This window comes from Cibotium barometz, chromosome 16 (assembly GCF_041138505.1).
Source record: "Cibotium barometz isolate CiBa-2024 chromosome 16, ASM4113850v1, whole genome shotgun sequence".
Lineage (NCBI taxonomy): Eukaryota > Viridiplantae > Streptophyta > Polypodiopsida > Cyatheales > Cibotiaceae > Cibotium > Cibotium barometz.
Window position 1 is genome coordinate 48,472,579 of NC_141061.1, and position 56,033 is coordinate 48,528,611.

Genomic DNA, 56,033 nt, shown 5'->3' on the forward strand with positions numbered 1-56,033 from the left:
TGCTGGCTTCTTGATCCCATTGGCGTTACATGGACTGTCATAGCTATCTTGGTGTAGCACCACTCTACTTGCTCTTAATGCCTGCTCACTTTATCATAGCATCGACTCTATGCAAAATTATAAGGATCAAAAGCGTGAAGGTGGTGCCGGCAAAATAATATACAAAAAGGAGCTCCTATTGGTAGTTTAATCTACATAGGCATGACTCCCATGGAGGATGAAGAATGTAAAAATGAAAGGCACATATCATGACTAGCAAGTTCATAGAGGACATGGGAAGCACCTCCCCTCACTCTAGCATTGGAACACTAGCAAGTTCATAGAGGACATGGGAAGCACCTCCCCTCACTCTAGCATTGGAACACTAGCACACCATTTGCAATCACCTTATAGATACCTTACAAAGGTCACTAGCATGCCATTTTGTAATCACAAGTAAGAAACCTATAGAACGTGATAACACCATCACTAGCCACATTTGGCCTTGTAGAGGCCTTACAAAAGGTGCAGCAAGAAACCTATAGAACATGATGATGCCATCACTAGCCACATCAATTGACTAAAGAGCAATGACATCATCACTAGCCACATCAATAGAAGAAATAATTCTAGTAGCACCAATGAACTAAGGCCCAATATAGAGATAGACAACAATAGCCCTCCATGCATGCCCAAGCTGTGGGCAATAAGATAAGAATCCCTACCCATGAAGCCTAAACATTTGTGTTATAGGTTAAAACATGAGCAAAACAAACCAATGGGCGGAAACCCAATACACATAGCTCACCAACAATTACCCATGCATGCCCAAGCTGTGGGCAATAGGATTGCAATGTGGTAGCCCATGGGCATGCATAAATCTAACCTAGGTTATGTGTATGGGGCCAAAGGCCAAAGTGAATATAGGAGGCTAGACATGCATAGAGACCAAAGAATAAGTGAGTGTAAATAAGGATTCAAGTATATAAGTGAACTATAAGCCCTAATCATGGATATAGGAGGCTAGACATGTATAGAGGCCAAAGAATAAGTGAGTGTGAAACAAGGGTCCAAGTATATAAGTAAACTATAAGCCCTAATCATAATTACTCTTTTTAAGGTATGGCGGAGAGGTGGCACAAATCTCTCCTTAAATTTATAAACATATCTTTTGTACATATGTGTGTGAATGGGAAAATAAGAAAAAGAAAAAGACCATACGGGCAGAGATGTGACACAATTCTCTCCTTAAATTTATAAACATAGAGGAACGTGTCCTTCCCCCATTTGGAACATCTCTTTCAAGTGTTAAAAGTGTAGAGAATGGATTCTTCACAATAGTGCATAACATGGAACACTGTACTTACATTGTCATAGACTTGAACGTCTTGTTTTTTGTGCCTTTTATTTTGCACATAGTTTCTTCTTATTGTCTATATTATAAAATCTAAAATTTGTAAAAAGATAGATGAGAGAGAGAGAGAGAGAGAGAGAGAGAGAGAGAGAGAGAGAGAGAGAGAGAGAGAGAGAGAGAGAGAGAGAGAGAGAGAGGGTGATAGAAAAATACAAGAAAATAATAAAATAATTTAAAAAAAGGGTTGATGTGGATTTGAGTGAAGAGATTATTGAGGCCAAGTTTGTCAAATACCTTCTAGTTGCATCTTGTGAAAAGAGTGTCTCAATGTAGTGCATCCTCCACCAAGCTATGTATAGCCTAAGATGAGTGCACTCCAAAAAACCGCGTCTCAAAATTTTGTACGGGATAGAAAGAAAAACTACCCATATATATATATATATATATATATATATATATATATATATATATATATATATATATATATATATATATAGTGCTTATGAAGATTTGGTGAGGGATGGCTAACTAAGAGTGAGAAGGCTAGTGCCCAACATGGTGATCTATCTTTTGGTGTGGTAGACAAAAAAGGAAGAGTTCTCTGCTATGTGTCTCTGGCCCTCAACAATGGTTGCTATTATACAAGATGCTATGACATCTACAAGCCTTATCACATCCTCAAACTTGTCATTCATTCAAAAAAAAATAGAAAATCCAACTAAAAGTAGAACAAAAAATCTGACAAAAACCCTAAAGCAAAAAGCATAGAAAACCAAAACTCTAAAATCATTGAAAATGCGAAGAGCTAAAAAAAACCTAAAAGTATAGATTCAGCCTAAGAAACAAAAGGCTCTTGACTCCCAAAAGTAGAACACAAAACCCTAATAGCAAAATGGAAGTTATTGAGGGCACATACTCGGAGGCTTAGATGTAAAGAAAGCTGACTCGAAGGGGGAGGAGGTCGTCTTCTTCGAATATTTTTTGTTTGGTGAAATTTTGGAGACCACGAATTCACCTTGGTCTCATTGATGGGGGTGTAGTTGATGAGTGTGACATGCCCCACCATGAATGCCACCTTGATCTTGTTGATAGTTGATGACAATGCCCCCACTTGGCACCAATTCTCCTCGTCATGGAAGTGGTACTTCAATGTGCTTCTTGTACTTGGAGTGCTTGGAGAGACCCACCACCTCCACAACACCACCATCTTATTGTTGGGGGGAAGCACACACGACCTTGCCCTTGATCTTCTTAATGGCCTCCACTTGTAACCACTATCATGCCCTAGGGCATGCTACATTTAAACATGAAGGCACTGATATTGTGTTGAGATTTTCACCTTTGAAGCTCACTTGGGATAGAGTCAATTGTGATGCTAGCCCCATCGAGATAGACTTGCTGGCTTCTTGATCCCATTGGCGTTACATGGACTGTCATAGCTATCTTGGTGTAGCACCACTCTACTTGCTCTTAATGCCTGCTCACTTTATCATAGCATCGACTCTATGCAAAATTATAAGGATCAAAAGCGTGAAGGTGGTGCCGGCAAAATAATATACAAAAAGGAGCTCCTATTGGTAGTTTAATCTACATAGGCATGACTCCCATGGAGGATGAAGAATGTAAAAATGAAAGGCACATATCATGACTAGCAAGTGCATAGAGGACATGGGAAGCACCTCCCCTCACTCTAGCATTGGAACACTAGCACACCATTTGCAATCACCTTATAGATACCTTACAAAGCTCACTAGCATGCCATTTTGCAATCACCAAGTAAGAAACCTATAGAACGTGATAACACCATCACTAGCCACATTTGGCCTTGTAGAGGCCTTACAAAGGGTGCAGCAAGAAACCTATAGAACATGATGATGCCATCACTAGCCACATCAATTGACTAAAGAGCAATGACATCATCACTAGCCACATCAATAGAAGAAATAATTCTAGTAGCACCAATGAACTAAGGCCCAATATAGAGATAGACAACAATAGCCCTCCATGCATGCCCAAGCTGTGGGCAATAAGATAAGAATGGATAGCTATCAAATTAGGCACCCACCTTTACACACAGCCCTACCCATGAAGCCTAAACATTTGTGTTATAGGTTAAAACATGAGCAAAACAAACCAATGGGCGGAAACCCAATACACATAGCTCACCAACAATTACCCATGCATGCCCAAGCTGTGGGCAATAGGATTGCAATGTGGTAGCCCATGGGCATGCATAAATCTAACCTAGGTTATGTGTATGGGGCCAAAGGCCAAGGTGAATATAGGAGGCTAGACATGCATAGAGACCAAAGAATAAGTGAGTGTAAATAAGGATTCAAGTATATAAGTGAACTATAAGCCCTAATCATGGATATAGGAGGCTAGACATGTATAGAGGCCAAAGAATAAGTGAGTGTGAAACAAGGGTCCAAGTATATAAGTAAACTATAAGCCCTAATCATAATTACTCTTTTTAAGGTATGGCGGAGAGGTGGCACAAATCTCTCCTTAAATTTATAAACATATCTTTTGTACATATGTGTGTGAATGGGAAAATAAGAAAAAGAAAAAGACCATACGGGCAGAGATGTGACACAATTCTCTCCTTAAATTTATAAACATAGAGGAACGTGTCCTTCCCCCATTTGGAACATCTCTTTCAAGTGTTAAAAGTGTAGAGAATGGATTCTTCACAATAGTGCATAACATGGAACACTGTACTTACATTGTCATAGACTTGAACGTCTTGTTTTTCTGTGCCTTTTATTTTGCACATAGTTTCTTCTTATTGTCTATATTATAAAATCTAAAATTTGTAAAAAGATAGATGAGAGAGAGAGAGAGAGAGAGAGAGAGAGAGGGTGATAGAAAAATACAAGAAAATAATAAAATAATTTAAAAAAAGGGTTGATGTGGATTTGAGTGAAGAGATTATTGAGGCCAAGTTTGTCAAATACCTTCTAGTTGCATCTTGTGAAAAGAGTGTCTCAATGTAGTGCATCCTCCACCAAGCTATGTATAGCCTAAGATGAGTGCACTCCAAAAAACCGTGTCTCAAAATTTTGTACGGGATAGAAAGAAAAACTACCCATATATATATATATATATATATATATATATATATATATATATATATATATATATATATAGTGCTTATGAAGATTTGGTGAGGGATGGCTAACTAAGAGTGAGAAGGCTAGTGCCCAACATGGTGATCTATCTTTTGATGTGGTAGACAAAAAAGGAAGAGTTCTCTGCTATGTGTCTCTGGCCCTCAACAATGGTTGCTATTATACAAGATGCTATGACATCTACAAGCCTTATCACATCCTCAAACTTGTCATTCATTCAAAAAAAAATAGAAAATCCAACTAAAAGTAGAACAAAAAATCTGACAAAAACCCTAAAGCAAAAAGCATAGAAAACCAAAACTCTAAAATCATTGAAAATGCGAAGAGCTAAAAAAAACCTAAAAGTATAAATTCGGCCTAAGAAACAAAAGGCTCTTGACTCCCAAAAGTAGAACACAAAACCCTAATAGCAAAATGGAAGTTATTGAGGGCACATACTCGGAGGCTTAGATGTAAAGAAAGCTGACTCGAAGGGGGAGGAGGTCGTCTTCTTGGAATATTTTTTGTTTGGTGAAATTTTGGAGACCACGAATTCACCTTGATCTCATTGATGGGGGTGTAGTTGATGAGTGTGACATGCCCCACCATGAATGCCACCTTGATCTTGTTGATAGTTGATGACAATGCCCCCACTTGGCACCAATTCTCCTCGTCATGGAAGTGGTACTTCAATGTGCTTCTTGTACTTGGAGTGCTTGGAGAGACCCACCACCTCCACAACACCACCATCTTATTGTTGGGGGGAAGCACACACGACCTTGCCCTTGATCTTTTTTAATGGCCTCCACTTGTAACCACTATCATGCCCTAGGGCATGCTACATTTAAACATGAAGGCACTGATATTGTGTTGAGATTTTCACCTTTGAAGCTCACTTGGGATAGAGTCAATTGTGATGCTAGCCCCATCGAGATAGACTTGCTGGCTTCTTGATCCCATTGGCGTTACATGGACTGTCATAGCTATCTTGGTGTAGCACCACTCTACTTGCTCTTAATGCCTGCTCACTTTATCATAGCATCGACTCTATGCAAAATTATAAGGATCAAAAGCGTGAAGGTGGTGCCGGCAAAATAATATACAAAAAGGAGCTCCTATTGGTAGTTTAATCTACATAGGCATGACTCCCATGGAGGATGAAGAATGTAAAAATGAAAGGCACATATCATGACTAGCAAGTGCATAGAGGACATGGGAAGCACCTCCCCTCACTCTAGCATTGGAACACTAGCACACCATTTGCAATCACCTTATAGATACCTTACAAAGCTCACTAGCATGCCATTTTCAATCACCAAGCAAGAAACCTATAGAACGTGATAACACCATCACTAGCCACATTTGGCCTTGTAGAGGCCTTACAAAGGGTGCAGCAAGAAACCTATAGAACATGATGATGCCATCACTAGCCACATCAATTGACTAAAGAGCAATGACATCATCACTAGCCACATCAATAGAAGAAATAATTCTAGTAGCACCAATGAACTAAGGCCCAATATAGAGATAGACAACAATAGCCCTCCATGCATGCCCAAGCTGTGGGCAATAAGATAAGAATGGATAGCTATCAAATTAGGCCCCCACCTTTACACACAGCCCTACCCATGAAGCCTAAACATTTGTGTTATAGGTTAAAACATGAGCAAAACAAACCAATGGGTGGAAACCCAATACACATAGCTCACCAACAATTACCCATGCATGCCCAAGCTGTGGGCAAAAGAAAATAATAAAATAATTTAAAAAAAGGGTTGATGTGGATTTGAGTGAAGAGATTATTGAGGCCAAGTTTGTCAAATACCTTCTAGTTGCATCTTGTGAAAAGAGTGTCTCAATGTAGTGCATCCTCCACCAAGCTATGTATAGCCTAAGATGAGTGCACTCCAAAAAACCGCGTCTCAAAATTTTGTACGGGATAGAAAGAAAAACTACCCATATATATATATATATATATATATATATATATATATATATATATATATATATATATATAGTGCTTATGAAGATTTGGTGAGGGATGGCTAACTAAGAGTGAGAAGGCTAGTGCCCAACATGGTGATCTATCTTTTGATGTGGTAGACAAAAAAGGAAGAGTTCTCTGCTATGTGTCTCTGGCCCTCAACAATGGTTGCTATTATACAAGATGCTATGACATCTACAAGCCTTATCACATCCTCAAACTTGTCATTCATTCAAAAAAAAATAGAAAATCCAACTAAAAGTAGAACAAAAAATCTGACAAAAACCCTAAAGCAAAATGCATAGAAAACCAAAACTCTAAAATCATTTGAAAATGCTAAGAGCTAAAAAAAACCTAAAAGTATAAATTCAGCCTAAGAAACAAAAGGCTCTTGACTCCCAAAAGTAGAACACAAAACCCTAATAGCAAAATGGAAGTTATTGAGGGCACATACTCGGAGGCTTAGATGTAAAGAAAGCTGACTCGAAGGGGGAGGAGGTCGTCTTCTTGGAATATTTTTTGTTTGGTGAAATTTTGGAGACCACGAATTCACCTTGGGTCTCATTGATGGGGGTGTAGTTGATGAGTGTGACATGCCCCACCATGAATGCCACCTTGATCTTGTTTAAATCACATGGCTCTAGTTTCACATGCCAATTATGGGATCCCATGGATAGAGACAACACAAGGTCAAGTCACACACTCACAATAGAAAACAACACACAATTGAACAGAAAACAACACATAACTTGGACTTTAAAAGGTCCAATCATTAATGTTCAAGATAGGGATGATACCCTACTTCTAGGGGAATTTCCACCTTACTTGCTACATTTTAACTAAGCTAGTGATGTGCGCAGTGTGAGAGAGACTAACTGGTATGGACAATTACCTGTGTTTGAAGGCCATGTTGATTGGGAAAGTGTCAAAGAAGTTGTTGAGGAATGGATTGAGTATAATCATCAATGGTCAACATCAGAGTATTGAACAGGAATCAAAGTAATTAAGAGTAAATACTTTGATTAGGCACATTTGTAGAGAATGAAGAAAAAAACCCAAATCAATTTTATTGTACCTCTATTATTACTGTTGCTGAAGCTGATATGGAGAGTTGACCTTTGACTTTTTTTTTCCAGGTATCGAGTAGCTGCATCTCTCTCTCTCTCTCTCTCTCTCTCTCTCTCTCTCTCTCTCTCTCTCTCTCTCTCTCTCTCTCTCTCTCGTTGATATATAGGAGCAGATGATGAAAGCAATTGCTGCTCTACTGCTGTTGTGCAGCTCAAAGGCGGGTAGCTGTTGGCGATGCTAATTGAAGAAGTTGGCAAACAAGCAAGCAACACTTGACTACGTGGCTGCAATTCGTGTGGTTACGCAAGGTAATCTCCTGGTGGCCTACAACAGTAAGGCGGCATCGTTGTGCTTGGTTAAGCAACTACTACAAATCGGAATTGGGCGCTTTGTCGATCGAGTAGCTATCGGGACAAGACACTCACGCATTTCTCAGACGAGCAACGTTGAGCATAAGCGGGCAGGTGGACGATGTACAGTGTGAAGTCGGGCCACGCGACAGTCAATGCTCTGATACCATGTTGAAACAGGGATGAGCTATGGTGGCTTGAAGGTGAAGGCAAAAATGGCTATGGAGCTAGAGAGAGTGAAGTACATGACTCAATGATGTGACTATTGATTGATTTCTTTGATGAAGTACATGCACCTTTATAGGTTACAAAGGTTGCCTCAGTGACATCACTGCTTGCGTTATAAGTTATAACACACAAATATCTAAATGTGGAGAGATGTGATTGAGCCCGAGGATTTTGGTGCATCATGAAGATGTACTAGGATGTGCGCCACGTTGCCACATGTCTTCACTCTACGGGCATGACATATTAGGAGTTTCAGGATGGTTGGATGATGAATGGTAATGATCTTGGTGTTGATACATATGGCTATGTGGTAGATGTTGATCATGATTGTCATTTATGGGAAGCATTTTGCGAGTAATGGCATGACAGGATTGGGTCCTTGGAGGTGTCCGGACGTGTATGATGCGTGCTTACACATATGCCACTATCGCAGTGGTGTTCGCATGGAACTCAAAAGTTTCTATGACTCGGCCACGTCCCATTGACTTCATATCACCTACAGATCCATTCATTGTATTTTATGCAGGTGATGATGATGATGATTTGTCACACACATGATCATACACATGCACACAATGATATTGATACACATGCATATGGTGATGATATTGATACATATACACATGATGATGATACATGTGGTATTAATGTGTGAGTTAGATCATGTGGACATGATCTCGGGTGCAAGCATGGAACTAACCACATCGGGTGCAAGCATGGAACTAACCACATCGTGGGTGATAATACACATATAAAATCTACCTACCTTCCTAGGAATCATTTGGATGCATTAGATGATCATGAGCATGAGTACATGATTAGTGATATGTCCACCATTGGTGATACCTCACATGTAGGTTCATGTGATACTTTGAGCATAATGCTTGAGTTTCTTGTGTTAGATGTGTGAGGCTACTCTCCTAGGGTTTTCACATGTGGAGGCATTCATGATTCATCCACTACTCCTAGTTCTTATAGCTTTCATGGCAGCATTACTGTGGATATAGTTCATGTGTTTGAGTAGTCAGGCATTGCACATGAGGGTAGTAATTACATATTGAGGAGAGGCCCCATAGAAGAGACAAGATTATGCACATGGATCTGATCTTTATTAGATCATATGATGTGGATCTTGAGTTTGTATTTGATCTAGGCATCTTCTTTGATCCAATAATGATGGAGGCTGACTTATCATGGGATATGGATCATATAAAGGTACCATTGATAGAGATAGACTATACTTATGAGGATGACCTTGGAGACTTTGAGGATGCCATAATCAGTGACTTGGTTGATGATACTACTTATTTCTTATGTGTGGATACACTGTCAGTATTTAGTGATGATTATGCTAATGATGATCTTGTTGATCATGCTTTTACTCTGGATGATCATACCATGTAGATGATCTTGCACATGAGGATATGTTACATGGTATGGATCATGTTCCTATATATGAGATTGTAGTGGACCATGTCTTGGAGGATTCGAGTTATGCTACATGGGATGATGGCATTGGTTCACATTTGTTCTTGCATGATGTCAACTATGAGTTCTGTTCATTTGGCTCCCATGGCTATCGGCATGATCCTATCTTCTTTGGAGCATTGACATTTGTCTTTGGATGCATTATATGCTACTTGGGATGTATGGTATATGATTAGGGGCATGTCATTCAGATACACATTGTGATTTTTTGCTTACAGGGTGATTGTTTGTTCCAAGACCATTCCATGAGTTATGGGTTTATTTGGTGGATACATTGTATGTCATATTCGTATTATGGTCGCGACGATGGGAATGAGAGCGTTCTCCTTTGACTTGGGAGCTATTACTTACTTCCACTATTCATGAGGGCCATTACACATTGGTTTCGAGGATCCATGACATATGAGAGTGATTGCTTTGGAGTTTGCATAGCTTGAATTTCCCTTTGATCCAAGTGGTTGCATGGTTAGCCTCATCTTCGACAGTACACTCTTATCCTTTCCATTTGACCTTGGAGATTGACTATTCGACATACATATTAATATGGTTTTTGATTGCATACTTCTTGGCCAATTCTATGTCGTCACATATGGCCCATAGATTTAAGTTTCACTTTTGTATAAAGCCTCTTTGGTATATGCTATTTGTGCATGACCACCCTTTGATTTTGAGGACCAAATCATTGTAGGAGGTGATGGTTTGTAATGAAGTGATTTAAGGATACACATGCACATGGAACATGGACCTAGACACAGGAAACTTAGAGATTTTTACACATGTCGACACATGGACCTTGGGACTATAAAAGGCACATGTCTTGTGTGTTTGGCACCTTTTACCTATTTTCCTTTTGGACCCATTACACATATTAGCTTTTTACACAAGCTTTCATGGCTTTCTTCATGAACCTATGACTATTCTAGGCGTTGAACAAACTATGTGGAGTCCCTAGATCCCTCTCTTGCAGTTCTATAGCTTTTTACACAAGCTTTCATGGCTTTCTTCATGAACCTATGACTATTCTAGGCGTTGAACAAACTATGTGGAGTCCCTAGATCCCTCTCTTGCAGTTCTATAGTAGGCTTTAAAAACGAGTGTATTCCAGGTGAACTTTAAAAATTAAGCTTTGTTTTTTCAAAATGCCTATAAGACCATAAGTAGGCAACATTTTTAAAAACTTAATGTCTTGTGCTATGAGTAAGATACTTTTTTGAAACATATGAACTTTTTAGAAAGACTATTAAGGTCACATTATAAAAAAAACAATTTTCAAAGACCGTCTACATGTCGACCAGTTGTGTACTTTTCTAGTAATAGATATTTTTAGTGTGTGGGCTAGTATGGTGTGTAGCTAGGTGAAATTCCCATGTATGACTAGGAATGGAATAACACCTTGTAGAAAAAAAAGACTAGCTCTAATGTATCCTCTCCCTTCAAATTGTTGTGCAGCTATGCAATAAAGCTTCCATGAAGAAAATTACTTGAGAGAAAAAAAACATGACTTTTTACCTAATAGTCATCAATGAACATCTCCTTGTGCAGCTAGAGCGAAGATATACCAAAAATGTGATTTACCATCTTTCTAATGGATTAAACGAGTAAACCACACACCAATGTGAAGTATCGTGTAACCAATGATCAACCTCCACTAACCTTCCACCCACTTTTGACTCGCATTGAAATCTTGCTAGGTAGCTACTGTATGGCCACCTTTGCTCAACGCCACCAGCCGAGTGCTTCCTCGATGGCTGCTGTCATACAAAGATCTACATATCAATCTCAACCACCTCATAGGGAAACTTGTCGACCTTTGGGTAGGTCAACATCGTGATCATAAGAGAAAGGCTTAATGGCCTTGGAATTCACACCTAGACAATGGAGATGCTGCACTTGGTTACATCTCTCCCACTCCCTTACAACCAGCACTCATTTTCTCATTGAAAGTATGTCAACTTAGTTGACTATGCAATGTTCCAACTTCCACATTCTAAAACCTGTACATCCTCCTTGGGAGAAGCATTTCACACTTTGGGCATGAGTTGAAGGGAATCTTTCACACTAACTACCACCCTTTTTTTAAAATGTCATTTGGCCCATTGATTAATTATTCAACACAAAAGTGCATTGATCGGAAGCATCACGTGGAATGGTTTTCTTCGGAGAAAGGAGGCCGATTACCTGTGCTGCCCATCAGGTTGCAATAGAGACATAGCCTAGGTAAAGGCACATGGTGCACACATCTCACCAACTTACCCCCCTAATGAGTCCCTCCCCTACACATTGGTGACGAGGGAGTGTTAATTACCAAAAACATTAACTGCATCGAGTCTAAATTAGAAGGAACATTACATGATAATTCATGCATCCTTTAGGAAGAAAAGGTAAGCATTTTTGATCAACTTCCATTTCAGGGACTTGGAAATTAGTTGAAGCTGCTCTTCATAATCACAGAGTAATACAAAATTTGACCACCACCGCTGATTTGTTCCAACTCCCCTCTCACCCAATTTGTTTCATTTTTATGTACATGCTAAAGTTCTTGAGGGTTCATACAATACTCGACTAATTGCAACTAACACCTAGCTCTCAGAACCCCACCCAGTCAACAATAACTGGGAAAATTTTGTATACAAGTTACATGACTTAGTTTTTTCATCATCCAAATAAGATGACAGTGTCTACTTTCCAGCAACTCTGCACTGGCCTATTGAAGATTAACTTGTCAGAGGTGGCCCCCTGATCCCTACAAAAATAGCCTGCCAGAAAAGCATATAGATCACAGACGGTACAAAGTAGTAGCATGTTTGGTAATTACCAGCCATGTCGTTTCTGGAGCACTTCCACTTAGTTTTTACATCCTCCAAATAAGTTGACAGTATCTATTTTCCAGCAACTTTGCCATATGAATCCCGAAGAGTGTGACTGTTCTATTAAAGATTAGCTTTTCAGACGTTGTCTCTTGATCCACACAAAAATAGCCTGCAAGAAAAGCGTACATCAAAGACAGAACGAAGCAGTAGCATGTTTGGTAATACCAGCCACGTTGTTTCTGGAGGGCTTTGCACACTCCTCCAAGCAGCACGACATTATAGAAAACATGAACAATGCAGCACTCACACCATCTCTCCTACACAGGTTAGATGATGTTGATGCCAGCTAAATTTTTGTTGAGCAGCCACATATCCATATGTTCAATTCTGCTCATTATATTTGAAAATTTACAATTCGACCTCAGCCTCAACCAGTCCAAGATTAGCCTTGAGAAATCCACGGTTCTGTTATTAGAAGATATCAACTTCTAGTGCAGTAATGAGGCAAAAGGTGATACAAATATTATGTCATAAAAGAGTTATGAAAAATTTCAACAATTCACAAGGCCTAGTGATGAAAAAAATTCAACAAAAGACCTGGCACTTGATTCTAATTTGCAAAATAACATTTTCTATTTTGTTTATTTTCTTTTTGGCCCTCAAAAAGAATGAATTGTTCTCAATAAACGTTTAAATGCATCCAGCCTAAAAGTAAGAAACAAGACTACTGGTGGAGGAAAGTGTTTTCATATGAGGCTCAAGTTATTCTCGCCAACGCCCAATAAATCAACCTCTACTTATATTGCTTAGGTACTCATGCACAAGTCTTCCAAAGTGTCCTCTAATGAGTACTAGAAAAGAGCAGGAAGTCACCTGTTTAAAGAAGAGCATGTAGATCTGGTGAGAGGTGCATCTATCTCACCAGATTCATCCTTTTCATGTGCACGAAGTGCCTTGCTAGTACTACAGTTCTTTGGGGCATCAATCATGTGGCAGACTTGGATTGTCACTGGAAAAGCCTTCAGAATTTGTGGTCAGAAATTTATTGAAATCTGATAATGTATGGATTACAGGCACGGTACTTCCATTACTCATAAAATTTGCGGACATGATTATAAACCGTGAGGAGTTTACATAGTAGATGCCATGAGCATATGTTGGGAAAGGCCATGGTTACCATGGCATGGGAAAACAGTCAAGTTATGGCAGCCAGTTTGCAGAAGATGTATCTAGAAAAAAAGAGCAGTAAGGCATGCATAAGAGGGCATATGTGTGACAAGCAGAGATGGGCACTCCTACAACAAAAATTACAAAGAAACACAGATCGAAGCAACAACAACAGAAACTAGGCAGTGCTGCACGTGGTCAGTCACTCACAAGGTGCACATGGAAGCTAACTGTTACATCCCTAACTAGGTTAGGACTAGTGCTAGCTGGGGTTAGGATAACCGAGGTTAAGGAGATTGTTGAAACATGGCTGAGCAATGGTGGCTTGAAGGTGAAGGCAGCCATGGCTATGGAGTAGACAAAGATAGAGAGAGTGTTTAAAGAGAGAAGACAATGCTAGAGAGATGTGAAGTACACCGATCAATGATGTGACTGTTGATTGGTTTCTTCAATGAAGTACATGCACCTTTATAGATCTTACAAAGGTTACCTCAATGACATCACTACCTACATCATAACACACACAAATATCTAGATATTATAACCCCTTTAAGAGATGGTTCACACACAAGTACTACCACACTCATAAGAGAGGGTTAACACACAAGTAAGACCTTGATTCCCAACAAACCCGCCCTCAAGGGATTACCTCATGCTGTGTCAAGGATAAAACTAGACTCATCGTTTCACATGCCAGTTTCTCCTTGTCAAGGATAAATCACATGGCTCTAGTTTCACATGCCAATTATGGGATCCCATGGATAGAGATAACACAAGATCAAGTCACACACTCACAATAGAAAACAACACACAATTGAACAGAAAACAACACATAACTTGGACTTTAAAAGGTCCAATCATTAATGTTCAAGATAGGGATGATACCCTACTTCTAGGGGAATTTCCACCTTACTTGCTACATTTTAACTAAGCTAGTGATGTGCGCAGTGTGAGAGAGACTAACTGGTATGGACAATTACCTGTGTTTGAAGGCCATGTTGATTGGGAAAGTGTCAAAGAAGTTGTTGAGGAATGGATTGAGTATAATCATCAATGGTCAACATCAGAGTATTGAACAGGAATCAAAGTAATTAAGAGTAAATACTTTGATTAGGCACATTTGTAGAGAATGAAGAAAAAAACCCAAATCAATTTTATTGTACCTCTATTATTACTGTTGCTGAAGCTGATATGGAGAGTTGACCTTTGACTTTTTTTTTAAGGATACACATGCACATGGAACATGGACCTAGACACAGGAAACTTAGAGATTTTTACACATGTCGACACATGGACCTTGGGACTATAAAAGGCACATGTCTTGTGTGTTTGGCACCTTTTACCTATTTTCCTTTTGGACCCATTACACATATTAGCGTTTTACACAAGCTTTCATGGCTTTCTTCATGAACCTATGACTATTCTAGGCGTTGAACAAACTATGTGGAGTCCCTAGATCCCTCTCTTGCAGTTCTATAGTAGGCTTTAAAAACAAGTGTATTCCAGGTGAACTTTAAAAATTAAGCTTTGTTTTTTCAAAATGCCTATAAGACCATAAGTAGGCAACATTTTTAAAAACTTAATGTCTTGTGCTATGAGTAAGATACTTTTTTGAAACATATGAACTTTTTAGAAAGACTATTAAGGTCACATTGTAAAAAAAACAATTTTCAAAGACCGTCTACATGTCGACCACGAAAAACTAAGTTGTGTACTTTTCTAGTAATAGATATTTTTAGTGTGTGGGCTAGTATGGTGTGTAGTTAGGTGAAATTCCCATGTATGACTAGGAATGGAATAACACCTTGTAGAAAAAAAAGACTAGCTCTAATGTATCCTCTCCCTTCGAATTGTTGTGCAGCTATGCAATAAAGCTTCCATGAAGAAAATTACTTGAGAGAAAAAAAACATGACTTTTTACTTAATAGTCGTCAATGAACATCTCCTTGTGCAGCTAGAGCGAAGATATACCAAAAATGTGATTTACCATCTTTCTAATGGATTAAACGAGTAAACCACACACCAATGTGAAGTATCGTGTAACCAATGATCAACCTCCACTAACCTTCCACCCACTTTTGACTCGCATTGAAATCTTGCTAGGTAGCTACTGTATGGCCACCTTTGCTCAACGCCACCAGCCGAGTGCTTCCTCGATGGCTGCTGTCATACAAAGATCTACATATCAATCTCAACCACCTCATAGGGAAACTTGTCGACCTTTGGGTAAGGTCAACATCGTGATCATAAGAGAAAGGCTTAATGGCCTTGGAATTCACACCTAGACAATGGAGATGCTGCACTTGGTTACATCTCTCCCACTCCCTTACAACTAGCACTCATTTTCTCATTGAAAGTATGTCAACTTAGTTGACTATGCAATGTTCCAACTTCCACATTCTAAAACCTGTACATCCTCCTTGGGAGAAGCATTTCACACTTTGGGCATGAGTTGAAGGGAATCTTTCACACTAACTACCACCCTTTTTTTAAAATGTCGTTTGGCCCATTGATTAATTATTCAACACAAAAGTGCATTGATCGGAAGCATCACGTGGAATGGTTTTCTTCGGAGAAAGGAGGCCGATTGCCTGTGCTGCCCATCAGGTTGCAATAGAGACATAGCCTAGGTAAAGGCACATGGTGCACACATCTCACCAACTTACCCCCCTAATGAGTCCCTCCCCTACACATTGGTGACGAGGGAGTGTTAATTACCAAAAATTTTAACTGCATCGAGTCTAAATTAGAAGGAACATTACATGATAATTCATGCATCCTTTAGGAAGAAAAGGTAAGCATTTTCGATCAACTTCCATTTCAGGGACTTGGAAATTAGTTGAAGCTGCTCTTCATAATCACAGAGTAATACAAAATTTGACCACCACCGCTGATTTGTTCCAACTCCCCTCTCACCCAATTTGTTTCATTTTTATGTACATGCTAAAGTTCTTGAGGGTTCATACAATACTCGGCTAAATGCAATTAACACCTAGCTCTCAGAACCCCACCCAGTCAACAATAACTGGGAAAATTTTGTATACAAGTTACATGACTTAGTTTTTTCATCATCCAAATAAGATGACAGTGTCTACTTTCCAGCAACTCTGCACTGGCCTATTGAAGATTAACTTGTCAGAGGTGGCCCCCTGATCCCTACAAAAATAGCCTGCCAGAAAAGCATATAGATCACAGACGGTACAAAGTAGTAGCATGTTTGGTAATTACCAGCCATGTCATTTCTGGAGCACTTCCACTTAGTTTTTACATCCTCCAAATAAGTTGACAGTATCTATTTTCCAGCAACTTTGCCATATGAATCCCGAAGAGTGACTGTTCTATTAAAGATTAGCTTTTCAGACGTTGTCTCTTGATCCACACAAAAATAGCCTGCAAGAAAAGCGTACATCAAAGACAGAACGCATGTTTGGTAATACCAGCCACGTTGTTTCTGGAGGGCTTTGCACACTCCTCCAAGCAGCACGACATTATAGAAAACATGAACAATGCAGCACTCACACCATCTCTCCTACACAGGTTAGATGATGTTGATGCCAGCTAAATTTTTGTTGAGCAGCCACATATCCATATGTTCAATTCTGCTCATTATATTTGAAAATTTACAATTCGACCTCAGCCTCAACCAGTCCAAGATTAGCCTTGAGAAATCCACGGTTCTGTTATTAGAAGATATCAACTTCTAGTGCAGTAATGAGGCAAAAGGTGATACAAATATTATGTCATAAAAAAGTTATGAAAAATTTCAACAATTCACAAGGCCTAGTGATGAAAAAAATTCAACAAAAGACCTGGCACTTGATTCTAATTTGCAAAATAACATTTTCTATTTTGTTTATTTTCTTTTTGGCCCTCAAAAAGAATGAATTGTTCTCAATAAAGGTTTAAATGCATCCAGCCTAAAAGTAAGAAACAAGACTACTGGTGGAGGAAAGTGTTTTCATATGAGGCTCAAGTTATTCTCGCCAACGCCCAATAAATCAACCTCTACTTATATTGCTTAGGTACTCATGCACAAGTCTTCCAAAGTGTCCTCTAATGAGTACTAGAAAAGAGCAGGAAGTCACCTGTTTAAAGAAGAGCATGTAGATCTGGTGAGAGGTGCATCTATCTCACCAGATTCATCCTTTTCATGTGCACGAAGTGCCTTGCTAGTACTACAGTTCTTTGGGGCATCAATCATGTGGCAGACTTGGATTGTCACTAGAAAAGCCTTCAGAATTTGTGGTCAGAAATTTATTGAAATCTGATAATGTATGGATTACAGGCACGGTACTTCCATTACTCATAAAATTTGCGGACATGATTATAAACCGTGAGGAGTTTACATAGTAGATGCCATGAGCATATGTTGGGAAAGGCCATGGTTACCATGGCATGGGAAAACAGTCAAGTTATGGCAGCCAGTTTGCAGAAGATGTATCTAGAAAAAAAGAGCAGTAAGGCATGCATAAGAGGGCATATGTGTGACAAGCAGAGATGGGCACTCCTACAACAAAAATTACAAAGAAACACAGATCGAAGCAACAACAACAGAAACTAGGCAGTGCTGCACGTGGTCAGTCATCACAAGGTGCACATGGAAGCTAACTGTTACATCCCTAACTAGGTTAGGACTAGTGCTAGCTGGGGTTAGGATAACCGAGGTTAAGGAGATTGTTGAAACATGGCTGAGCAATGGTGGCTTGAAGGTGAAGGCAGCCATGGCTATGGAGGAGTAGCCAAAGATAGAGAGAGTGTTTAAAGAGAGAAGACAATGCTAGAGAGATGTGAAGTACACAGATCAATGATGTGACTGTTGATTGATTTCTTCAATGAAGTACATGCACCTTTATAGATCTTACAAAGGTTACCTCAATGACATCACTACCTACATCATAACACACACAAATATCTAGATATTATAACCCCTTTAAGAGATGGTTCACACACAAGTACTACCACACTCATAAGAGAGGGTTAACACACAAGTAAGACCTTGATTCCCAACAAACCCGGCCTCAAGGGATTACCTCATGCTGTGTCAAGGATAAAACTAGACTCATCGTTTCACATGCCAGTTTCTCCTTGTCAAGGAGGCTTTATACAAAAGTGAAACTTAAATCTATGGGCCATATGTGGCGACATAGAATTGGCCAAGAAGTATGCAATCAAAAACCATATTAATATGTATGTCGAATAGTCAATCTCCAAGGTCAAATGGAAAGGATAAGAGTGTACTGTCGAAGATGAGGCTAACCATGCAACCACTTGGATCAAAGGGAAATTCAAGCTATGCAAACTCCAAAGCAATGACTCTCATATGTCATGGATCCTCGAAACCAATGTGTAATGGCCCTCATGAATAGTGGAAGTAAGTAATAGCTCCCAAGTCAAAGGAGAACGCTCTCATTCCCATCGTCGCGACCATAATACGAATATGACATACAATGTATCCACCAAATAAACCCATAACTCATGGAATGGTCTTGGAACAAGCAAATCACCCTGTAAGCCAAAAATCACAATGTGTATCTGAATGACATGCCCCTAATCATATGCCGTACATCCCAAGTAGCATATAATGCATCCAAAGACAAATGTCAATGCTCCAAAGAAGATAGGATCATGCCGATAGCCATGGGAGCCAAATGAACAGAACTCATAGTTGACATCATGCAAGAACAAATGTGAACCAATGCCATCATCCCATGTAGCATAACTCGAATCCTCCAAGACATGGTCCACTACAATCTCATATATAGGAACATGATCCATACCATGTAACATATCCTCATGTGCAAGATCATCTACATGGTATGATCATCCAGAGTAAAAGCATGATCAACAAGATCATCATTAGCATAATCATCACTAAATACTGACAGTGTATCCACACATAAGAAATAAGTAGTATCATCAACCAAGTCACTGATTATGGCATCCTCAAAGTCTCCAAGGTCATCCTCATAGGTATAGTCTATCTCTATCAATGGTACCTTTATATGATCCATATCCCATGATAAGTCAGCCTCCATCATTATTGGATCAAAGAAGATGCCTAGATCAAATACAAACTCAAGATCCACATCATATGATCTAATAAAGATCAGATCCATGTGCATAATCTTGTCTCTTCTATGGGGCCTCTCCTCAATATGTAATTACTACCCTCATGTGCAATGCCTGACTACTCAAACACATGAACTATATCCACAGTAATGCTGCCATGAAAGCTATAAGAACTAGGAGTAGTGGATGAATCATGAATGCCTCCACATGTGAAAACCCTAGGAGAGTAGCCTCACACATCTAACACAAGAAACTCAAGCATTATGCTCAAAGTATCACATGAACCTACATGTGAAGTATCACCAATGGACATATCACTAATCATGTACTCATGCTCATGATCATCTAATGCATCCAAATGATTCCTAGGAAGGTAGGTAGATTTTATATGTGTATTATCACCCACGATGTGGTTAGTTCCATGCTTGCACCCGAGATCATGTCCACATGATCTAACTCACACATTAATACCACATGTATCATCATCATGTGTATATGTATTAATATCATCACCATATGCATGTGTATCAATATCATTGTGTGCATGTGTATGATCATGTGTGTGACACATCATCATCATCATCACCTGCATAAAATACAATGAATGGATCTGTAGGTGATATGAAGTCAATGGGACGAAGGCTGGTAGATGTCGTGGCCGAGTCATAGAAACTTTTGAGTTCCATGCAAACACCACTGCGATAGTGGCATATGTGTAAGCACACATCATACACGTCCGGACACCTCCAAGGACCCAATCCTGTCATGCCATTACTTGCAAAATGCTTCCCATAAATGACAATCATGATCAACATCTACCACATAGCCATATGTATCAACACCAAGATCATTACCATTCATCATCCAACCATCCTGAAACTCCTAATATGTCATGCCTGTAGAGTGAAGACATGTGGCAACGTGGCGCACATCCTAGTACATCTTCGTGATGCACCAAAATCCTCGGGCTCAATCACATCTCTCCACATTTAGATATTTGTGTGTTATAACTTATAACGCAAGCAGTGATGTCACTGAGGCAACCTTTGTAACCTATAAAGGTGCATGTACTTCATCAAAGAAATCAATCAATAGTCACATCATTGAGTCATGTACTTCACTCTCTCTAGCTCCATAGCCATTTTTGCCTTCACCTTCAAGCCACCATAGCTCATCCTTGTTTCAACATGGTATCAGAGCATTGACTGTCGCATGGCCCGACTTCACACTGTACATTGTCCACCTACCCGCTTATGCTCAACGTTGCTCGCCTGAGAAATGTGTGAGTGTCTTGTCCCGATAGCTACTCGATCGACAAAGCGCCCAATTCCGATTTGTAGTAGTTGCTTAACCAAGCACCACGATGCCGCCTTACTGTTGTAGGCCACCAGGAGACTACCTTGCGTAACCACACGAATTGCAGCCACGTAGTCAAGTGTTGCTTGCTTGTTTGCCAACTTCTTCAATTAGCATCGCCAACAGCTACCCGCCTTTGAGCAGCATCAGCAGCAGTAGCAGCAGCAGCAGCAGCAGCAACAATTGCTTTCATCATCTGCTCCTATATATCAACGACAAAGCGCCCAATTCCGATTTGTAGTAGTTGCTTAACCAAGCACCACGATGCCGCCTTACTGTTGTAGCCCACCAGGAGACTACCTTGCGTAACCACACGAATTGCAGCCACGTAGTCAAGTGTTGCTTGCTTGTTTGCCAACTTCTTCACAATTAGCATCGCCAACAACTACCCGCCTTTGAGCTGCGCAGCAGCAGCAGCAGCAATTGTTTTCATCATCTGCTCCTATATATCAACTAGAGAGAGAGAGAGAGAGAGGGGGAGAGAGAGAGAGAGAGAGAGAGAGAGAGAGAGAGAGAGAGAGAGAGAGAGAGAGAGAGAGAGATGCAGCTACTCTGGATGATCATACCATGTAGATGATCTTGCACATGAGGATATGTTACATGGTATGGATCATGTTCCTATATATGAGATTATAGTGGACCATGTCTTGGAGGATTCGAGTTATGCTACATGGGATGATGGCATTGGTTCACATTTGTTCTTGCATGATGTCAACTATGAGTTCTGTTCATTTGGCTCCCATGGCTATCGGCATGATCCTATCTTCTTTGGAGCATTGACATTTGTCTTTGGATGCATTATATGCTACTTGGGATGTACGGTATATGATTAGGGGCATGTCATTCAGATACACATTGTGATTTTTGGCTTACAGGGTGATTGTTTGTTCCAAGACCATTCCATGAGTTATGGGTTTATTTGGTGGATACATTGTATGTCATATTCGTATTATGGTCGCGACGATGGGAATGAGAGCGTTCTCCTTTGACTTGGGAGCTATTACTTACTTCCACTATTCATGAGGGCCATTACACATTGATTTTTGGCTTACAAGGTGATTTGTTTGTTCCAAGACCATTCCATGAGTTATGGGTTTATTTGGTGGATACATTGTATGTCATATTCGTATTATGGTCACGACGATGGGAATGAGAGCGTTCTCCTTTGACTTGGGAGCTATTACTTACTTCCACTATTCATGAGGGCCATTACACATTGGTTTCGAGGATCCATGACATATGAGAGTCATTGCTTTGGAGTTTGCATAGCTTGAATTTCCCTTTGATCCAAGTGGTTGCATGGTTAGCCTCATCTTCGACAGTACACTCTTATCCTTTCCATTTGACCTTGGAGATTGACTATTCGACATACATATTAATATGGTTTTTGATTGCATACTTCTTGGCCAATTCTATGTCGTCACATATGGCCCATGGATTTAAGTTTCACTTTTGTATAAAGCCTCTTTGGTATATGCTATTTGTGCATGACCACCCTTTGATTTTGAGGACCAAATCATTGTAGGAGGTGATGGTTTGTAATGAAGTGATTTAAGGATACACATGCACATGGAACATGGACCTAGACACAGGAAACTTAGAGATTTTTGCACATGTCGACACATGGACCTTGGGACTATAAAAGGCACATGTCTTGTGTGTTTGGCACCTTTTACCTATTTTCCTTTCACATATTAGCGTTTTACACAAGCTTTCATGGCTTTCTTCATGAACCTATGACTATTCTAGGCGTTGAACAAACTATGTGGAGTCCCTAGATCCCTCTCTTGCAGTTCTATAGTAGGCTTTAAAAACAAGTGTATTCCAGGTGAACTTTAAAAACTAAGCTTTGTTTTTTCAAAATGCCTATAAGACCATAAGTAGGCAACATTTTTAAAAACTTAATGTCTTGTGCTATGAGTAAGATACTTTTTTGAAACATATGAACTTTTTAGAAAGACTATTAAGGTCACATTGTAAAAAAAACAATTTTCAAAGACTGTCTACATGTCGACCATGAAAAACTAAGTTGTGTACTTTTCTAGTAATAGATATTTTTAGTGTGTGGGCTAGTATGGTGTGTAGCTAGGTGAAATTCCCATGTATGACTAGGAATGGAATAACACCTTGTAGAAAAAAAAGACTAGCTCTAATGTATCCTCTCCCTTCAAATTGTTGTGCAGCTATGCAATAAAGCTTCTATGAAGAAAATTACTTGAGAGAAAAAAAACATGACTTTTTACCTAATAGTCGTCAATGAACATCTCCTTGTGCAGCTAGAGCGAAGATATACCAAAAATGTGATTTACCATCTTTCTAATGGATTAAACGAGTAAACCACACACCAATGTGAAGTATCGTGTAACCAATGATCAACCTCCACTAACCTTCCACCCACTTTTGACTCGCATTGAAATCTTGCTAGCTAGCTACTGTATGGCCACCTTTGCTCAACGCCACCAGCCGAGTGCTTCCTCGATGGCTGCTGTCATACAAAGATCTACATATCAATCTCAACCACCTCATAGGGAAACTTGTCGACCTTTGGGTAAGGTCAACATCGTGATCATAAGAGAAAGGCTTAATGGCCTTGGAATTCACACCTAGACAATGGAGATGCTGCACTTGGTTACATCTCTCCCACTCCCTTACAACCAGAAAGTATGTCAACTTAGCTGACTATGCAATGTTCCAACTTCCACATTCTAAAACCTGTACATCCTCCTTGGGAGAAGCATTTCACACTTTGGGCATGAGTTGAAGGGAATCTTTCACACTAACTACCACCCTTTTTTTAAAATGTCGTTTGGCCCATTGATTAATTATTCAACACGAAAGTGCATTGATCGGAAGCATCACGTGGAATGGTTTTCTTCGGAGAAAGGAGGCCGATTGCCTGTGCTGCCCATCAGGTTGCAATAGAGACATAGCCTAGGTAAAGGCACATGGTGCACACATCTCACCAACTTACCCCCTAATGAGTCCCTCCCCTACACATTGGTGACGAGGGAGTGTTAATTACCAAAAACATTAACTGCATCGAGTCTAAATTAGAAGGAACATTACATGATAATTCATGCATCCTTTAGGAAGAAAAGGTAAGCATTTTCGATCAACTTCCATTTCAGGGACTTGGAAATTACTTGAAGCTGCTCTTCATAATCACAGAGTAATACAAAATTTGACCACCACCGCTGATTTGTTCCAACTCCCCTCTCATCCAATTTGTTTCATTTTTATGTACATGCTAAAGTTCTTGAGGGTTCATACAATACTCGGCTAAATGCAACTAACACCTAGCTCTCAGAACCCCACCCAGTCAACAATAACTGGGAAAATTTTGTATACAAGTTACATGACTTAGTTTTTTCATCATCCAAATAAGATGACAGTGTCTACTTTCCAGCAACTCTGCACTGGCCTATTGAAGATTAACTTGTCAGAGGTGGCCCCCTGATCCCTACAAAAATAGCCTGCCAGAAAACCATATAGATCACAGACGGTACAAAGTAGTAGCATGTTTGGTAATTACCAGCCATGTCGTTTCTGGAGCACTTCCACTTAGTTTTTACATCCTCCAAATAAGTTGACAGTATCTATTTTCCAGCAACTTTGCCATATGAATCCCGAAGAGTGACTGTTCTATTAAAGATTAGCTTTTCAGACGTTGTCTCTTGATCCACACAAAAATAGCCTGCAAGAAAAGCGTACATCAAAGACAGAACGAAGCAGTAGCATGTTTGGTAATACCAGCCACGTTGTTTCTGGAGGGCTTTGCACACTCCTCCAAGCAGCACGACATTATAGAAAACATGAACAATGCAGCACTCACACCATCTCTCCTACACAGGTTAGATGATGTTGATGCCAGCTAAATTTTTGTTGAGCAGCCACATATCCTTATGTTCAATTCTGCTCATTATATTTGAAAATTTACAATTCGACCTCAGCCTCAACCAGTCCAAGATTAGCCTTGAGAAATCCACGATTCTGTTATTAGAAGATATCAACTTCTAGTGCAGTAATGAGGCAAAAGGTGATACAAATATTATGTCATAAAAGAGTTATGAAAAATTTCAACAATTCACAAGGCCTAGTGATGAAAAAAATTCAACAAAAGACCTGGCACTTGATTCTAATTTGCAAAATAACATTTTCTATTTTGTTTATTTTCTTTTTGGCCCTCAAAAAGAATGAATTGTTCTCAATAAAGGTTTAAATATAAGGTGGTGCATCCAGCCTAAAAGTAAGAAACAAGACTACTGGTGGAGGAAAGTGTTTTCATATGAGGCTCAAGTTATTCTCGCCAACGCCCAATAAATCAACCTCTACTTATATTGCTTAGGTACTCATGCACAAGTCTTCCAAAGTGTCCTCTAATGAGTACTAGAAAAGAGCAGGAAGTCACCTGTTTAAAGAAGAGCATGTAGATCTGGTGAGAGGTGCATCTATCTCACCAGATTCATCCATTTCATGTGCACGAAGTGCCTTGCTAGTACTACAGTTCTTTGGGGCATCAATCATGTGGCAGACTTGGATTGTCAGCTGGAAAAGCCTTCAGAATCTGTGGTCAGAAATTTACTGAAATCTGATAATGTATGGATTACAGGCACGGTACTTCCATTACTCATAAAATTTGCGGACATGATTATAAACCGTGAGGAGTTTACATAGTAGATGCCATGAGCATATGTTGGGAAAGGCCATGGTTACCATGGCATGGGAAAACAGTCAAGTTATGGCAGCCAGTTTGCAGAAGATGTATCTAGAAAAAAAGAGCAGTAAGGCATGCATAAGAGGGCATATGTGTGACAAGCAGAGATGGGCACTCCTACAACAAAAATTACAAAGAAACACAGATCAAAGCAACAACAACAGAAACTAGGCAGTGCTGCACGTGGTCAGTCATCACAAGGTGCACATGGAAGCTAACTGTTACATCCCTAACTAGGTTAGGACTAGTGCTAGCTGGGGTTAGGATAACTGAGGTTAAGGAGATTGTTGAAACATGGCTGAGCAATGGTGGCTTGAAGGTGAAGGCAGCCATAGCTATGGAGTAGACAAAGATAGAGAGAGTGTTTAAAGAGAGAAGACAATGCTAGAGAGATGTGAAGTACACCGATCAATGATGTGACTGTTGATTGATTTCTTCAATGAAGTACATGCACCTTTATAGATCTTACAAAGGTTACCTCAATGACATCACTACCTACATCATAACACACACAAATATCTAGATATTATAACCCCTTTAAGAGATGGTTCACACACAAGTACTACCACACTCATAAGAGAGGGTTAACACACAAGTAAGACCTTGATTCCCAACAAACCTGCCCTCAAGGGATTACCTCATGCTGTGTCAAGGATAAAACTAGACTCATCGTTTCACATGCCAGTTTCTCCTTGTCAAGGATAAATCACATGGCTCTAGTTTCACATGCCAATTATGGGATCCCATGGATAGAGACAACACAAGATCAAGTCACACACTCACAATAGAAAACAACACACAATTGAACAGAAAACAACACATAACTTGGACTTTAAAAGGTCCAATCATTAATGTTCAAGATAGGGATGATACCCTACTTCTAGGGGAATTTCCACCTTACTTGCTACATTTTAACTAAGCTAGTGATGTGCGCAGTGTGAGAGAGACTAACTGGTATGGACAATTACCTGTGTTTGAAGGCCATGTTGATTGGGAAAGTGTCAAAGAAGTTGTTGAGGAATGGATTGAGTATAATCATCAATGGTCAACATCAGAGTATTGAACAGGAATCAAAGTAATTAAGAGTAAATACTTTGATTAGGCACATTTGTAGAGAATGAAGAAAAAAACCCAAATCAATTTTATTGTACCTCTATTATTACTGTTGCTGAAGCTGATATGGAGAGTTGACCTTTGACTTTTTTTTTCCAGGTATCGAGTAGCTGCATCTCTCTCTCTCTCTCTCTCTCTCTCTCTCTCTCTCTCTCTCTCTCTCTCTCTCGTTGATATATAGGAGCAGATGATGAAAGCAATTGCTACTGTTTTGCTGCTGCTGCTACTGCTGTGCAGCTCAAAGGCGGGTAGCTGTTGGCGATGCTAATTGAAGAAGTTGGCAAACAAGCAAGCAACACTCGACTACGTGGCTGCAATTCGTGTGGTTACGCAAGGTAGTCTCCTGGTGGGCTACAATAGTAAGGCGGCATCGTGGTGCTTGGTTAAGCAACTACTACAAATCGGAATTGGGCGCTTTGTCGATCGAGTAGCTATCGGGACAAGACACTCACGCATTTCTCAGGCGAGCAACGTTGAGCATAAGCGGGCAGGTGGACGATGTACAGTTTGAAGTCGGGCCATGCGACAGTCAATGCTCTGATACCATGTTGAAACAGGGATGAGCTATGGTGGCTTGAAGGTGAAGGCAAAAATGGCTATGGAGCTAGAGAGAGTGAAGTACATGACTCAATGATGTGACTATTGATTGATTTCTTTGATGAAGTACATGCACCTTTATAGGTTACAAAGGTTGCCTCAGTGACATCACTGCTTGCGTTATAAGTTATAACACACAAATATCTAAATGTGGAGAGATGTGATTGAGCCCGAGGATTTTGGTGCATCATGAAGATGTACTAGGATGTGCGCCACGTTGCCACATGTCTTCACAATACGGGCATGACATATTAGGAGTTTCAGGATGGTTGGATGATGAATGGTAATGATCTTGGTGGTGTTGATACATATGGCTATGTGGTAGATGTTGATCATGATTTTCATTTATGGGAATCATTTTGCGAGTAATGGCATGATAGGATTGGGTCCTTGGAGGTGTCCGGACGTGTATGATGCGTGCTTACACATATGCCACTATCGCAGTGGTGTTCGCATGGAACTCAAAAGTTTCTATGACTCGGCCACGACATCTACTAGCCTTCGTCCAATTGACTTCATATCACCTACAAATCCATTCATTGTATTTTATGCAAGTGATGATGATGATGATGTGTCACACACATGATCATACACATGCACACAATGATATTGATACACATGCATATGGTGATGATATTGATACATATACACATGATGATGATACATGTGGTATTAATGTGTGAGTTAGATCATGTGGACATGATCTCGGGTGCAAGCATGGAACTAACCACATCGTGGGTGATAATACACATATTAAATCTACCTACCTTCCCAGGAATCATTTGGATGCATTAGATGATCATGAGCATGAGTACATGATTAGTGATATGTCCATTGGTGATACTTCACATGTAGGTTCATGTGATACTTTGAGCATAATGCTTGAGTTTCTTGTGTTAGATGTGTGAGGCTACTCTCCTAGGGTTTTCACATGTGGAGGCATTCATGATTCATCCACTACTCCTAGTTCTTATAGCTTTCATGGCAGCATTACTGTGGATATAGTTCATGTGTTTGAGTAGTCAGGCATTGCACATGAGGGTAGTAATTACATATTGAGGAGAGGCCCCATAGAAGAGACAAGATTATGCACATGGATCTGATCTTTATTAGATCATATGATGTGGATCTTGAGTTTGTATTTGATCTAGGCATCTTCTTTGATCCAATAATGATGGAGGCTGACTTATCATGGGATATGGATCATATAAAGGTACCATTGATAGAGATAGACTATACCTATGAGGATGACCTTGGAGACTTTGAGGATGCCATAATCAGTGACTTGGTTGATGATACTACTTATTTCTTATGTGTGGATACACTGTCAGTATTTAGTGATGATTATGCTAATGATGATCTTGTTGATCATGCTTTTACTCTGGATGATCATACCATGTAGATGATCTTGCACATGAGGATATGTTACATGGTATGGATCATGTTCCTATATATGAGATTGTAGTGGACCATGTCTTGGAGGATTCGAGTTATGCTACATGGGATGATGGCATTGGTTCACATTTGTTCTTGCATGATGTCAACTATGAGTTCTGTTCATTTGGCTCCCATGGCTATCGGCATGATCCTATCTTCTTTGGAGCATTGACATTTGTCTTTGGATGCATTATATGCTACTTGGGATGTACGGTATATGATTAGGGGCATGTCATTCAGATACACATTGTGATTTTTGGCTTACAGGGTGATTGTTTGTTCCAAGACCATTCCATGAGTTATGGGTTTATTTGGTGGATACATTGTATGTCATATTCGTATTATGGTCGCGACGATGGGAATGAGAGCGTTCTCCTTTGACTTGGGAGCTATTACTTACTTCCACTATTCATGAGGGCCATTACACATTGATATTTGGCTTACAGGGTGATTTGTTTGTTCCAAGACCATTCCATGAGTTATGGGTTTATTTGGTGGATACATTGTATGTCATATTCGTATTATGGTCGCGACGATGGGAATGAGAGCGTTCTCCTTTGACTTGGGAGCTATTACTTACTTCCACTATTCATGAGGGCCATTACACATTGGTTTCGAGGATCCATGACACATGAGAGTCATTGCTTTGGAGTTTGCATAGCTTGAATTTCCCTTTGATCCAAGTGGTTGCATGGTTAGCCTCATCTTCGACAGTACACTCTTATCCTTTCCATTTGACCTTGGAGATTGACTATTCGACATACATATTAATATGGTTTTTGATTGCATACTTCTTGGCCAATTCTATGTCGTCACATATGGCCCATGGATTTAAGTTTCACTTTTGTATAAAGCCTCTTTGGTATATGCTATTTGTGCATGACCACCCTTTGATTTTGAGGACCAAATCATTGTAGGAGGTGATGGTTTGTAATGAAGTGATTTAAGGATACACATGCACATGGAACATGGACCTAGACACAGGAAACTTAGAGATTTTTACACATGTCGACACATGGACCTTGGGACTATAAAAGGCACATGTCTTGTGTGTTTGGCACCTTTTACCTATTTTCCTTTTACACATATTAGCGTTTTACACAAGCTTTCATGGCTTTCTTCATGAACCTATGACTATTCTAGGCGTTGAACAAACTATGTGGAGTCCCTAGATCCCTCTCTTGCAGTTCTATAGTAGGCTTTAAAAACAAGTGTATTTCAGGTGAACTTTAAAAACTAAGCTTTGTTTTTTCAACATGCCTATAAGACCATAAGTAGGCAACATTTTTAAAAACTTAATGTCTTGTGCTATGAGTAAGATACTTTTTTGAAACATATGAACTTTTTAGAAAGACTATTAAGGTCACATTGTAAAAAAAACAATTTTCAAAGACCGTCTACATGTCGACCATGAAAAACTAAGCTGTGTACTTTTCTAGTAATAGATATTTTTAGTGTGTGGGCTAGTATGGTGTGTAGCTAGGTGAAATTCCCATGTATGACTAGGAATGGAATAACACCTTGTAGAAAAAAAAGACTAGCTCTAATGTATCCTCTCCCTTCAAATTGTTGTGCAGCTATGCAATAATGAAGAGAATTACTTGAGAGAAAAAAAACATGACTTTTTACCTAATAGTCGTCAATGAACATCTCCTTGTGCAGCTAGAGCGAAGATATACCAAAAATGTGATTTACCATCTTTCTAATGGATTAAACGAGTAAACCACACACCAATGTGAAGTATCGTGTAACCAATGATCAACCTCCACTAACCTTCCACCCACTTTTGACTTGCATTGAAATCTTGCTAGCTAGCTACTGTATGGCCACCTTTGCTCAACGCCACCAGTCGAGTGCTTCCTCGATGGCTGCTGTCATACAAAGATCTACATATCAATCTCAACCACCTCATAGGGAAACTTGTCGACCTTTGGGTAAGGTCAACATCGTGATCATAAGAGAAAGGCTTAATGGCCTTGGAGTTCACACCTAGACAATGGAGATGCTGCACTTGGTTACATCTCTCCCACTCCCTTACAACCAGCACTCATTTTCTCATTGAAAGTATGTCAACTTAGCTGACTATGCAATGTTCCAACTTCCACATTCTAAAACCTGTACATCCTCCTTGGGAGAAGCATTTCACACTTTGGGCATGAGTTGAAGGGAATCTTTCACACTAACTACCACCCTTTTTTTAAAATGTCGTTTGGCCCATTGATTAATTATTCAACACAAAAGTGCATTGATCGGAAGCATCACGTGGAATGGTTTTCTTCGGAGAAAGGAGGCCGATTGCCTGTGCTGCCCATCAGGTTGCAATAGAGACATAGCCTAGGTAAAGGCACATGGTGCACACATCTCACCAACTTACCCCCCTAATGAGTCCCTCCCCTACACATTGGTGACGAGGGAGTGTTAATTACCAAAAACATTAACTGCATCGAGTCTAAATTAGAAGGAACATTACATGATAATGCATGCATCCTTTAGGAAGAAAAGGTAAGCATTTTCGATCAACTTCCATTTCAGGGACTTGGAAATTAGTTGAAGTTGCTCTTCATAATCACAGAGTAATACAAAATTTGACCACCACCGCTGATTTGTTCCAACTCCCCTCTCACCCAATTTGTTTCATTTTTATGTACATGCTAAAGTTCTTGAGGGTTCATACAATACTCGGCTAAATGCAACTAACACACCAGTCAACAATAACTGGGAAAATTTTGTATACAAGTTACATGACTTAGTTTTTTCATCATCCAAATAAGATGACAGTGTCTACTTTCCAGCAACTCTGCACTCGCCTATTGAAGATTAACTTGTCAGAGGTGGCCCCCTGATCCCTACAAAAATAGCCTGCCAGAAAAGCATATAGATCACAGACGGTACAAAGTAGTAGCATGTTTGGTAATTACCAGCCATGTCGTTTCTGGAGCACTTCCACTTAGTTTTTACATCCTCCAAATAAGTTGACAGTATCTATTTTCCAGCAACTTTGCCATATGAATCCCGAAGAGTGACTGTTCTATTAAAGATTAGCTTTTCAGACGTTGTCTCTTGATCCACACAAAAATAGCCTGCAAGAAAAGCGTACATCAAAGACAAAACGAAGCAGTAGCATGTTTGGTAATACCAGCCACGTTGTTTCTGGAGGGCTTTGCCCACTCCTCCAAGCAGCACGACATTATAGAAAACATGAACAATGCAGCACTCACACCATCTCTCCTACACAGGTTAGATGATGTTGATGCCAGCTAAATTTTTGTTGAGTAGCCACATATCCTTATGTTTAATTCTGCTCATTATATTTGAAAATTTACAATTCGACCTCAGCCTCAACCAGTCCAAGATTAGCCTTGAGAAATCCACGGTTCTGTTATTAGAAGATATCAACTTCTAGTGCAGTAATGAGGCAAAAGGTGATACAAATATTATGTCATAAAAGAGTTATGAAAAATTTCAACAATTCACAAGGCCTAGTGATGAAAAAAATTCAACAAAAGACCTGGCACTTGATTCTAATTTGCAAAATAACATTTTCTATTTTGTTTATTTTCTTTTTGGCCCTCAAAAAGAATGAATTGTTCTCAATAAAGGTTTAAATATAAGGTGGTGCATCCAGCCTAAAAGTAAGAAACAAGACTACTGGAGGAAAGTGTTTTCATATGAGGCTCAAGTTATTCTCGCCAACGCCCAATAAATCAACCTCTACTTATATTGCTTAGGTACTCATGCACAAGTCTTCCAAAGTGTCCTCTAATGAGTACTAGAAAAGAGCAGAAAGTCACCTGTTTAAAGAAGAGCATGTAGATCTGGTGAGAGGTGCATCTATCTCACCAGATTCATCCTTTTCATGTGCACGAAGTGCCTTGCTAGTACTAAAGTTCTTTGGGGCATCAATCATGTGGCAGACTTGGATTGTCAGCTGGAAAAGCCTTCAGAATCTGTGGTCAGAAATTTACTGAAATCTGATAATGTATGGATTACAGGCACGGTACTTCCATTACTCATAAAATTTGCGGACATGACTATAAACCGTGAGGAGTTTACATAGTAGATACCATGAGCATATGTTGGGAAAGGCCATGGTTACCATGGCATGGGAAAACAGTCAAGTTATGGTAGCCAGTTTGCAGAAGATGTATCTAGGAAAAAAGAGCAGTAAGGCATGCATAAGAGGGCATATGTGTGACAAGCAGAGATGGGCACTCCTACAACAAAAATTACAAAGAAACACAGATCGAAGCAACAACAGAAACTAGGCAGTGCTGCACGTGGTCAGTCAACAAGGTGCACATGGAAGCTAACTGTTACATCCCTAACTAGGTTAGGACTAGTGCTAGCTGGGGTTAGGATAACTGAGGTTAAGGAGATTTTTGAAACATGGCTGAGCAATGGTGGCTTGAAGGTGAAGGCAGCCATGGCTATGGAGTAGACAAAGATAGAGAGAGTGTTTAAAGAGAGAAGACAATGCTAGAGAGATGTGAAGTACACCGATCAATGATGTGACTGTTGATTGATTTCTTCAATGAAGTACATGCACCTTTATAGATCTTACAAAGGTTACCTCAATGACATCACTACCTACATCATAACACACACAAATATCTAGATATTATAACCCCTTTAAGAGATGGTTCACACACAAGTACTACCACACTCATAAGAGAGGGTTAACACACAAGTAAGACCTTGATTCCCAACAAACCCGCCCTCAAGGGATTACCTCATGCTGTGTCAAGGATAAAACTAGACTCATCGTTTCACATGCCAGTTTCTCCTTGTCAAGGATAAATCACATGGCTCTAGTTTCACATGCCAATTATGGGATCCCATGGATAGAGACAACACAAGATCAAGTCACACACTCACAATAGAAAACAACACACAATTGAACAGAAAACACACATAACTTGGACTTTAAAAGGTCCAATCATTAATGTTCAAGATAGGGATGATACCCTACTTCTAGGGGAATTTCCACCTTACTTGCTACATTTTAACTAAGCTAGTGATGTGCGCAGTGTGAGAGAGACTAACTGGTATGGACAATTACCTGTGTTTGAAGGCCATGTTGATTGGGAAAGTGTCAAAGAAGTTGTTGAGGAATGGATTGAGTATAATCATCAATGGTCAACATCAGAGTATTGAACAGGAATCAAAGTAATTAAGAGTAAATACTTTGATTAGGCACATTTGTAGAGATTGAAGAAAAAAACCCAAATCAATTTTATTGTACCTCTATTATTACTGTTGCTGAAGCTGATATGGAGAGTTGACCTTTGACTTTTTTTTTCCAGGTATCGAGTAGCTGCATCTCTCTCTCTCTCTCTCTCTCTCTCTCTCGTTGATATATAGGAGCAGATGATGAAAGCAATTGCTGCTGCTGCTGCTTCTGCTGTGCAGCTCAAAGGCGGGTAGCTGTTGGCGATGCTAATTGAAGAAGTTGGCAAACAAGCAAGCAACACTTGACTACGTGGCTGCAATTCGTGTGGTTACGCAAGGTAGTCTCCTGGTGGGCTACAACAGTAAGGCGGCATCGTGGTGCTTGGTTAAGCAACTACTACAAATCGGAATTGGGCGCTTTGTCGATCGAGTAGCTATCGGGACAAGACACTCACGCATTTCTCAGGCGAGCAACGTTGAGCATAAGCGAGCAGGTGGACGATGTACAGTGTGAAGTCGGGCCATGCGACAGTCAATGCTCTGATACCATGTTGAAACAGGGATGAGCTATGGTGGCTTGAAGGTGAAGGCAAAAATGGCTATGGAGCTAGAGAGAGTGAAGTACATGACTCAATGATGTGACTATTGATTGATTTCTTTGATGAAGTACATGCACCTTTATAGGTTACAAAGGTTGCCTCAGTGACATCACTGCTTGCGTTATAAGTTATAACACACAAATATCTAAATGTGGAGAGATGTGATTGAGCCCGAGGATTTTGGTGCATCATGAAGATGTACTAGGATGTGCGCCACGTTGCCACATGTCTTCACTCTACGGGCATGACATATTAGGAGTTTCAGGATGGTTGGATGATGAATGGTAATGATCTTGGTGTTGATACATATGGCTATGTGGTAGATGTTGATCATGATTTTCATTTATGGGAAGCATTTTGCGAGTAATGGCATGACAGGATTGGGTCCTTGGAGGTGTCCGGACGTGTATGATGCGTGCTTACACATATGCCACTATCGCAGTGGTGTTCGCATGGAACTCAAAAGTTTCTATGACTCGACCACGACATCTACTAGCCTTCGTCCCATTGACTTCATATCACCTACAGATCCATTCATTGTATTTTATGCAGGTGATGATGATGATGATGTGTCACACACATGATCATACACATGCACACAATGATATTGATACACATGCATATGGTGATGATATTGATACATATACACATGATGATGATACATGTGGTATTAATGTGTGAGTTAGATCATGTGGACATGATCTCGGGTGCAAGCATGGAACTAACCACATCGTGGGTGATAATACACATATTAAATCTACCTACCTTCCTAGGAATCATTTGGATGCATTAGATGATCATGAGCATGAGTACATGATTAGTGATATGTCCATTGGTGATACTTCACATGTAGGTTCATGTGATACTTTGAGGATAATGCTTGAGTTTCTTGTGTTAGATGTGTGAGGCTACTCTCCTAGGGTTTTCACGTGTGGAGGCATTCATGATTCATCCACTACTCCTAGCTCTTATAGCTTTCATGGCAGCATTACTGTGGATATAGTTCATGTGTTTGAGTAGTCAGGCATTGCACATGAGGATGGTAATTACATATTGAGGAGAGGCCCCATAGAAGAGACAAGATTATGCACATGGATCTGATCTTTATTAGATCAGATCCATGGATCTGATCTTTATTAGATCATATGATGTGGATCTTGAGTTTGTATTTGATCTAGGCATCTTCTTTGATCCAATAATGATGGAGGCTGACTTATCATGGGATATGGATCATATAAAGGTACCATTGATAGAGATAGACTATACCTATGAGGATGACCTTGGAGACTTTGAGGATGCCATAATCAGTGACTTGGTTGATGATACTACTTATTTCTTATGTGTGGATACACTGTCAGTATTTAGTGATGATTATGCTAATGATGATCTTGTTGATCATGCCTTTACTCTGGATGATCATACCATGTAGATGATCTTGCACATGAGGATATGTTACATGGTATGGATCATGTTCCTATATATGAGATTGTAGTGGACCATGTCTTGGAGGATTCGAGTTATGCTACATGGGATGATGGCATTGGTTCACATTTGTTCTTGCATGATGTCAACTATGAGTTCTGTTCATTTGGCTCCCATGGCTATCGGCATGATCCTATCTTCTTTGGAGCATTGACATTTGTCTTTGGATGCATTATATGCTACTTGGGATGTACGGTATATGATTAGGGGCATGTCATTCAGATACACATTGTGATTTTTGGCTTACAGGGTGATTTGTTTGTTCCAAGACCATTCCATGAGTTATGGGTTTATTTGGTGGATACATTGTATGTCATATTCGTATTATGGTCGCGACGATTGGAATGAGAGCGTTCTCCTTTGACTTGGGAGCTATTACTTACTTCCACTATTCATGAGGGCCATTACACATTGGTTTCGAGGATCCATGACATATAAGAGTCATTGCTTTGGAGTTTGCATAGCTTGAATTTCCCTTTGATCCAAGTGGTTGCATGGTTAGCCTCATCTTCGACAGTACACTCTTATCCTTTCCATTTGACCTTGGAGATTGACTATTCGACATACATATTAATATGGTTTTTGATTGCATACTTCTTGGCCAATTCTATGTCGTCACATATGGCCCATAGATTTAAGTTTCACTTTTGTATAAAGCCTCTTTGGTATATGCTATTTGTGCATGACCACCCTTTGATTTTGAGGACCAAATCATTGTAGGAGGTGATGGTTTGTAATGAAGTGATTTAAGGATACACATGCACATGGAACATGGACCTAGACACAGGAAACTTAGAGATTTTTACACATGTCGACACATGGACCTTGGGACTATAAAAGGCACATGTCTTGTGTGTTTGGCACCTTTTACCTATTTTCCTTTTACACATATTAGCGTTTTACACAAGCTTTCATGGCTTTCTTCATGAACCTATGACTATTCTAGGCGTTGAACAAACTATGTGGAGTCCCTAGATCCCTCTCTTGCAGTTCTATAGTAGGCTTTAAAAACAAGTGTATTCCAGGTGAACTTTAAAAACTAAGCTTTGTTTTTTCAAAATGCCTATAAGACCATAAGTAGGCAACATTTTTAAAAACATAATGTCTTGTGCTATGAGTAAGATACTTTTTTGAAACATATGAACTTTTTAGAAAGACTATTAAGGTCACATTGTAAAAAAAACAATTTTCAAAGACCGTCTACATGTCGACCATGAAAAACTAAGTTGTGTACTTTTCTAGTAATAGATATTTTTAGTGTGTGGGCTAGTATGGTGTGTAGCTAGGTGAAATTCCCATGTATGACTAGGAATGGAATAACACCTTGTAGAAATAAAAGACTAGCTTTAATGTATCCTCTCCCTTCAAATTGTTGTGCAGCTATGCAATAAAGCTTCTATGAAGAAAATTACTTGAGAGAAAAAAAACATGACTTTTTACCTAATAGTCGTCAATGAACATCTCCTTGTGCAGCTAGAGCGAAGATATACCAAAAATGTGATTTACCATCTTTCTAATGGATTAAACGAGTAAACCACACACCAATGTGAAGTATCGTGTAACCAATGATCAACCTCCACTAACATTCCACCCACTTTTGAAATCTTGCTAGCTAGCTACTGTATGGCCACCTTTGCTCAACGCCACCAGCCGAGTGCTTCCTCGATGGCTGCTGTCATACAAAGATCTACATATCAATCTCAACCACCTCATAGGGAAACTTGTCGACCTTTGGGTAAGGTCAACATCGTAATCATAAGAGAAAGGCTTAATGGCCTTGGAGTTCACACCTAGACAATGGAGATGCTGCACTTGGTTACATCTCTCCCACTCCCTTACAACCAGCACTCATTTTCTCATGTAAAGTATGTCAACTTAGTTGACTATGCAATGTTCCAACTTCCACATTCTAAAACCTGTACATCCTCCTTGGGAGAAGCATTTCACACTTTGGGCATGAGTTGAAGGGAATCTTTCACACTAACTACCACCCTTTTTTTAAAATGTCGTTTGGCCCATTGATTAATTATTCAACACAAAAGTGCATTGATCGGAAGCATCACGTGGAATGGTTTTCTTCGGAGAAGGGAGGCCAATTGCCTGTGCTGCCCATCAGGTTGCAATAGAGGTAAAGGCACATGGTGCACACATCTCACCAACTTACCCCCCTAATGAGTCCCTCCCCTACACATTGGTGACGAGGGAGTGTTAATTACCAAAAACATTAACTGCATCTAAATTAGAAGGAACATTACATGATAATGCATGCATCCTTTAGGAAGAAAAGGTAAGCATTTTCGATCAAGTTCCATTTCAGGGACTTGGAAATTAGTTGAAGTTGCTCTTCATAATCACAGAGTAATACAAAATTTGACCACCACTGTTGATTTGTTCCAACTCCCCTCTCACCCAATTTGTTTCATTTTTATATACATGGTAAACTTCTTGAGGGTTCATACAATACTCGGCTAAATGCAACTAACACCTAGCTCTCAGAACCCCACCCAGTCAACAATAACTGGGAAAATTTTGTATATAAGTTACATGACTTAGTTTTTTCATCATCCAAATAAGATGACAGTGTCTACTTTCCAGCAACTCTGCACTGGCCTATTGAAGATTAACTTGTCAGAGGTGGCCCCCTGATCCCTACAAAAATAGCCTGCCAGAAAAGCATATAGATCACAGACGGTACAAAGTAGTAGCATGTTTGGTAATTACCAGCCATGTCGTTTCTGGAGCACTTCCACTTAGTTTTTACATCCTCCAAATAAGTTGACAGTATCTATTTTCCAGCAACTTTGCCATATGAATCTCGAAGAGTGACTGTTCTATTAAAGATTAGCTTTTCAGACGTTGTCTCTTGATCCACACAAAAATAGCCTGCAAGAAAAGCGTACATCAAAGACAGAACGAAGCAGTAGCATGTTTGGTAATACCAGCCACGTATTTTCTGGAGGGCTTTGCACACTCCTCCAAGCAGCACGACATTATAGAAAACATGAACAATGCAGCACTCACACCATCTCTCCTACACAGGTTAGATGATGTTGATGCCAGCTAAATTTTTGTTGAGCAGCCACATATCCTTATGTTCAATTCTGCTTATTATATTTGAAAATTGACAATTCGACCTCAGCCTCAACCAGTCCAAGATTAGCCTTGAGAAATCCACGGTTCTGTTATTAGAAGATATCAACTTCTAGTGCAGTAATGAGGCAAAAGGTGATACAAATATTATGTCATAAAAGAGTTATGAAAAATTTCAACAATTCACAAGGCCTAGTGATGAAAAAAATTCAACAAAAGACCTGGCACTTGATTCAAAATAACATTTTCTATTTTGTTTATTTTCTTTTTGGCCCTCAAAAAGAATGAATTGTTCTCAATAAAGGTTTAAATATAAGGTGGTGCATCCAGCCTAAAAGTAAGAAACAAGACTACTGGAGGAAAGTGTTTTCATATGAGGCTCAAGTTATTCTCTCCAACGCCCAATAAATCAACCTCTACTTATATTGCTTAGGTACTCATGCACAAGTCTTCCAAAGTGTCCTCTAATGAGTACTAGAAAAGAGCAGGAAGTCACCTGTTTAAAGAAGAGCATGTAGATCTGGTGAGAGGTGCATCTATCTCACCAGATTCATCCTTTTCATGTGCACGAAGTGCCTTGCTAGTACTACAGTTCTTTGGGGCATCAATCATGTGGCAGACTTGGATTGTCAGCTGGAAAAGCCTTCAAAATCTGTGGTCAGAAATTTACTGAAATCTGATAATGTATGGATTACAGGCACGGTACTTCCATTACTCATAAAATTTACGGACATGATTATAAACCGTGAGGAGTTTACATAGTAGATGCCATGAGCATATGTTGGGAAAGGCCATGGTTACCATGGCATGGGAAAACAGTTAAGTTATGGCAGCCAGAGTTTGCAGAAGATGTATGTAGAAAAAAAGAGCAGTAAGGCATGCATAAGAGGGCATATGTGTGACAAGCAGAGATGGGCACTCCTACAACAAAAATTACAAAGAAACACAGATCGAAGCAACAACAACAGAAACTAGGCAGTGCTGCACGTGGTCAGTCCACAAGGTGCACATGGAAGCTAACTGTTACATCCCTAACTAGGTTAGGACTAGTGCTAGCTGGGGTTAGGATAACCGAGGTTAAGGAGATTGTTGAAACATGGCTGAGCAATGGTGGCTTGAAGGTGAAGGCAGCCATGGCTATGGAGTAGACAAAGATAGAGTGTTTAAAGAGAGAAGACAATGCTAGAGAGATGTGAAGTACACCGATCAATGATGTGACTGTTGATTGATTTCTTCAATGAAGTACATGCACCTTTATAGATTTTACAAAGGTTACCTCAATGACATCACTACCTACATCATAACACACACAAATATCTAGATATTATAACCCCTTTAAGAGATGGTTCACACACAAGTACTACCACACTCATAAGAGAGGGTTAACACACAAGTAAGACCTTGATTCCCAACAAACCCGCCCTCAAGGGATTACCTCATGCTGTGTCAAGGATAAAACTAGACTCATCGTTTCACATGCCAGTTTCTCCTTGTCAAGGATAAATCACATGGCTCTAGTTTCACATGCCAATTATGGGATCCCATGGATAGAGACAACACAAGATCAAGTCACACACTCACAATAGAAAACAACACACAATTGAACAGAAAACACACATAACTTGGACTTTAAAAGGTCCAATCATTAATGTTCAAGATAGGGATGATACCCTACTTCTAGGGGAATTTCCACCTTACTTGCTACATTTTAACTAAGCTAGTGATGTGCGCAGTGTGAGAGAGACTAACTGGTATGGACAATTACCTGTGTTTGAAGGCCATGTTGATTGGGAAAGTGTCAAAGAAGTTGTTGAGGAATGGATTGAGTATAATCATCAATGGTCAACATCAGAGTATTGAACAGGAATCAAAGTAATTAAGAGTAAATACTTTGATTAGGCACATTTGTAGAGATTGAAGAAAAAAACCCAAATCAATTTTATTGTACCTCTATTATTACTGTTGCTGAAGCTGATATGGAGAGTTGACCTTTGACTTTTTTTTTCCAGGTATCGAGTAGCTGCATCTCTCTCTCTCTCTCTCTCTCTCTCTCTCGTTGATATATAGGAGCAGATGATGAAAGCAATTGCTGCTGCTGCTGCTTCTGCTGTGCAGCTCAAAGGCGGGTAGCTGTTGGCGATGCTAATTGAAGAAGTTGGCAAACAAGCAAGCAACACTTGACTACGTGGCTGCAATTCGTGTGGTTACGCAAGGTAGTCTCCTGGTGGGCTACAACAGTAAGGCGGCATCGTGGTGCTTGGTTAAGCAACTACTACAAATCGGAATTGGGCGCTTTGTCGATCGAGTAGCTATCGGGACAAGACACTCACGCATTTCTCAGGCGAGCAACGTTGAGCATAAGCAAGCAGGTGGACGATGTACAGTGTGAAGTCGGGCCATGCGACAGTCAATGCTCTGATACCATGTTGAAACAGGGATGAGCTATGGTGGCTTGAAGGTGAAGGCAAAAATGGCTATGGAGCTAGAGAGAGTGAAGTACATGACTCAATGATGTGACTATTGATTGATTTCTTTGATGAAGTACATGCACCTTTATAGGTTACAAAGGTTGCCTCAGTGACATCACTGCTTGCGTTATAAGTTATAACACACAAATATCTAAATGTGGAGAGATGTGATTGAGCCCGAGGATTTTGGTGCATCATGAAGATGTACTAGGATGTGCGCCACGTTGCCACATGTCTTCACTCTACGGGCATGACATATTAGGAGTTTCAGGATGGTTGGATGATGAATGGTAATGATCTTGGTGTTGATACATATGGCTATGTGGTAGATGTTGATCATGATTTTCATTTATGGGAAGCATTTTGCGAGTAATGGCATGACAGGATTGGGTCCTTGGAGGTGTCCGGACGTGTATGATGCGTGCTTACACATATGCCACTATCGCAGTGGTGTTCGCATGGAACTCAAAAGTTTCTATGACTCGACCACGACATCTACTAGCCTTCGTCCCATTGACTTCATATCACCTACAGATCCATTCATTGTATTTTATGCAGGTGATGATGATGATGATGTGTCACACACATGATCATACACATGCACACAATGATATTGATACACATGCATATGGTGATGATATTGATACATATACACATGATGATGATACATGTGGTATTAATGTGTGAGTTAGATCATGTGGACATGATCTCGGGTGCAAGCATGGAACTAACCACATCGTGGGTGATAATACACATATTAAATCTACCTACCTTCCTAGGAATCATTTGGATGCATTAGATGATCATGAGCATGAGTACATGATTAGTGATATGTCCATTGGTGATACTTCACATGTAGGTTCATGTGATACTTTGAGGATAATGCTTGAGTTTCTTGTGTTAGATGTGTGAGGCTACTCTCCTAGGGTTTTCACGTGTGGAGGCATTCATGATTCATCCACTACTCCTAGCTCTTATAGCTTTCATGGCAGCATTACTGTGGATATAGTTCATGTGTTTGAGTAGTCAGGCATTGCACATGAGGATGGTAATTACATATTGAGGAGAGGCCCCATAGAAGAGACAAGATTATGCACATGGATCTGATCTTTATTAGATCAGATCCATGGATCTGATCTTTATTAGATCATATGATGTGGATCTTGAGTTTGTATTTGATCTAGGCATCTTCTTTGATCCAATAATGATGGAGGCTGACTTATCATGGGATATGGATCATATAAAGGTACCATTGATAGAGATAGACTATACCTATGAGGATGACCTTGGAGACTTTGAGGATGCCATAATCAGTGACTTGGTTGATGATACTACTTATTTCTTATGTGTGGATACACTGTCAGTATTTAGTGATGATTATGCTAATGATGATCTTGTTGATCATGCCTTTACTCTGGATGATCATACCATGTAGATGATCTTGCACATGAGGATATGTTACATGGTATGGATCATGTTCCTATATATGAGATTGTAGTGGACCATGTCTTGGAGGATTCGAGTTATGCTACATGGGATGATGGCATTGGTTCACATTTGTTCTTGCATGATGTCAACTATGAGTTCTGTTCATTTGGCTCCCATGGCTATCGGCATGATCCTATCTTCTTTGGAGCATTGACATTTGTCTTTGGATGCATTATATGCTACTTGGGATGTACGGTATATGATTAGGGGCATGTCATTCAGATACACATTGTGATTTTTGGCTTACAGGGTGATTTGTTTGTTCCAAGACCATTCCATGAGTTATGGGTTTATTTGGTGGATACATTGTATGTCATATTCGTATTATGGTCGCGACGATTGGAATGAGAGCGTTCTCCTTTGACTTGGGAGCTATTACTTACTTCCACTATTCATGAGGGCCATTACACATTGGTTTCGAGGATCCATGACATATAAGAGTCATTGCTTTGGAGTTTGCATAGCTTGAATTTCCCTTTGATCCAAGTGGTTGCATGGTTAGCCTCATCTTCGACAGTACACTCTTATCCTTTCCATTTGACCTTGGAGATTGACTATTCGACATACATATTAATATGGTTTTTGATTGCATACTTCTTGGCCAATTCTATGTCGTCACATATGGCCCATAGATTTAAGTTTCACTTTTGTATAAAGCCTCTTTGGTATATGCTATTTGTGCATGACCACCCTTTGATTTTGAGGACCAAATCATTGTAGGAGGTGATGGTTTGTAATGAAGTGATTTAAGGATACACATGCACATGGAACATGGACCTAGACACAGGAAACTTAGAGATTTTTACACATGTCGACACATGGACCTTGGGACTATAAAAGGCACATGTCTTGTGTGTTTGGCACCTTTTACCTATTTTCCTTTTACACATATTAGCGTTTTACACAAGCTTTCATGGCTTTCTTCATGAACCTATGACTATTCTAGGCGTTGAACAAACTATGTGGAGTCCCTAGATCCCTCTCTTGCAGTTCTATAGTAGGCTTTAAAAACAAGTGTATTCCAGGTGAACTTTAAAAACTAAGCTTTGTTTTTTCAAAATGCCTATAAGACCATAAGTAGGCAACATTTTTAAAAACATAATGTCTTGTGCTATGAGTAAGATACTTTTTTGAAACATATGAACTTTTTAGAAAGACTATTAAGGTCACATTGTAAAAAAAACAATTTTCAAAGACCGTCTACATGTCGACCATGAAAAACTAAGTTGTGTACTTTTCTAGTAATAGATATTTTTAGTGTGTGGGCTAGTATGGTGTGTAGCTAGGTGAAATTCCCATGTATGACTAGGAATGGAATAACACCTTGTAGAAATAAAAGACTAGCTTTAATGTATCCTCTCCCTTCAAATTGTTGTGCAGCTATGCAATAAAGCTTCTATGAAGAAAATTACTTGAGAGAAAAAAAACATGACTTTTTACCTAATAGTCGTCAATGAACATCTCCTTGTGCAGCTAGAGCGAAGATATACCAAAAATGTGATTTACCATCTTTCTAATGGATTAAACGAGTAAACCACACACCAATGTGAAGTATCGTGTAACCAATGATCAACCTCCACTAACATTCCACCCACTTTTGAAATCTTGCTAGCTAGCTACTGTATGGCCACCTTTGCTCAACGCCACCAGCCGAGTGCTTCCTCGATGGCTGCTGTCATACAAAGATCTACATATCAATCTCAACCACCTCATAGGGAAACTTGTCGACCTTTGGGTAAGGTCAACATCGTAATCATAAGAGAAAGGCTTAATGGCCTTGGAGTTCACACCTAGACAATGGAGATGCTGCACTTGGTTACATCTCTCCCACTCCCTTACAACCAGCACTCATTTTCTCATGTAAAGTATGTCAACTTAGTTGACTATGCAATGTTCCAACTTCCACATTCTAAAACCTGTACATCCTCCTTGGGAGAAGCATTTCACACTTTGGGCATGAGTTGAAGGGAATCTTTCACACTAACTACCACCCTTTTTTTAAAATGTCGTTTGGCCCATTGATTAATTATTCAACACAAAAGTGCATTGATCGGAAGCATCACGTGGAATGGTTTTCTTCGGAGAAGGGAGGCCAATTGCCTGTGCTGCCCATCAGGTTGCAATAGAGGTAAAGGCACATGGTGCACACATCTCACCAACTTACCCCCCTAATGAGTCCCTCCCCTACACATTGGTGACGAGGGAGTGTTAATTACCAAAAACATTAACTGCATCTAAATTAGAAGGAACATTACATGATAATGCATGCATCCTTTAGGAAGAAAAGGTAAGCATTTTCGATCAAGTTCCATTTCAGGGACTTGGAAATTAGTTGAAGTTGCTCTTCATAATCACAGAGTAATACAAAATTTGACCACCACTGTTGATTTGTTCCAACTCCCCTCTCACCCAATTTGTTTCATTTTTATATACATGGTAAACTTCTTGAGGGTTCATACAATACTCGGCTAAATGCAACTAACACCTAGCTCTCAGAACCCCACCCAGTCAACAATAACTGGGAAAATTTTGTATATAAGTTACATGACTTAGTTTTTTCATCATCCAAATAAGATGACAGTGTCTACTTTCCAGCAACTCTGCACTGGCCTATTGAAGATTAACTTGTCAGAGGTGGCCCCCTGATCCCTACAAAAATAGCCTGCCAGAAAAGCATATAGATCACAGACGGTACAAAGTAGTAGCATGTTTGGTAATTACCAGCCATGTCGTTTCTGGAGCACTTCCACTTAGTTTTTACATCCTCCAAATAAGTTGACAGTATCTATTTTCCAGCAACTTTGCCATATGAATCTCGAAGAGTGACTGTTCTATTAAAGATTAGCTTTTCAGACGTTGTCTCTTGATCCACACAAAAATAGCCTGCAAGAAAAGCGTACATCAAAGACAGAACGAAGCAGTAGCATGTTTGGTAATACCAGCCACGTATTTTCTGGAGGGCTTTGCACACTCCTCCAAGCAGCACGACATTATAGAAAACATGAACAATGCAGCACTCACACCATCTCTCCTACACAGGTTAGATGATGTTGATGCCAGCTAAATTTTTGTTGAGCAGCCACATATCCTTATGTTCAATTCTGCTTATTATATTTGAAAATTGACAATTCGACCTCAGCCTCAACCAGTCCAAGATTAGCCTTGAGAAATCCACGGTTCTGTTATTAGAAGATATCAACTTCTAGTGCAGTAATGAGGCAAAAGGTGATACAAATATTATGTCATAAAAGAGTTATGAAAAATTTCAACAATTCACAAGGCCTAGTGATGAAAAAAATTCAACAAAAGACCTGGCACTTGATTCAAAATAACATTTTCTATTTTGTTTATTTTCTTTTTGGCCCTCAAAAAGAATGAATTGTTCTCAATAAAGGTTTAAATATAAGGTGGTGCATCCAGCCTAAAAGTAAGAAACAAGACTACTGGAGGAAAGTGTTTTCATATGAGGCTCAAGTTATTCTCTCCAACGCCCAATAAATCAACCTCTACTTATATTGCTTAGGTACTCATGCACAAGTCTTCCAAAGTGTCCTCTAATGAGTACTAGAAAAGAGCAGGAAGTCACCTGTTTAAAGAAGAGCATGTAGATCTGGTGAGAGGTGCATCTATCTCACCAGATTCATCCTTTTCATGTGCACGAAGTGCCTTGCTAGTACTACAGTTCTTTGGGGCATCAATCATGTGGCAGACTTGGATTGTCAGCTGGAAAAGCCTTCAAAATCTGTGGTCAGAAATTTACTGAAATCTGATAATGTATGGATTACAGGCACGGTACTTCCATTACTCATAAAATTTACGGACATGATTATAAACCGTGAGGAGTTTACATAGTAGATGCCATGAGCATATGTTGGGAAAGGCCATGGTTACCATGGCATGGGAAAACAGTTAAGTTATGGCAGCCAGAGTTTGCAGAAGATGTATGTAGAAAAAAAGAGCAGTAAGGCATGCATAAGAGGGCATATGTGTGACAAGCAGAGATGGGCACTCCTACAACAAAAATTACAAAGAAACACAGATCGAAGCAACAACAACAGAAACTAGGCAGTGCTGCACGTGGTCAGTCCACAAGGTGCACATGGAAGCTAACTGTTACATCCCTAACTAGGTTAGGACTAGTGCTAGCTGGGGTTAGGATAACCGAGGTTAAGGAGATTGTTGAAACATGGCTGAGCAATGGTGGCTTGAAGGTGAAGGCAGCCATGGCTATGGAGTAGACAAAGATAGAGTGTTTAAAGAGAGAAGACAATGCTAGAGAGATGTGAAGTACACCGATCAATGATGTGACTGTTGATTGATTTCTTCAATGAAGTACATGCACCTTTATAGATTTTACAAAGGTTACCTCAATGACATCACTACCTACATCATAACACACACAAATATCTAGATATTATAACCCCTTTAAGAGATGGTTCACACACAAGTACTACCACACTCATAAGAGAGGGTTAACACACAAGTAAGACCTTGATTCCCAACAAACCCGCCCTCAAGGGATTACCTCATGCTGTGTCAAGGATAAAACTAGACTCATCGTTTCACATGCCAGTTTCTCCTTGTCAAGGATAAATCACATGGCTCTAGTTTCACATGCCAATTATGGGATCCCATGGATAGAGACAACACAAGATCAAGTCACACACTCACAATAGAAAACAACACACAATTGAACAGAAAACACACATAACTTGGACTTTAAAAGGTCCAATCATTAATGTTCAAGATAGGGATGATACCCTACTTCTAGGGGAATTTCCACCTTACTTGCTACATTTTAACTAAGCTAGTGATGTGCGCAGTGTGAGAGAGACTAACTGGTATGGACAATTACCTGTGTTTGAAGGCCATGTTGATTGGGAAAGTGTCAAAGAAGTTGTTGAGGAATGGATTGAGTATAATCATCAATGGTCAACATCAGAGTATTGAACAGGAATCAAAGTAATTAAGAGTAAATACTTTGATTAGGCACATTTGTAGAGAATGAAGAAAAAAACCCAAATCAATTTTATTGTACCTCTATTATTACTGTTGCTGAAGCTGATATGGAGAGTTGACCTTTTACTTTTTTTTTCCAGGTGTATCGAGTAGCTGCATCTCTCTCTCTCTCTCTCTCTCTCTCTCTCTCTCTCTCTCTCTCTCGTTGATATATAGGAGCAGATGATGAAAGCAATTGCTGCTGCTGCTGCTGCTGTGCAGCTCAAAGGCGGGTAGCTGTTGGTGATGCTAATTGAAGAAGTTGGCAAACAAGCAAGCAACACTTGACTACGTGGCTGCAATTCGTGTGGTTACGCAAGGTAGTCTCCTGGTGGGCTACAACAGTAAGGCGGCATCGTGGTGCTTGGTTAAGCAACTATTACAAATCGGAATTGGGCGCTTTGTCGATCGAGTAGCTATCGGGACAAGACACTCACGCATTTCTCAGGCGAGCAACGTTGAGCATAAGCGGGCAGGTGGACGATGTACAGTGTGAAGTCGGGCCATGCGACAATCAATGCTCTGATACCATGTTGAAACAGGGATGAGCTATGGTGGCTTGAAGGTGAAGGCAAAAATGGCTATGGAGCTAGAGAGAGGGAAGTACATGACTCAATGATGTGACTATTGATTGATTTCTTTGATGAAGTACATGCACCTTTATAGGTTACAAAGGTTGCCTCAGTGACATCACTGCTTGCGTTATAAGTTATAACACACAAATATCTAAATGTGGAGAGATGTGATTGAGCCCGAGGATTTTGGTGCATCATGAAGATGTACTAGGATGTGCGCCACGTTGCCACATGTCTTCACTCTACGGGCAAGACATATTAGGAGTTTCAGGATGGTTGGATGATGAATGGTAATGATCTTGGTGTTGATACATATGGCTATGTGGTAGATGTTGATCATGATTGTCATTTATGGGAAGCATTTTGCGAGTAATGGCATGACAGGATTGGGTCCTTGGAGGTGTCCGGACGTGTATGATGCGTGCTTACTGATGATATTGATACATATACACATGATGATGATACATGTGGTATTAATGTGTGAGTTAGATCATGTGGACATGATCTCGGGTGCAAGCATGGAACTAACCACATCGTGGGTGATAATACACATATAAAATCTACCTACCTTCCTAGGAATCATTTGGATGCCTTAAATGATCATGAGCATGAGTACATGATTAGTGATATGTCCATTGGTGATACTTCACATGTAGGTTCATGTGATACTTTGAGCATAATGCTTGAGTTTCTTGTGTTAGATGTGTGAGGCTACTCTCCTAGGGTTTTCACATGTGGAGGCATTCATGATTCATCCACTACTCCTAGTTCTTATAGCTTTCATGGCAGCATTACTGTGGATATAGTTCATGTGTTTGAGTAGTCAGGCATTGCACATGAGGGTAGTAATTACATATTGAGGAGAGGCCCCATAGAAGAGACAAGATTATGCACATGGATCTGATCTTTATTAGATCATATGATGTGGATCTTGAGTTTGTATTTGATCTAGGCATCTTCTTTGATCCAATAATGATGGAGGCTGACTTATCATGGGATATGGATCATATAAAGGTACCATTGATAGAGATAGACTATACCTATGAGGATGACCTTGGAGACTTTGAGGATGCCATAATCAGTGACTTGGTTGATGATACTACTTATTTCTTATGTGTGGATACACTGTCAGTATTTAGTGATGATTATGCTAATGATGATCTTGTTGATCATGCTTTTACTCTGGATGATCATACCATGTAGATGATCTTGCACATGAGGATATGTTACATGGTATGGATCATGTTCCTATATATGAGATTGTAGTGGACCATGTCTTGGAGGATTCGAGTTATGCTACATGGGATGACGGCATTGGTTCACATTTGTTCTTGCATGATGTCAACTATGAGTTCTGTTCATTTGGCTCCCATGGCTATCGGCATGATCCTATCTTCTTTGGAGCATTGACATTTGTCTTTGGATGCATTATATGCTACTTGGGATGTACGGTATATGATTAGGGGCATGTCATTCAGATACACATTGTGATTTTTGGCTTACAGGGTGATTTGTTTGTTCCAAGACCATTCCATGAGTTATGGGTTTATTTGGTGGATACATTGTATGTCATATTCGTATTATGGTCGCGACGATGGGAATGAGAGCGTTCTCCTTTGACTTGGGAGCTATTACTTACTTCCACTATTCATGAGGGCCATTACACATTGGTTTCGAGGATCCATGACATATGAGAGTCATTGCTTTGGAGTTTGCATAGTTTGAATTTCCCTTTGATCCAAGTGGTTGCATGGTTAGCCTCATCTTTGACAGTACACTCTTATCCTTTCCATTTGACCTTGGAGATTGACTATTCGACATACATATTAATATGGTTTTTGATTGCATACTTCTTGGCCAATTCTATGTCGTCACATATGGCCCATAGATTTAAGTTTCACTTTTGTATAAAGCCTCTTTGGTATATGCTATTTGTGCATGACCACCCTTTGATTTTGAGGACCAAATCATTGTAGGAGGTGATGGTTTGTAATGAAGTGATTTAAGGATACACATGCACATGGAACATGGACCTAGACACAGGAAACTTAGAGATTTTTACACATGTCGACACATGGACCTTGGGACTATAAAAGGCACATGTCTTGTGTGTTTGGCACCTTTTACCTATTTTCCTTTTGGACCCATTACACATATTAGCTTTTTACACAAGCTTTCATGGCTTTCTTCATGAACCTATGACTATTCTAGGCGTTGAACAAACTATGTGGAGTCCCTAGATCCCTCTCTTGCAGTTCTATAGTAGGCTTTAAAAACAAGTGTATTCCAGGTGAACTTTAAAAACTAAGCTTTGTTTTTTCAAAATGCCTATAAGACCATAAGTAGGAAACATTTTTAAAAACTTAATGTCTTGTGCTATGAGTAAGATACTTTTTTGAAACATATGAACTTTTTAGAAAGACTATTAAGGTCACATTGTAAAAAAAACAATTTTCAAAGACAGTCTACATGTCGACCATGAAAAACTAAGTTGTGTACTTTTCTAGTAATAGATATTTTTAGTGTGTGGGCTAGTATGGTGTGTAGCTAGGTGAAATTCCCATGTATGACTAGGAATGGAATAACACCTTGTAGAAAAAAAAGACTAGCTCTAATGTATCCTCTCCCTTCAAATTGTTGTGCAGCTATGCAATAAAGCTTCCATGAAGAAAATTACTTGAGAGAAAAAAAACATGACTTTTTACCTAATAGTCGTCAATGAACATCTCCTTGTGCAGCTAGAGCGAAGATATACCAAAAATGTGATTTACCATCTTTCTAATGGATTAAACGAGTAAACCACACACCAATGTGAAGTATCGTGTAACCAATGATCAACCTCCACTAACCTTTGACTCGCATTGAAATCTTGCTAGCTAGCTACGGTATGGCCACCTTTGCTCAACGCCACCAGCCGAGTGCTTCCTCGATGGCTGCTGTCATACAAAGATCTACATATCAATCTCAACCACCTCATAGGGAAACTTGTCGACCTTTGGGTAAGGTCAACATCGTGATCATAAGAGAAAGGCTTAATGGCCTTGGAATTCACACCTAGACAATGGAGATGCTGCACTTGGTTACATCTCTCCCACTCCCTTACAACCAGCACTCATTTTCTCATTGAAAGTATGTCAACTTAGTTGACTATGCAATGTTCCAACTTCCACATTCTAAAACCTGTACATCCTCCTTGGGAGAAGCATTTCACACTTTGGGCATGAGTTGAAGGGAATCTTTCACACTAACTACCACCCTTTTTTTAAAATGTCGTTTGGCCCATTGATTAATTATTCAACACAAAAGTGCATTGATCGGAAGCATCACATGGAATGGTTTTCTTCGGAGAAGGGAGGCCAATTGCCTGTGCTTCCCATCAGGTTGCAATAGAGACATAGCCTAGGTAAAGGCACATGGTGCACACATCTCACCAACTTACCCCCCTAATGAGTCCCTCCCCTACACATTGGTGACGAGGGAGTGTTAATTACCAAAAACATTAACTGCATCGAGTCTAAATTAGAAGGAACATTACATGATAATTCATGCATCCTTTAGGAAGAAAAGGTAAGCATTTTCGATCAACTTCCATTTCAGGGACTTGGAAATTAGTTGAAGCTGCTCTTCATAATCACAGAGTAATACAAAATTTGACCACCACCGCTGATTTGTTCCAACTCCCCTCTCACCCAATTTGTTTCATTTTTATGTACATGCTAAAGTTCTTGAGGGTTCATACAATACTCGGCTAAATGCAACTAACACCTAGCTCTCAGAACCCCACCCAGTCAACAATAACTGGAAAAATTTTGTATACAAGTTACATGACTTAGTTTTTTCATCATCCAAATAAGATGACAGTGTCTACTTTCCAGCAACTCTGCACTGGCCTATTGAAGATTAACTTGTCAGAGGTGGCCCCCTGATCCCTACAAAAATAGCCTGCCAGAAAAGCATATAGATCACAGACGGTACAAAGTAGTAGCATGTTTGGTAATTACCAGCCATGTCGTTTCTGGAGCACTTCCACTTAGTTTTTACATCCTCCAAATAAGTTGACAGTATCTATTTTCCAGCAACTTTGCCATATGAATCCCGAAGAGTGACCGTTCTATTAAAGATTAGCTTTTCAGACGTTGTCTCTTGATCCACACAAAAATAGCCTGCAAGAAAAGCGTACATCAAAGACAAAACGAAGCAGTAGCATGTTTGGTAATACCAGCCACGTTGTTTCTGGAGGGCTTTGCGCACTCCTCCAAGCAGCACGACATTATAGAAAACATGAACAATGCAGCACTCACACCATCTCTCCTACACAGGTTAGATGATGTTGATGCCAGCTAAATTTTTGTTGAGCAGCCACATATCCTTATGTTCAATTCTGCTCATTATATTTGAAAATTTACAATTCGACCTCAGCCTCAACCAGTCCAAGATTAGCCTTGAGAAATCCACGGTTCTGTTATTAGAAGATATCAACTTCTAGTGCAGTAATGAGGCAAAAGGTGATACAAATATTATGTCATAAAAGAGTTATGAAAAATTTCAACAATTCACAAGGCCTAGTGATGAAAAAAATTCAACAAAAGACCTGGCACTTGATTCTAATTTGCAAAATAACATTTTCTATTTTGTTTATTTTCTTTTTGGCCCTCAAAAAGAATGAATTGTTCTCAATAAAGGTTTAAATATAAGGTGGTGCATCCAGCCTAAAAGTAAGAAACAAGACTACTGGAGGAAAGTGTTTTCATATGAGGCTCAAGTTATTCTCGCCAATGCCTAATAAATCAACCTCTATTTATATTGCTTAGGTACTCATGCACAAGTCTTCCAAAGTGTCCTCTAATGAGTACTAGAAAAGAGCAGGAAGTCACCTGTTTAAAGAAGAGCATGTAGATCTGGTGAGAGGTGCATCTATCTCACCAGATTCATCCTTTTCATGTGCACGAAGTGCCTTGCTAGTACTACAGTTCTTTGGGGCATCAATCATGTGGCAGACTTGGATTGTCAACTGGAAAAGCCTTCAGAATCTGTGGTCAGAAATTTACTGAAATCTGATAATGTATGTATTACAGGCACGGTACTTCCATTACTCATAAAATTTGCGGACATGATTATAAACCGTGAGGAGTTTACATAGTAGATGCCATGAGCATATGTTGGGAAAGGCCATGGTTACCATGGCATGGGAAAACAGTCAAGTTATGGCAACCAGTTTTCAGAAGATGTATCTAGAAAAAAAGAGTAGTAAGGCATGCATAAGAGGGCATATGTGTGACAAGCAGAGATGGGCACTCCTACAACAAAAATTACAAAGAAACTCAGATCGAAGCAACAACAACAGAAACTAGGCAGTGCTGCACGTGGTCAGTCTCACAAGGTGCACATGGAAGCTAACTGTTACATCCCTAACTAGGTTAGGACTAGTGCTAGCTGGGGTTAGGATAACCGAGGTTAAGGAGATTGTTGAAACATGGCTGAGCAATGGTGGCTTGAAGGTGAAGGCAGCCATGGCTATGGAGTAGACAAAGATAGAGAGAGTGTTTAAAGAGAGAAGACAATGCTAGAGAGATGTGAAGTACACCGATCAATGATGTGACTATTGATTGATTTCTTCAATGAAGTACATGCACCTTTATAGATTTTACAAAGGTTACCTTAATGACATCACTACCTACATCATAACACACACAAATATCTAGATATTATAACCCCTTTAAGAGATGGTTCACAAACAAGTACTACCACACTCATAAGAGAGGGTTAACACACAAGTAAGACCTTGATTCCCAACAAACCCGCCCTCAAGGGATTACCTCATGCTGTGTCAAGGATAAAACTAGACTCATCGTTTCACATGCCAGTTTCTCCTTGTCAAGGATAAATCACACGGCTCTAGTTTCACATGCCAATTATGGGATCCCATGGATAGAGACAACACAAGATCAAGTCACACACTCACAATAGAAAACAACACACAATTGAACAGAAAACAACACATAACTTGGACTTTAAAAGGTCCAATCATTAATGTTCAAGATAGGGATGTTACCCTACTTCTAGGGGAATTTCCACCTTACTTGCTACATTTTAACTAAGCTAGCGATGTGCGCAGTGTGAGAGAGACTAACTGGTATGGACAATTACCTGTGTTTGAAGGCCATGTTGATTGGGAAAGTGTCAAAGAAGTTGTTGAGGAATGGATTGAGTATAATCATCAATGGTCAACATCAGAGTATTGAACAGGAATCAAAGTAATTAAGAGTAAATACTTTGATTAGGCACATTTGTAGAGAATGAAGAAAAAAACCCAAATCAATTTTATCGTACCTCTATTATTACTGTTGCTGAAGCTGATCTGGAGAGTTGACCTTTGCCTTTTTTTTTCCAGGTATCGAGTAGCTGCATCTCTCTCTCTCTCTCTCTCTCTCTCTCTCTCTCTCTCTTGTTGATATATAGGAGCAGATGATGAAAGAATCTGCTGCTGCTACTGTGAGCTCAAAGGCGGGTAGCTGTTGGCGATGCTAATTGAAGAAGTTGGCAAACAAGCAAGCAACACTTGACTACGTGGCTGCAATTCGTGTGGTCACGCAAGGTAGTCTCCTGGTGGGCTACAACAGTAAGGCGGCATCGTGGTGCTTGGTTAAGCAACTACTACAAATCGGAATTGGGCGCTTTGTCGATCGAGTAGCTATCGGGACAAGACACTCACGCATTTCTCAGGCGAGCAACGTTGAGCATAAGCGGGCAGGTGGACGATGTACAGTGTGAAGTCGGGCCATGCGACAGTCAATGCTCTGATACCATGTTGAAACAGGGATGAGCTATGGTGGCTTGAAGGTGAAGGCAAAAATGGCTATGGAGCTAGAGAGAGTGAAGTACATGACTCAATGATGTGACTATTGATTGATTTCTTTGATGAAGTACATGCACCTTTATAGGTTACAAAGGTTGCCTCAGTGACATCACTGCTTGCGTTATAAGTTATAACACACAAATATCTAAATGTGGAGAGATGTGATTGAGCCCGAGGATTTTGGTGCATCATGAAGATGTACTAGGATGTGCGCCACGTTGCCACATGTCTTCACTCTACGGGCATGACATATTAGGAGTTTCAGGATGGTTGGATGATGAATGGTAATGATCTTGGTGTTGATACATATGGCTATGTGGTAGATGTTGATCATGATTGTCATTTATGGGAAGCATTTTGCGAGTAATGGCATGACATGATTGGAACCTTGGAGGTGTCCGGACGTGTATGATGTGTGCTTACACATATGCCACTATCGCAGTGGTGTTCGCATGGAACTCAAAAGTTTCTATGACTCGGCCAC

At 39.8% G+C, this 56,033-nt stretch overlaps 4 long non-coding RNA genes across 5 annotated transcripts; all 4 read right to left on the reverse strand.

Moving 5' to 3' along the window:
• Positions 1-24,068: 24,068 nt before the first annotated feature.
• Positions 24,069-26,947, reverse strand: LOC147630684 (uncharacterized). Of its 2 annotated transcripts, none has more exons than XR_015267691.1 (2): positions 26,646-26,947; positions 24,069-24,657 (listed from the first exon to the last, which is right to left on the reverse strand). It is a non-coding gene; the product is annotated as an uncharacterized LOC147630684 (long non-coding RNA). The 2 variants fall into 2 exon arrangements; XR_015267690.1 differs by lacking the exon at positions 26,646-26,947 and adding an exon at positions 24,796-25,187.
• A 4,499-nt stretch (positions 26,948-31,446) lies between these two features.
• Positions 31,447-33,983, reverse strand: LOC147630685 (uncharacterized). Its single transcript, XR_015267692.1, has 2 exons — positions 33,884-33,983; positions 31,447-31,904 (listed from the first exon to the last, which is right to left on the reverse strand). It is a non-coding gene; the product is annotated as an uncharacterized LOC147630685 (long non-coding RNA).
• A 4,581-nt stretch (positions 33,984-38,564) lies between these two features.
• LOC147630686 (uncharacterized) lies at positions 38,565-41,029 on the reverse strand. The gene is made up of 2 exons (XR_015267693.1): positions 40,930-41,029; positions 38,565-38,957 (listed from the first exon to the last, which is right to left on the reverse strand). It is a non-coding gene; the product is annotated as an uncharacterized LOC147630686 (long non-coding RNA).
• Positions 41,030-45,448: 4,419 nt separating this feature from the next.
• Positions 45,449-48,182, reverse strand: LOC147630687 (uncharacterized). The gene is made up of 2 exons (XR_015267694.1): positions 47,976-48,182; positions 45,449-46,003 (listed from the first exon to the last, which is right to left on the reverse strand). It is a non-coding gene; the product is annotated as an uncharacterized LOC147630687 (long non-coding RNA).
• Between the last annotated feature and the right edge of the window lie 7,851 nt (positions 48,183-56,033).